Source organism: Camellia sinensis, chromosome 15, assembly GCF_055761805.1.
Source record: "Camellia sinensis isolate YWXY chromosome 15, ASM5576180v1, whole genome shotgun sequence".
Lineage (NCBI taxonomy): Eukaryota > Viridiplantae > Streptophyta > Magnoliopsida > Ericales > Theaceae > Camellia > Camellia sinensis.
The window spans coordinates 38,630,030-38,702,118 of NC_138975.1; the positions used below are offsets into that span (position 1 = coordinate 38,630,030).

At 36.0% G+C, this 72,089-nt stretch overlaps 2 protein-coding genes across 6 annotated transcripts; both read left to right on the top strand.

Annotated features, from left to right (window-relative positions):
- The first annotated feature begins 21,936 nt into the window (after nucleotides 1-21,936).
- LOC145813928 (phosphatidylinositol/phosphatidylcholine transfer protein SFH13-like) lies at nucleotides 21,937-50,556 on the top strand. Of its 5 annotated transcripts, XR_014357361.1 has the most exons (6): nucleotides 21,951-22,507; nucleotides 33,242-33,378; nucleotides 33,953-34,020; nucleotides 43,236-43,394; nucleotides 49,897-49,972; nucleotides 50,196-50,556. XR_014357361.1 is itself a non-coding variant. In XM_082910351.1 (4 exons), the coding sequence occupies exons 1-4, from the start codon at nucleotides 42,541-42,543 to the stop codon at nucleotides 50,220-50,222; spliced, it is 342 nt and encodes a 113-aa protein (XP_082766477.1). In that variant the 5' UTR covers nucleotides 40,270-42,540; the 3' UTR covers nucleotides 50,223-50,556. The 5 variants fall into 5 exon arrangements, 1 of the variants encoding a protein (XP_082766477.1); XR_014357362.1 differs by lacking the exon at nucleotides 33,242-33,378 and having other exon boundaries at nucleotides 21,952-22,507; XM_082910351.1 differs by lacking the exons at nucleotides 21,951-22,507; nucleotides 33,242-33,378; nucleotides 33,953-34,020 and adding an exon at nucleotides 40,270-42,620.
- Nucleotides 36,768-39,352, top strand: LOC145813927 (protein JASON-like). The gene has a single exon (XM_082910350.1). It carries the CDS (start codon nucleotides 37,212-37,214, stop codon nucleotides 37,839-37,841), a length of 630 nt encoding a protein of 209 aa, XP_082766476.1. The 5' UTR covers nucleotides 36,768-37,211; the 3' UTR covers nucleotides 37,842-39,352.
- Nucleotides 50,557-72,089: the final 21,533 nt, after the last annotated feature.

Below are 72,089 nucleotides of genomic sequence, written 5' to 3' on the forward strand. Positions count from 1 at the left end.
TAACTGTTGTTGTACACAAATTTAACTAATGGCAACTAGGTCTCCTAGCTTCTTTGGAAGTCTAATACACACATTCTGAGCATATCTTCCAATGTTGGTTAGTCCGTTTAGTTTGTCCATCTATCTGTGGGTGATAGGCACTACTCAACCTCAGTTTAGTTCCCAAAGGCTATTGCAAACTCTGCCAAAATCTCGACACAAACTTTGAGTCCCTGTCAGACACAATAGATACTGGCACTCCATGCAATCTTATAATTTCAGCCATATAAATATTGGCCAATTTGTCAGCATTGTAAACAGATTTAACAGGTAGGAAATGAGCAGACTTAGTTAAACGGTCAACTATAACCCAAATAGAGTCCATACCTCGGGAAGAATGAGGCAATCCCACAATGAAGTCCATGGTAATGTGCTCCCATTTTCATTCCGGTATTGGAAGTGGTTGTAGCAAACCAGTGGGTTGTTGATGTTCAGCTTTAACCTGTTGGCAATGTAGACATCTAGTCACAAAATCTGCAATACTCTTTTTCATTCCAGGCCACCAAAAATTCTGTTTCAAATTATGATACATTTTGGTGTTCCCCGGGTGCATGGCAAACTTACTGCTGTGAGCTTCGGTCATAACACGTTTTCTCAAATCACCACAATCGGGTACATAAAGACGGTTTTGAAATTTTAGCACGTCATTCTCAAACACAAATCCTGGCCTCGGCTTTGAATCAAATTCCTCTATGGTCTTTTTCAAGTATTCATCTTCACATTACTTTTATTTGATCTTGTCAAGAATTGTAGGTTGAGCGGAAATAGCAGTTAAGATCCCAGCTTGTTCTCGCACGACAATCTCAATCTCCTTCTGTTCCAGGTCATCTAGCAATTCTTTTCGGTTGGATAACAGACATGACAAATTTGCAATGGATTTTCGGCTCAAGGTATCTGCCACGGTATTAGCTTTCCCTGGGTGATATAAGATCTGCAAATCATAATCTTTGATTAACTCTAACCATCGCCTCTGCCTCATGTTCAATTCTTTTTGGGTGAAGAAATATTTCAAGCTTTTATGATCGGTATACACCTCGCAAGTTACCCCATACAAGTAGTGACACTAGATTTTCAAAGCAAACATCACAGCTGCTAATTCAAGATCATGTGTTGGGTAATTCTTTTCATGAGATCAGAGTTATCGAGAAGCATAGGCAATCACTTTTCCGTTTTACATCAATACACACCCCAAACCCTTGTAGGAAGCATCACTGTAAACTTGAAACTCATCAGTACCATTGGGCAAAGTTAAAATTGGCGCAGTCACTAACCTGGTTTTCAATTCTTGAAATGCCGCCTCTCTTTGTTCGTTCCAGTCAAATGGCATATTTTTCTGAGTTAACTGGGTTAATGGCATGGCAAGCTTGGAAAAGTCTTTTACAAATCTCCTGTAGTAACCTGCAAGTCCCAAAAAACTTCTAATCTCTATCTCATTTGTCGGTTTAGGCCAATCCACAATAACTTCAATTTTCTGAGGGTCAACAGAAACACCATCTTTGTTGATTACATGACCCAAAAATGCCACACTGTCAAGCCAGAATTCATATTTGGACAATTTAACATATAATTTTTTTTCTCTTAAAGCCTGTAGGGCAATTCTCAAATGGTTCTCGTGTTATTCCCTGCTTTTGGAATAAATCAGGATATCATCAATAAACACAATAATAAATTCATCCAGAAATGATTTAAACACTCTGTTCATAAGGTCTATAAAGGCAGCAGGTGCATTGGTCACCCCAAATGGCATTACTAAGAATTCATAATGTCCATATCTAGTTCTGAATGCAGTTTTCTCTATGTCTTCAGCCTTAACTTCTAATTTGTGATACCCAGATCTGAGGTCAATTTTGAAAAATACTTGGGCACCCTGAAGTTGGTTAAACAAGTCATCTATTCGAGACAAAGGGCATTTGTTCTTGATAGTTACTTTGTTCAGTTCTTGATAGTCTATACATAGCCTCAAAGACCCATCTTTCTTTTTGACAAACAGGACTGGAGCACCCCAAGGTGAAGTGCTCGGACGAATAAATTTCTTGTTCAGCAGTTCCTGAAGTTGAGTTTTCAACTCTTTTAGTTCCGAGGTAGACATTCTATAGGGAGTCTTGGAAATAGGTTCTGTTCCCGAAAACACCTCAATAATGAACTCAATTTCTCTATCAACTAAGTCCCCAAGTAAGTCATTCGGAAACACATCAGGAAATTCACAAGTAACAGGGATAGTTTCCACATTAGTTCCGTCAGATGATGCAGTCAATATACAACACAAGTAACCCTTACATCCCTTCTTAAGCAGTTTTATAGCTTTCATAGCCGAAATCAGATATGGGGAGGAACTACCCCATTCCCAATAAAAATAAATTCAGGCATACCCGGTGGTTTAAACACAACGGATTTACTTGCACAGTCAATGGTGGCACAGTATTTAGTCAACCTGTCCATTCCCAAAATGCAATCAAAATGATCAATGTCCAAGGGCAATAAGCCAACATATAACATTATATCGCCAGTCATAATATCATAACATTATATCGCTAGTCATAATATCACATGCGAGATAAACATGAGCACACATCATAGAACCCCCAGACGGCGTAGATACAGATAACACATATGTCATAAGCTCTAATGGTCTAGTCAATTTTTGAGAGAAAGCATGCGATACAAAGGAATGTGTAGAACCAGAATCTACCAATACACATGCATTTTGAGAACATACAGAGAGTGTACCTGACACCACAGTATAGGTGTTTTGTATGTCACTGGGCACTAAGGCAAACACTCGACCTTGTCTCAGAGGTTCTTTCCCATTATTGGCTTTTGCATTTGTTTTGGCTGTAGAAGCGGATCCAGATGAACTTGCCGTAGGACGACTAGTATTCTCAGGCCTGAGTGGGCAATCTTTCACTACATAAGCTATTTGGCCACATCGAAAACAAGCACCGGATACTCAGTAGCACACACCCCTATGCCTTATACCACAATCAGAACAGACCGGGATAGACCAACTACTCTGACTCGAGCTGCTTGTAGACCCCGTGTTCTGCTTCTTATTAACATAAGACCGGCTTCTTCGAAAACCATACCTAGACCTTTTTCCTCTCCAATCAGTTGTTGTAGCTTCTGGGGCTTTGCTTTGTTTCATAGCGGCTAGGGTGGCTTCCGCTATTAAGGATCTGTCTAATACTTCCACATAAGTAGGTAATTTCAGTACGCCTACTTGATCAAACACCTTCAAATCCAGTCCACCTTCAAATTTTCGTGCTTTCTTGTAATCGGTATCCACCATATATGGAGCAAACCGTGCCAGTTCGGTGAACTTGGCTTCATACTCAGCTACAGACATCCTTCCCTATTTAAGTTCTTGAAACTCAGACAATTTCCGATCCCTGAAACATTGGGGAAAATATTTATCATAGAAGATCGCATTAAACTATGCCCACGTCATATTCCCATTGCCACTTCAAATCAGTAACCACCACCTTCGGGCTTCATCCTTCAGAGTATAGGTGGCTAGGAGGGCTTTTGGATTTTAGAACAAGGAAACACTTCATATAGCTTCTCCATTTCAAGTAACCACGTCTCTGCTTTCAACGGTTCAATTTCACCATAGAATGTCGGCGGTTTCATTTTCACAAATTTCTGTGTCAGGTTGATGATGTCATTATTATCTGCTTCGGCTTGTGCCGACAGAGGTGGAGAGGGCAAAGGTTGTTGTCTTTGCTGTTGTGTCAAAGTTTCAGTCAATGCTGCAAGCATTTGTTCCATTCGGCCCATGCGAGCCTCTGAAGATTCATTTACATCACTTCCCCTTGCATTCTCCATGTTACTATAGAGACATCAAATGATAATAAACATAGGCATAATCTTATTCGTTTCTTTCTATTCATTTGCTCAAATTTACGTTCAGTTTTCATATTCATTTGAATTACCACACACTCACACATGCAGATGGAATGCCCCTAACTCTTACTAGGGCATCCTAAGCTCATATGGACTTGTGTGTGCGGTAGAACACATGCTCTGATACCACTCTGTCACGACCTAAACCCGCCCCTATAGGTTTACATCGTAACGAGTCAATAATCCTTGGATTACCAAAGGCCTCTTGACAGATTAGCAAATAATAATAGGCTGAGGAAGCAAATATACAAAACATAAATAGTCCAATGAGCTGTGTCGATAAACATGGGACAGAATATTTCAAAACTTGTATATACATAAGCGTGTCAGTCAGAGGATAACACAATTACAAAACATTTACAAGAGTGTAATATCCAGAACCCAACTGTACAAAATAGACAGAGACTAATATAAACACAAAAACAGCCATGTAACTAGACTTCAATCGGAACCTCCTCAGGAGGCACAACGGTTGGTTGACAAAAACCGAATTGAAGGCCGTCAACTCTGGCCCTGATCATGCGCCGACTCGCCTACATATATAATATAAACTGTGAGTGAAAGCTCAGTGAACAATAACAGAGTAAACGGGTTTCAATGAATGAGTCCGTACAGATTCAAAATTCATAATTCAGTTTCATATCAAATCCATAATTTGTCCAGATCATATACAGAAATCATAAGTCATGCGTAAGTATACCTAATACATCCATTAGCATTAACAGAACAGATGCAGACACGTTAGGGTTACGAATAACCAGTTCCATAAAGGAACCTTCGGATCCGGGTAACAGAGAATAAATACGCTGAGCCCCATGACGGAGCCTTCGGTACTGGTAACAGAGTGCAGACAGATTAAGTTCCATGATGGAACCTCCGATACCGGGTAACAGCCAACACATATTACATGATGCTAAGGATGTCAAGAATACATATCAGAAATTGGACAGTCATTCATTATACAGAACATAGTACTTTAGAAAATAGATCTTATTTTATCACACAGAAAATAAATACCGTTGAACATAACTTTACTAAGTTATTACTCACAATTGGCCTTGAGACAGATAGACGGAGCAGATTGGTCAAACGGTACACGGCACGTGACCTACACGACACATAACAGATACATACTTGAAACACACGTTCAAATTGTATATAACTTATGTCATTTGCTCTTAGTGTGTTTCTAACCTTTAATCCTCATTATGGAGTCTTAAACATTGCCTAGGATGGAATGAGAATGCAAAAATGCATTGGAAAACATTTCTTAAAACTTGCTGAAAATGAGTGTAACATGTCCGGGGGGTACCCGCACGCGTTAAACAGTTCAAACTCCCGAGATCTCTTTGATCTCAAGTTTCACGAGTGCAATGTGAAACGTAGATGAGAGTCCAGATTTGGCAACTTTTATTGAAAATCCATTTTATTGCAATTTTGTCAAAAATGGACTGCGTCATCAGATCTCAGAGTTGCCACCTAATATTTTAGGAAATTAGGAAACCCATGACTCGGTGCCAAGGCCACTGTTCGTCGTAACCAAGGATACTTGGCTCGGAACCTTAGGTATGAGAGGGGAAGGTCAATAATGAGTACCCCCACTCACCCGATCAAAAGATCGGCCTCTACTAAACCATGATATGACTTTTATTTTCTTTACATGTTCATGTTCTGATTATTTTAGTAAATCCTAAAATTTACTAAGTGAAGCATATAAGTATAGACTAGTTTGCTCAAATTGGAACAATTCAATTTCATATTTGTTTTTCGAAAAGGGTTTGAATTTGCCACTTGACAAAGTAGGCTTAAAGTTTGTGAATTTGCCACTGCAAAGTGGGCTTAAAACGTACATTTATTGAATTATTCCAATTCAAGCAACAAGCCTTCATCCACAGGCATTCAAACAGTTTATCATTTAAGCAATTAGCCTCATGGTAGGATGCTAACACATAGTAAGAAAATCACACACAAATGGCATGCTAAAGCATAAAAACTCACAGATTGACCGACGTCCCTCGAACAGCTACAAAACAAAGTTAGTAAAATATGCATGATCTTATATACAGAATCCTAATGCAATTCACTCATGAGATGCAGCTAAAGATTCGACTTCTAAGATATGACGTGTGAAACATTGCAAAACATGTGATAGCGCACAAAATCATGGGATAATCAATTAAAGCATAAAGATGCAAATTTAGCCGAATCTTATGCACGGAGCATGGATGTAAAGCAGGGATATGCATGGCATGTCAGTTAGAGAAAGCGATTAAAGAATGGGATAGAAAGAAACGGGGTGAGGGAATTATTACAATCATTTTAAATATTACAAATCTGAGGGAGATAAATAAAATTAAATCCTCACAAACACTCAAAATAAAAAAAAAAAAAATCATTAATTAGCAAAACAAACTATTTGTCTTCACGCCTCAGCCCATGTAAACTCATCATCAATGGAGGCCCCATCAATGCTCAAACAAAACGGCCCACTGTCAAACCGGCCCGACCTCTTCAAGACCAAACCACCAGCCAATCAAAAATGCACCAACCCAACGTAAATGATATCCACATGGGTTATTATTCTACAGCACCAAAATCCCACAACTTTACGGCCCAATAACCATGATTTTTCTCCACGTGCTGGATTGTTCAACCAGCCCAATAAAATATGAACCTTGGCTTAATCACATGAGGTGGCCCACGGACACTTTGCTCATCCTTGAATTCAGCTCTGTGATGATGATGATGATGAGACCAAGAGAAAAGAAAGTGTGGTGCATGTGTGAATCTGTTAACTCCCTCTATTTCTCTGTGTGTCTATATCCATTGTAGAGAGAGAGAAAGAGAGAGAGAGAGAGAGAGAGAGAGATGTAACCTGGAGGGAGAGAGAGCCGTTGGCCTTGTGCATGTGTGTGAGTATGCTGTGTGTGTCATGCATGTGTGAATGGTGTGGCTGTGTGTAGTGTGTGTGTATTGGGTGCATGGCCTCTCTCTCTTTCTCACCTTTCTCTCCCTAACCTCTTTCTCTCTCTAAATCGTGTGTGTGTTGAGTGTGTTCTCAGCTCCAGAGAGAGAGACCAGAGATGGATGAGTCTGCTGTGCTCCCTGTATGTATGGGTTCGCTGGGTGTCTGTTGGGTCTGTTTGTGTGTGAATGAGTGTATGGCCCTGTGTGAGTCTTAATGCATGTGTGTTGTGGGTTTGCCAAGAGAGAGAGAATGAGATGGCAGTGTGTGTGTGCAGCTCTGATTGTGCTGTGTGTGTGTTGTGCCCTGGGTGTGTCTTAGAGAGAGAGAAACCTAGGAATCTAGAGAGAGAAGAGAGCTGGGTTTGGTGTGTATGTATGCATGGTAGTGGTGGTGGTGGTGTGCATGCCGAGAGGGAGGGAGGTGGAGCTTGTGTGTGTATGTGTTCAGCGTGTATGCATCTGCTGGGTGTCCCTCTTGGGTGTGTGAATGTGTATCAATATGTATGCATGTGTGTTTTAAGTGTGAGAGAGAGCTGTGTGTTGTTTGTGTGTGTGTGTAGCAGTGGCTGGGTTTGCCGTGGGTGCATGTGTAGTGTGTGGGTGATAAGTGGTGTGTTGAGTATGAATGTTAGTCGTGTGTGGTGTGTTTCAGTGAGGTGCCGTGTGTGTATGCCGTGTGTGAATGGTGTGTGTGCATGGGTGGTGTGGTGTGGTGTATGAAGTGTGTGGGTGATGAGTGTGTGGCCTCTCTCTCTAAACCCGTGTGTGTGTGTTCAGTGGTGAATGGGTGTGTTGAGTGATGTTGTGCATGTGTGTTGGGATGGCAGTGGTGGTGTGGTGAGAGTGTATGTTGTGTATGTGTGTGGTGTGCTGCTGCCGTGAGTGTGTGTGCAGTGTGTATGTGTGGAGAGAGATACCCAGCTAGAGAGAGATGAGACTGAGAGCCTTTTTGCCTGTGTTGTCCTCCCCCCCCCCCCTTCAAACAAGTTGGAAAATATAAAGAGAGATTTTTTAATTGTTTATCACCCACCATGCCAACAATCATAAAAAATCCACATCCCTGATACCCACATACCTCAATTATTCTGAAGAGGGAGAGATAGTGTGTTTGTTAGGTGTCTCCTTTCCACCCACTCTAACCTGCCTTCCTCTTTTTTCAATTTTCTCCACCACTTTTTAAACCCACTTCATCGAATTGAGCCCTACTCCACCGAATTATTTTCCACCCAAAACTTATCATCACAATGTTCACTCTGTTCCCCTTTGAATCAAGCAAAAAACAAAATCCTTTTTCCATCCCAAAACCAATTATCCTCATCTGACCCTCTCTTTTTCTTTTCTTTATTTTCTTTTTCATTTTTTTATTTTGTTTTGTTTGTTTTTTTATTATTTTATATAAAAAAAAAACTAAAAATGTGTACACACACATAAAATTATAAAATACTACAAATTGATAAAATATTAGTGATATAAAATAATTTGACAAAAATAGGTGAGGTTTGGGATTAAAGTTTCAATTTGATTTTTCGGCTGAGAAATTCATAAAACGACATATTCCAATTTTTATCAGCAGGTGGTCAAAAGAAAGTGCCCAAGTCTTAGGGCCAGTCAAAATGGGGTGTCTACAATGAGGTCTATGCTCGAGCGTGGATTTCCCCGCTCGAGCGGACATGTAGACAATGAATCTCCACTCGAGTGTGACTTCCTCCGCTCGAGCGGACTGTAAACTTTGAAAAAGTACTGGATGCATGATTTTCACGCTCGATCTACGCTCGAGCGTGAATTTCCTTGCTCGAGCGGACTGTAAAACACAAGAACTTCTGGATATATGCATTTCACGCTCAAGCGCAACTATCGACGCTCGAGCGGACGTGCATGTACTCAGAGTGCACGCTCAAGCGTAAAGTTCCACGCTCGAGCGTGGATCAAAATTCTGGAATTTTCAGATTCAATCACCAAGCTCAAACTCAACTTCAAATGCATTAAACTCGATTTTTCTGGGGCAAAACTTGAGAAAATGCATGAAGACCCCTAAAACAACATAAATTAAAGATCAATTCAAGAAATCATGGCTCAAAAGCATGCCAATTATGCACAAACTCAACTTAAACCTTATAGATGATCCAAAACATGACATGCATGTACATTTTTGAGCTAAGGCTCTCCAAAACATGATCAAATGCTACTAAACAACATGAAACTCATTGTGTTTCCAAAATTAGAATGAACTCAACACATGCATGAAGGAATTCTTGAAAATCAATCTTCAAAATGCTATGCAACATGCATGCATGCATGGATTGATCTACTTCCCTACTCCTTAAGCTTGATTCTCACATCTTATAGCTCAATTTACTTGAATTCATGCATGAACAACTTAAATGCAAAATTAAAAGAATGAATTTCCTACCTTAAGTCTTGAATTCCAAGTGTGGTAGCTCAATTATGCAAATCTCCTTCTATTTCTCCTAAGTCTCAAGCAGCTCCCTTGTTGGATTCAACATTCCTCCAACTCTCTCCCTCTCTCACGTTTTTTTTCCTCTCAAAGCTCAAGTGTGATCAAAATGAATAAAAGAGATGAATGGGGCTCAATTAGCCTAATAAGTAGTAATTGTTCAAAAGTAAACAAATGGCATTATTTTAATCAAATTTAATCGCTCCGAACCGAATTTTAATTAAACCTACCATAAATTTCTATAATTCTTAATTAGCACATAAATCAAGTCAATTTTTGATTCGGACGCCGATAAGGCTTTCAATTCGCAAATCGAAGCTAGGACGCGAACAGATCTTCCTACGCCTAACAGATATAAACACAACAATGCAACACACAAATGCTGTTTAATTCAAAATTTCACCTTAATTGCTAATTAGGCATAATTAATCACAGATTAACATTAATCAGAGGTCGGGGTTGTTACAGTTACCTAGACCGTTTGTTTGTACCAGAATCTTGTAGAGATGAAGTACTTCGGGAGTTCCATCACTCACGCCTTGCGGTACACCCGGGAGGCACTAAAATGTATCATGATCTTAGTCGTCAGTTTTGGTAGAGGGGTATGAAATAAGATGTCGCTTTATTTGTATCGAAGTTCTTTACTTGTTAACAAGTGAAGGTCGAACACCAAAGACCAGTGAGTTTGTTACAACCCTTACCAATAGCCGAGTGGAAATGGGAGTATGTTACCATGGATTTTGTAGCTGGGCTTCCTAGAACACAACGAGACAATGACGTCGTTTGGGTGATTGTTGATAGGTTGACTAAGTCTACCCATTTCATTCCGATGTGCACCAGCGACTCTGTTAAACGCTTGGCAGAGTTGTACATTAGAGAGATAGTTCGACTTCATGGAGTCCCTATGACTATTGTGTCAAATAGGGATCTTCGTTTTACTGCCTAATTATGGCAAAGCCTTCAAGAGGCGTTGGGAACTAAGTTGACTCTTAGCACCACTTGTCATCCTCAAACCGATGGACAGTCGAAACATACCATTCATATTTTGGAGGACATGCTTAGAGCTTGTGTCCTTGATTTTAAGGGGCCTTGGGAAAGGCACTTACTATTGATTGAGTTTGCTTACAACAATAGTTACCAAGCTAGTATTAGGATGGCACCATTTGAGGCCTTGTATGGCTGACTTTGTAGATCACTAGTTTGTTGGGCCGAAGTGGGTGATGCACCGTTACTGGGTCCGAAAATTGTTAGAGAGACAACCGAGAAAGTTGTTCTCATTCCGAAGAGGTTAGCTACGGCCTAAAGCCGACAAAAGAGTTATGCTGATAAGAGGAGACAACCTTTATCTTTTGAAGTTGGTGACCATGTGTTTCTAACAATCTCACCAAGGCGGGGTTTGATGAGATTTGGTAAGAGTGGTAAATTATCTCCAAGGTTCATTGGGTCTTTTGAGATCTTAGGGCGAATTGGGGAAGTGGCATACCAGTGAGCTTTACCGCCACAACTTTCAGGAGTTCACAACGTATTTCATATATCTATGCTTAGGAAGTATGAACCCGACCCTTCTCATGTTCTTGATTAGGTTGACTTGGAGGTAGATAAGGATGTCTCTTACGAAGAACGACCGGTTCAAATATTAGATATCTGGGAGTAAGTGCTATGAGGCAAAACTATACTGTTGGTAAAGGTGTTGTGGGGACACCATGGGGTTGAAGAAGCGACGTGGGAACGGGAGGCGAAAGTCTGCTCCAAATATCTGGATTTGTTTGAAAATGCTTAAGTTGTTTTTCTTTGTAATATTCCCTAGTGTTGAGGGAAACGTATTGAAAGTTGTTAACCACATGTTGATATGTACGTTGTTGTTTTAAGCATAAGGTTATTGAGAGTAGCCATTACTTTTTAGGAAATTTCATGTTTATGCATATTTGGGAGGTTGTTGTTAATGAAATAACCATGGTGGAAATGGTGGAATTTGGTTGACAGTTAGTACTATAATTTGAAAATGAAATAGCGTGGTTTTGATCACTAGAAATTCTTTTGTTTGGGTAGTTTGATTTGAAATTTCGAGGACGAAATTCTTTAAGAGGGGAAGGTTGTAGCGATCCCGGTTTCGACCCTTCTTTCATATTTTGCCACTTCGACTGGGCAGGTCGGGGATCGAGCTGCTCGGTCAGCTCCCGGGGGTCCAAGGGGCAGCGCCCTTTGGCGGGTCCGAGGGCAGCGCCCTAGCGCGGTCAATGGGCAGTGCCGCCAAAGCAAAAATACAAAATGCATTCGAAGTTGCTTGTCCGCTCGAGCGAAGAATGTTTGGTTCCAGAAGTTTGACCCGTCTGCAAAAGTACTGGGAATGTGTATTCGACGCTCGAGCGAGGCTTTCTACGCTTGAGCGGACCATGTTATGTCAGTTCATGAATCTGATATTTCAGATCACTTTTGTATATCTCTCTCTAAAAACATTTTCTCTCCCTTTTATCTACATTTCCCTATGCCAAATTGGATCAAAACCTTGATTTCTCAAGATCCGTTGGGAGTTAGACCGAAGTTCTTCATCAAAGTTGTGTAACTTCTCGAGGGCTTCGTTGTGTGCGGTGGAGATCGAGTTTCGACACCGTAAATTTTGAGGTTTCATCTCATTTCTTCTTCAAAACTTGAGGTAGGGATTTTCTTAGAGTTATATATATATTTTTGCAAGATCTATATAATTTTCGAAATCATCCTTCGATAACTTTGAAAATTGATTGTTAATTCAAGAAGTTGAGCGATTTTGAAAGTGGATTTGTCTCTTGTTCATTTAAAATGATCTTATGATTTTTTATCTTCGTTGATTGAAGAAAAGATGATTTGGGAAAGTTTTCTTTCAAAAGCTTTGAATTGTATAGTTTTGGTAAGAAAACATAGAATTTGGAGATTTTTTTTAAAGAGACTGAAAATCCATGAATGATATTGTTATATTTATTTTGTATGTCAAAATAAATGGATGTTTAGAAAATTTCTTATTTATATTTATATAAATGATGAATTTTAGGGAATATGAGAATTGTTGTTCATTTTGGAAATTATTGTTCAAAACGTTAAAATAGTCTTGAAATGACCAATTGTTGAGAGTACTTGAGAAGAGGGAATTGTGTTATTCCTTGGATGATGAATTGGAATAAAAGTATTTATATTCATCTTGTGTTATTGGCATATTAATTCATTTGATTACATTAAACTTTGAAAGTTGATTTGAAAACTTGCATTGAGAAAAGAATGTTGAGAAACAAGTTTCCATGAATTAATTTTGGGATAAATACAGTAGTAAGTCTTGACAGGTGGTGTAGATGAATTGAATAGGTGTCAAGCCTTCCAGTTAATACTGGTAAAAATGACAGATTATAGGTGTCAAGCCTTTCAGTCAATGCTGGTAAAAATGACAAATTGGTAGTACTTGTATAGTCTACTTGCAGACACCAACCTAGGGATTACCAAAGTCATATTTGCCGCTCTTGAAATGAATTGTTAAGTTTTGAAGAATTGAAATTGCATGACATCATTAAGCATGATGATTTTCAAAGATGAAGATGTGATTTTCTTTCAAAAGGGCATAGCATGGCATGTGCATTTCATCTCTTGAGACTTGTATAAATGTATATACTTTGTTAAGAGTTTTCTACTAGGCTTTACGCTCACCCTACAGGATTTTGTGCAGGAAAAGATGTGGTGATGCCGCCTAGCTAGAGGCAAGGAAATGTGTGTTGAGTACGAGAGTACGAGACTCTCATTTTGCTGTGACTCTGTGTACGAGACTCTGTGTGGGTTTGAATAACCGTTTTGTATAACCATGCTCAAGCCTTGGAAACTTGTAAACCCCTTGGGGGTATTTATTTGTTTATTTACTTGTTGTTGGATTAATGTATTGTTGCATAAAGAATTATTGTATCATGTAATGTAAATTTGGAGATTTATATTCGGTTTTCCTTAAAAGAGCCATGATTGTTGTATTATCATTTGGGCTAGAAATTTGAGACGTTACACAATGGCTAATCATGAAGTTGCATTTATATCATGTGCAACCCTTAAAAGGTTGCACACTGTAATAGGTCCCATGGAAGGGTATTATGAATCTCGGGAAATTATATAATATTCCCGAAGTATCACGTGTTCATGCTCCTAACCAATCTCAACATGAATAAACAATTCTACAAACTTTCTTTCTCTTCTTCTTCTTTTTTTTTATTTATATTTATATTTTTTATAATAAGATCTTTACTCTTAAGATTGATGGAAATTTGAGGGGAAAAGCATTATTTATTAAAATCACAAATTTAAAATATTAAATGGATGAAATTTCGTAACAATTGTATCAAATAAAACAAGGGCGAATTACACTTATAGTTCGTGCAGTTTGAGACTTATGTTATTTTGGTTCTTGACTTTTTAATTATGATACATTTGATCCTGAATTTTGAATCTTGTTCCAAATAAGGACAATCAAAGATGTTTCCTTTGCAAACGGTTCATTTCAAGGGTAAAGTCGTCATACAACTTCTTTTGTGTTGTTGTTTGAAATGTAATGGTATTTTTTTTTAATGAATAATGCTGGCACTTTTTTGGTTATAAAATTCTGTTTGGTTTTGTAATTTTTTTTTTAAGGAAATTAAAAATTAAATTGGTAAAAAAAAAATGAAAACACATCATATTTATATAATTTTATCTTTTGGGAGGATAGAAATAATTTTTTTTAATTAAATTTTTTTTATATTTATTTTCGTTAAATTAGTTTTTATTTTTTCAAAAGTCAAACATGGCAACAATTTTGATATCATTATTAAACCAATTTATTAAATCAAAAAATCTAAAATTAAAAACATTTCATATATTAAACATATCGATTATACATTAAAAGCCTAATAATCATCCATTACAAGATAATCATCCAAAAATATCTATTAATAATAAAAACAACCATATATTACATAATAATCATCCGAAAATGTCAACAAAAACAATCACTCATTACATAATCATCATCTAAATACATATTAAAAATTAATTTGATAAAAAAATAAAAATAAATAAAAATGTAAATGATATATCATTTTTATATAATTTTATCTTTGGTGGGTAAAAATAATTTTTAAAAATTTAAAAATAACTTTTTGATATTTAATTTTTGTTAAACTAGTTTATATTTTATCAAATTGAGGACTTAGCCCCTGAAATGGAGCATATTCTGTTCGTAAAGGAAACGATATATTCAATTGTCTTTATTTGGAACGAGATTCAAAATTCAAAGTCAAATGTATTACAATTGAAAGGCCAATGACCAAAATGACACAAGCCCTAAACTACAGGGATCGTTAGTGTAATTCGCCCATAAAACAATATAAAAATGCAGAAAACTTATAGACGAAGACTTGTAATCACTAATTCTTAAGAATAGATTGACGTTGTTGGAACAATCTTCTGTGTAAATAAAATAATTGAAACTAATTCAAACAAAATAAATAAATAACGTCCCGGATTTATTTATCAAACCGAATTAAAAATAAAAGACCAAGTCGAGTGTGTGACACTCTGTCCTTAAGACAAATTCGCCCCGCTACGGTGCTTACGGTTGAGTGGCGTCTATCTTCCAAGATACAATGATCTTAACCAATTTGTAGTAGCACTCCAAGACAAATTGTTCAGCGAACCAAACCTGTGTTCTAACTCTCTGAATATTTAATCTAAAACTAATATATGAAGAATAAACGCACTAGAGCAAAATCTGGACAGCAAATATAGAAGGTGCAGAATGATTTTTCGGATTGAAAACACTGCTGGAATGTTGGTATTTATAGGCACAAAAAGACCTGTCCGAACAGGTATGAATCTGTCCAACAGATTCAGTTTTGAAAGTGAACAGGTATGTACCTGTTTTGAACAAGTATACTTCAAATTCAAACAAATCTAACTGCTGGACTGTTATACCAGAACTGCTGGGCAGTTTGTGGAAAAAAAACTGAAAAAACAGTTTTAAACTGTTAAGAAATTTCGAACTGAAGGAGATAATTTTAGACAGAAAATTAATTCAATTTTTGGCACAAACTTTGAATTTAATTTCATTTAAAATTCAAATAAATTTTTGTCCAAAAAATTAATATTAGAACCGACCCGACCCACAATCCACACCCGAACGGACGGCGGCGGCACGCGCGCGTGTGGTGGTTTGGGCTAAGGTTCATTTTGTCCATAACTCCTCTCTTCTACAAACTTGGGGTGCCCCTTGGGGCCCAACCCAAGTATTGTAGGCTAGAGTTTATATACACAAATAAGCTCTCTTAAAGTTTCAATGTGGGACAAGCCTCACAAGGAAACCCACATTTAAAACTTAAATGTTCAATTCCACAAACCCGAAAACGACGTCATGTTCCCATTCACTCATAAATCGTTTTGACGAACCGTCTTCACCGTGTGACTCGCCACGCGGGAATGAACACTTCACCTCTTCGGACCCGCCCCAAAAGACGTTCGGGGTCCACTCAATTTTGGGCTTAAAGTCGGCCCAAAATAAGCCTAATAACCAAAATTTCCAACAATTCCCCACATGAATGGAATTTGACAGAGAGAACATGCAACAACATGATCTAATTACAAAGAGTACAGAAATTAAAAATATTCTGCAAAGGATAGGTAGCTTTTGGGTTTGAACCTTCCCTTCTGAGACACTATCGGATTTACTAGCTAACTAGTGAACATGATGTCTTGAACTGTTCAGCCGTTTGTGTAAACCAAGACAATAGAACTCACATAGTATATCCTAGACACAGTTTAGTTCTCACTATTGTGTTCATTTTGGCCCTGAACAACCTGGTCTTTCATAGGTGATTCTTATGAAGAGTATCTTGCCATACTCCACTAAGTTTACTTAGATATAAGAATCATAAAAATTTTACTTAACCTGAAACGCTGCAGTCATCACTATTTCACCATAGAAATGGGTAGGAGTTAGACTCCCCAGTGATCCTTCTGAGTCATACACAACTCGGTTGTCCCTTTGAACCTAGATCTTGGGATCTCCAGTCAACTAGGTTGGGTTGCCGTTGTGGTAACTCTTATTTAATAGGCTTTAGTCCCATTCCCCTAGATGAATTCTCAACTAACTGTTGTGCTAACCCTTTGGTTAATGGATCCGCTATGTTGTCTTTAGACTTCACATATTCAACGGAAATAATTTCATTAGAGAGTAGTTGTCTTACGATATTATGTCGACGACGAATGTGTCTAGACTTACCGTTATACAAATGACTCTGTGCTCTACCAATTACTGATTGACTATCACAATGTATGCATATAGCAGGCACCGGTTTTGGACAAATTGGAATATCTTCAAGGAAGTGGCAAAGCCATTCTGCGTCTTCCCCAGCTTTGTCTAAAACTATGAGTTCTGATTCCATAGTAGACCTAGCAATACAAGTCTGTTTGGAAGATTTCCAAGATACAGTTGCCCCACCAAGAGTAAAGACATACCCACTGGTGGACTTTGAGTCTCTAGTATCCGATATCCAATTTGCATCACAGTATCCTTCAAGTACTGCTGGATATCTAATATAATTCAGCCCAATATTACGAGTGAATTGGAGATATCTTAGAACCCTTATAATTGCTTTCCAGTGTTCTACTCACGGATTACTCGTATATCTACTTAATTTACTTACTGCATAAGCTATATCCGGGCGAGTGCAGTTCATCAAATACATTAAGCTTCCAATAATTTGGGCATACTCTAATTGAGAAATACTTTCCTGTACATTCTTAGAAAGATACAAATTAACATCTACAGGTGTTCTAGCAAGATGATCATCATCTTTGCTGAATTTGTCAAGTATTTTCTCAAAGTAATGAGATTGTGACAAAGCATAACCTTCTAATGTTTTGGTAATTTTCATGCCAAGAATTACATCAGCAATGCCCATGTCCTTCATGTCAAAATGTTTATTCAACATTTTCTTGGTAGTTTTAATCATATCATTATTATTACCTATGATGAGCATATCATCTACATAAAGACATACAATGACATAACCTTTGTCTGTGTTTTTAATATAAACACATTTGTCACACTCATTAATTTTAAATCCATTTGACATCATTGCCTTGTCAAATTTCTCATGCCATTGCTTTGGCGCTTGTTTTAAACCATATAATGATTTAACCAATTTACACACTTTCTTTTCTTTTCCTGGAATAGAAAAACCTTCTGGTTGTTCCATGTAAATTTCTTCATTTAACTCACCATTTAAGAAAGCGGTTTTAACATCCATTTGATGAATTTCTAGATTGTATAGAGATGCAATGGCAATTAGCATTCTAATGGATGTTATTCTAGTAACCGGTGAGTAAGTGTCAAAGTAATCAAGACCTTCTTTTTGTCTAAAACCTTTAACTACAAGTCTTGCCTTATATTTGTCTATTGATCTATCCGCTTTCAATTTTCTTTTGAAAATCCACTTGTACCCAAGAGGTTTACAACCTAGTGGCAAATCCACCAATTTCCAAGTGTGATTTTGCAAGATGAATTCAACTTCACTGTTGACAGCTTCTTTCCATAAAGGAGCTTCAAGACTGGACATAGCATCTTTAAAAGTTAAAGGCTCATTTTCTAACAAATATGTTAGAAAATCTGGACCAAAAGATTTTGAGGTTCTAGCACGTTTACTACGCCTAAGTTCCTCTTCCTCATTTTGATCTAACTCTTGTTCTTGATCATGTTCTTGATCCTGACTAGTAATAGCATTATGAGATCTTTTATTGTTACTAGTCTTTTGTCCAGTCTTATTTGGAAATACATGTTCAAAGAAAGATGCATTCTGAGATTTAATAATAGTATTTACATGCATTTCGGAATGTCCTGATTTATGAATCAAAAACCAATATGCACTACTATTCTTGGCATAACCAACGAAAATGCAATCAATGGTCTTAGGACCTATCTTAGTCTTTTTAGGACTAGGAATAGCCACTTTAGCCAAACACTCCCACACTTTTAAGTATTTGTAGGATGGTACTCTTCTATGCCACAATTCATAAGGTGTTTGATTCACTTTCTTTCAGGATACTTTATTTAAAATATAATTAGCAGAAAGTATTACTTCCCCCCACAAGTTTTGAGGTAATCTAGAACTTATTAACATGGCATTCATCATTTCTTTTAAAGTCCTATTTTTCCTTTCAGCAATTCCATTTTGCTGAGGTGAGTAAGGAGCGGTGGTTTGATGAATTATTCCATGTTCTTTACAAAATTCACCAAAAGGTGATTCATATTCACCACCTCTATCACTTCTAATTTTCTTGATTTTCTTACCAAGTTGATTTTCAACTTCATTCTTATATTGAATGAAAGTTTCCAAAGTTTCATCCTTGGTTCGAATTAAATAAACATAACTATATCTAGTATAGTCATCTATTAAAGTGATAAAATACTTTTTCTCACCTCTAGTTTGAATTGATTTAAAATCACAAATGTCACTATGAATTAATTCAAGTGGTTCTGTACTTCTTTCAATTGAATGAAAAGGAGTTTTAGATAATTTTGCCTCAACGCAAATTTCACATTTATTATTTGAATCAATGTCAAATTTAGGTAAACATTCCATATTAATTAATCTACGCAAAGATCCATAATTAACATGTCCTAGTCTACTATGCCATAAATTTCAAGACTCAAGCAAGTAAGAAGAAGATGTATTATTATTAATAACTGAGGATATAACGGTCATTACATTTAACTTGAAAAGGCCATCAAACATGTAACATTTTCCTACATACATCCCATTCTTAGTAAGTACAAATTTATCACTCTCAAATACTAACCTAAACCCATTCTTACTCAACAGAGATCCGGAAACAAGATTCTTGCGAATGTCCGATACATGCAGCACATTGTTAAGAGTGAGTTCCTTTCCAGATGTCATCTTGAGAACAATCTTCCCTTGTCCTTCAACTTTGGAAGTTGAGGAGTTGCCCATAAAAAGTTGTTCACCATTGTCCACTATAGAATAAGATATGAACATCTTTTTGTCGGCACAAATATGGCAAGTAGCACCAGTGTCCACCCACCATTCTTTAGGATTTCCGACAAGATTTTCTTCGGAAACAACTGCAGAAAGATTGATATCATCTACACCATTGGAAATATTGTCCACTTCTGTCATGTGGGCTTGAGCAAGCTTCTTGCTTGTTCTTCTTTTGTTTTTGCCTTTGCTACGACAATCTCTGGCCCGATGTCCCTCTTTGTCACAAATGTAACATTTGCCATTAAACTTGTACTTTTTATTTCCCCTCCCCCTCTTTAGAGCCTTGTGATGAACTTTCTCTAGAAGACTTTTGTTTCTTGGTTTTTGAAGCATGTTCCACCACATTTGCCTTAGACTCTATAGGATACTTACCAGCCCGCTTTTCAGAATTGCGATTGTCCTCCTAAATCCTCAAACGCACAATTAATTATTTCATCAAAATTTCTTTGTGCTTGTGTTTGAGGTAGTTCTTGAATTCCTTCAAGCCTTGTGGTAATTTTTCAATTAAGGCTGCGACTTGGAAGGATTCACTGAGAGACATGCCTTCTGCGTGAATGTCATGCAGAATAAGTTGGAAACTTGAACTTGACTGATCACAATTTTTGAATCAACCATTACAAAATTCAGAAATCTGCCAACCACAAATTTCTTTGAGATAAAGTGTAGATCGCATCAAGAGCTTCCTTTTGATCCGAGTGGTTCATGATTTTGTTAACATCAAGTTTTTTCAAGCTTTTCTCTTTCACCCTTCTAAACTTGAGGCAGGGATACTTTGCACCTCCTTATGTGTTTTAACTTAGCTATTTGTTTTATAAAACCAAATTGTGAAAGAAATGGACTTTTGAACAATCTTGGGTTTTGGTTCGAACTTAAAAGAAGGGGTTTTCAAATGGTTTCATAGATATGATTGTGGGATTGGAAATGAGGTGTAAAGGTAACAAAATGGTTGGTTTTGATATTTGGAGCTAGCTTTGGAAGAAAATGAGGGGTTTTGCCCTAAATGTTGATTTTGTATAAATAAAGATATTGATGTTGGAAACATAGAATTTAATTGTTATTGATGAAGATGGTGGAGTTGGGTATGTATTACCATTCACATCTTGAAATTTGGAAGGTTTATCTTTATGGAAATTATTTTGTTTTATCTATTTAGAGATATTTATTTTAGGCTATCAGTGGAGGATAACTATGATTATTGTAGAAACTGCATGAGAACTAAGAGAATAAAAAAAATATTTCTCATTTATCCATATCGAGCATTGTCATATGTTTACACATTTGAAATATGTATATTGTTTTGAGAAATGGTGAATAGTTGGTGAATCTGGGTAGGGGGTGTGGTTACTATGATAAGTTGGCCTGTGTGTCCTTGGTGAAAGACCAGAAACTCGCGCAGATAGGTGTCGAGCCTTCCGGTTAATATTGGTAAAAATGACAAAAGAGTAAAGCTTGTATAGCCTGCTATTAGACACATACCTAGAGATTCATAGAGTTGTATTCAAAATCCAGTTTTCTATAAAAAGGAAAATGTTTCATGAATGGTAACATAAACTTGGCATGGCCTGATTTGAAAGAGATATAAAACGTTTTATCATGAGCATTGCATATGCATTTTACCCTTATAGCTTTGTTAAGACTCATGTGTTGTGTTGGATTATTTCTACTGAGTTTTGGCTCACCCTATGTGGGAAAAACATTTCAGGTGCTGATGATATGCCTCCATCAAGGCAATAGCTTGGAGGACTTAGAGCAAGTGCTTCATTTTGTTTAATTATGTAATTATTTTGTACAAGCCAAGGGCTTTTATATGTATTGGGATTTAAATCCATTTTGTTGTAACCAAGTACTAACTTGGAAGGTTGTAAGCCTTTAAGGCATTCTCTTAATTGTTTATTTTTCGTTTTGTTTCCTTACCATATAACACATGCTATAGATTCAAAGTCAGACTTATGAATGTATATCTGCATGTGTTGCTCTTTTATATAAGAAATTGGAATTAATGGAAGTTAATTGTTTCATCTTATGTCGTCTTTTAATTAATATCGTGGATGGGTTGTTATATTTATTTTGGAGCGTTACAAACCGAATGCGGAGAGGAGTGGCTATGGTGCTGCCACGATGATGCTGACGCCAACGCTAGTGGCCAGATCTAAAAGTGGTGGAGATTATGATTTTAAATTAAATCTTTTTAAGTAGGGGCGTATATGGTTCGGGTTGGTTTAGTTCTAAGAAAATTTGGCAACCAAACTAGTTCTAACAGTTTTGAAATTTTGATAACCAAATCGAACAATTCACGCCTATAGAACCAAACCAAACCAAAAGAATGGCTCGGTCCTGGATTGATTAACAATGCCCTTTTTCTAGAAGCAAAATACAAATAAAACAAAATGATCATTCAAAAAAAAAAAAATCCTAAAACATCAATCAAGTGAGATTTCCAACATCAAAATTGAAAAACACAGAAGAAACAAGCAATGAACTTTCAAACTTTTCAACAGCTAAATCATCGTCAATTAGTGGGAAATAGGAAGAGAGTGTGAGAGAAAAGGAGACCATAGTGAAGACAGGGAGACGAAGGTGTAAAAGTGAGAAAGACCCCTTAAATTTTGTTTCAGTCTTTGGTACTTCCCCATGTAATAAATTTACAGAAATGCTTCGGGCCCCAGTGAAATCGACCCCCACGACCCCCAGCTAAGCTAGAAAGTCATCTAAGAGGTCACATGACTTGGAGAGCCACACACTTTCTCTTTCTCTCTTGTTATTCAGAATTCAAAATTGAATATCAACGAGGTCGAATATCAAAGAGATACAGATACCTCATCTATATCACATAGACGGAGATATAGATCTCTCCCCCAACAGCTACTCCCTTTCACTCCGACGTCCTCTTTCTCTGACGCCCGACGTCCCCTTCAATCCGACGCCCGACAGAGTTCTCCCTTGACAGCTCCTCGACGTCCTCTTACTATGTTCTTCACTCCGATGCCGACGTCCCCTTCACACTAGACAGCTCCTCTTTCTCTATCCTTCCTTTGACTCCGACGCCCGATGCCGACTCCCTCTCTCTCTCGCTCTCTTTCCCTCATTCGACAAAGACAACGACTAAGAGGTAATCTTGTAGATATATATATATATATATATATTCAGTATTCACACTGTATTGTAATTGTGTATATACCTTCATGTTAGATGTTGTATATATATTAGGTAATCTTGTAATCTGTGTATATATATATTCAGTATATATGTATGTTGTATATATATTAGGGCTTGGGATAAAATGTTGGATGTTGAACAAGATGGGTTGAATGTTGTAAAATGTTAGAATTAGGGCTTTTCACAATCTCATAAACAATTTGAATGTTGGATTTTGGCCTTCTGATTTGGGAATTGAGTATACTTTACCTTACCTACCACCTGTTCGATGAAATTCCTGAACCAAATCTTCTACTCATTCATAGATTATTCCACTGATTTAGGTATGATAAATGGCTTGGGAATGACTTCTTGTGTTTCATTTCAACATTTGTTGGTTGCTCATTGACATACCTTCATGTGAGAGAGCTTTTTTTGGAGCAAACCCACATGAATTTATAAGGTAATGGTTTGGTTGGTAAGTCCAAACCATTACCTTGGCAGGTCCAAACCATTACTTTGGAGCAAACCCACATGAATCTCTTGTGTCACATTTTAAAATACTGTTGGCAGGTCCAAGATAGGTGCTTTACAATGTTTAATTAGTGAGTCTATACAATTTATACCTAGGTACACTATCACACCCACCAACATGGTCGGCATTGCAGAAGGTCCATATATTCTAACAAACATGCACAGAACATTAAAATTGTTCTCCAACACATCATCCTACAAGAAAAAACACACAATCTATGATCTAAAAAGAAAAGGATTAGCTGAAATGAAAATGGAAAGAAAGACCTCACTATAAATGGACTCACCTCATAGTCAAACCCATAGCATTATCATGTCATCTTGTTACTAGAAATCTATAGTATGCTTCTCACACATTATAGAAACAACAAAAAGAAGAAGAAGAAGAAGAAAAAGAAGAAGAGTATCATTATGTTACACAATTGAATTAAGTAATGTAAAAGCAGCAAAAATAACAATGCAAGAAAACCAGCCAGACATAAAGCTAAAAAAAAGATCCCAGAATCTAAAAATTGGGTGTTTGGTTTGGTTTGGTTTTCATTGGTGTTATTAACGTTGTGATGATTTAAATAAATTTAAATTTAAACCCTGATTGTAATAGTTTAATGAGGATAACTTGTTTATACAGATGTCAAGTTCAAGTGTCAATGGCAGTAGCTCCGATCGGTTGACATACTTGAACAAATATTGTCCTAGATGTAATAAAAAGGCCACAATTTGAATTTCTGAGACCGATCGAAACAAAAACAAGTTATTCTACTCTTGTAATGATTATGGTACTTTTATTGGATGGTGCTTGCCTATCAATTCACAATGTAGAGATCATGAAATTCCAAGACAAGTAGAAGGAGAAGTGCCAACTATTGGCGAACAACTTCGATGTATGATTGAACAACTTCGATCTATGACCGAACAACAAAGATTAACAACGGAACAACTTCGACTTTAGAGCGCAAAGATGCACAAAATGGAACATGTGTTGTTTGTGTTGCTTATAATTGGAGCCTTTTTACTTATGTATATGTGTTTGTATGGTACTCTGATGAAAGCCAATTATTGTGAATTAATGTTTTCTTGTGTATTGAAAGCCAAATATTGTACCTGCTTTTTTATGAGTAGAATGAAATATCTATTGAACTTTTATTGCCTTTTGTTGACCTCCAACATTGGTTATGTATTGCATGTGTTTGTCCAAATGAGTTAAATTCTTGTTAAATTGTATGAAATTTTTTAACCATCAACATAAGGACCAAAAATGCAACAGTCAGGACGTCCAAATGCAACAGTTTAATTGTTTGAAACTTCACTAGATGTCCAATTTACTCCACTTGTTTGGAATTCCACTTGTTTGAAACTCCTGTGAGGACACTTTAATTTCTAAGCCATCAATTGTTTGAAACTCCACTTGTTGCTATGTCCAATTTATAATTAAATACAACAGTGAGGACCAAAAATTCACATACAAAGATGAATTGACTAAGAAAAAAAAAATTCACATACAGGTATGTCTAATTCCATGTGTATGCACATATAGGTATGTCTAATTCACATACAGGTATGTCCAATTCCATGTGCTTGCACAACAGTTCACCTTCTTTTGTGTAATAATAAATAAATAAATAAATAAAAATAAAAAAAATGGTAAAATTCAAGATCAATCATTACCTTCATAACATAAAGTAAAATTCTATCATTACTTTCAAGGTAAAATTCTACTCAACACAACATTAGAGTTTTTACTCCTAATTTCGAAATCAATCAGTAGATCAACATAAAGCATAAAATTCAAGATTCTCCTCCTTTTCCCAGGTTCCAAAATTAACTTCATAACATAACTTCATTACATAACCAATAATAATAATAACATAACTTCATTACATAACGTAGGACTTAAACATTCTAATCTCAAAAACAAACTGTAAAAGTTCAATAAACAAGTCAAACATGTCCATAATGTCCATCATTCACTTCCAGTGTGCATGCATTAGAACCTGAAGGGGTTAAAGATCTAGAACCAAAAATTTGAGTCAATGCACTCATCAAACTTCCCGGAGTGCCTCTTATAAAATCCGATGGGGTAAGAGATATGTCTCCAATAGCATTTACCACATGTGATAATTCAAGTGAAAAAGTAGATATTACAAAATAAATAAATAAATAAATAAATTGTAAATGAAAACAAGCAATTTATGTAAAGTCGTCTTATAAACACGTACCGGTACATACATACTATTTTGCATACCAACCATATAAGGATAATACGATGTATAAGCTTGAGCTTCAGCTTCAGCTTCAGTTTCAAATCAAAGCTCCTTCGTAGGCGTCAGTTTCAAATCAAAGCTCCTTAGTAGCCTACATTTCTTCAAGAATGATTAATGATTGGATTTCTATAATGTAAAAAAAAAAAAAAAAAAAACAAGTTCAACTGAATATACACTTTACCTTTGCTTTTGTTTGTTTTTTTGCCGTTGCCTTAAACCGATTGACTATTTGATCTACTTTGGCAACCTTCTGTTTGATAACTGGACGGCCTCTTCACCGAGCAACCAAAGGACTAATCACTTTCCTAGTTGTCATGACCCGAACCCATCCCTATAGATTAAGGCCATAACCGGCCAGTAATCATGAGATTACCTACGGCCTCAAATCAAATTAGAATATACTCCATCAGAGTTAAGGGGCCAAACGGAAACGACTTAAAAATTTTGTCCAATGAGCTATGCTTACATGGCATATCAAAACATTTCACATGTACTTAATAATAACTCACACCACATATTAGTAGTTAACATCTTGTATACCCAGGATCATTCAAACACATAGTCAGCTAAATCAAAAGCTTATACACATAAACGGTCTATCACGACCAATAGAAATAGCAGAAGAAATACAAAAGATCATAAACAAAGCCTCTTGCGTGAGGCACCTGGACTGACTTCGCAAAACTCGGTTCCTTTCTTAACATCCACTAAGGCTGGGGTTGAACGTCCCTTTGCTCATCTACATACATATAGATAAGAGTGAGCTAACGCCCAGTGAATAATATCAAAATAAAGAGGTTAATGAATGAGATTCGTTCATAAATGAATCATACTTATAATGTACACATTTGAACCACTATTCTCATTCACATCAGACTTACGAATCTCAACAAAGCAAAACGACATCGGGTCCAACATATCATATCCATATGTAAACGACCTCAGGTCCAATTCTTATATAAAACAATACGACCTCGGCTCCATCTATACGAAATGACCTTTGGTCCAGCCAACTCTTTATTTAAAACAACCTTTGGTCCAATTCAAACATATCAAACGGCCTCAGGCCTAATTCGAATATATTAGGCGTATCAAACGGCCTCAGGCCAATTCTCTTTATATTCATATCCATGCGTATTTCATATTCATGATCATGATCCCTTTCATTTAAACGGCCTTCAGCCCATCACGGTATTCAAACATATCAAATGATATATTCAAACAACCTTTAGCCCATCTTTTCATTCATGTCTAACGGCCTTTAGCCCAATCGTTCATATTCGATGGCCTTTGGCCCAATCATTCATGTCTGAGGCCTTTGGCCCAATTTAGTTATATCAAACATATCAACGGCAAACGGCCTGAGGCCCAATTCAGATATATCAGACGTATCAAACGGCCTTATACAAAATTAGGCATATAGAATACTCATTCATATTTCAAATCAACAAATCCATGAAACTTATACAGAAGTAGCATTCGGAAAGTAACATACTTGAAAATATCTTTACTAAGATATTACTCACAGTGATCTGCTGGTGGATTTGCTCTCGTGCTCGATCCTACACATTTCATGAACATAATGGGCCACAAACGATTCAATCCATTTTTAACTTATGCATTCCTCTTAGCCCTCTTTATTATCTTCTTACTCCATTTACAATGTTCAATGCATGCCTAAGAGTGCTCAGAAATGGAAGAGAACGGAAAATGAAACACAACACATCTTTACAAACTTTCTGAAACAGGACTCCCCGCTCGAGCGTGGCTTTGGCCGCTTGAGCAGACCCCTTTAGGTCTGCAAAAGTACTAGTTGCTTCATATTCACGCTCGAGCGCTAATTCGGACGCTCGAGCTGAGGGTCAAACATATGCCTTGGACGCTCGAGCGTGATCCTTCCCGCTTGAGCGGACGACAATGTCTACAAAACTGCTGGGAACCAGCATTTCACGCTTGAGCGGCCATTATCCCGCTCAAGCGGACATACCGGATTCTGGAATTTCTAGCAAGCTACTTGAAGCTTAATCTTGTATTCAAACTTATGTAACTTGCATAAGATGACTTATACTCCATATGCACATTTTCTAACATGATATAAATACCAAATTACAACATTATGAAGTCTAATTTTCATGAATCAATTTCATATTCATACAATCTTTGCCAAATCCATCTCCAAAACATGTAGTTGAGTCCCACAGTCCCATTTTCCATGGATGCATGCCTTAATTGACTTCCAATTCAACTCATTAAACATATCTTATACACAAACATGAAAACCCATAGCAAATTGTTACATGCATGCACACTTTGATCACAATTTCATCATGTTCATCATGCTTTGCATTCAAATATGCATCTACAAGGCAATTTCTTACATGCATGTGCATTTTAGACTTTAATTTCATCAAAATTAACTCAATTCAAGTCCTTGATCATCATCTAACATGAATTCACAAAAATCACAACTTAAACTCGTGGATTTACTCACCTAGGAGCTTCAATCTTCACAAATTCTTGTTAATTCTTGAGTGTAGCTTCCCAATCCACAATCTTTGAGTCAAAATGCACAATTCTCCCTCTTTCTCTCTCTAGAATTGACACACTCTCTCTCTAGAGAGCAAATTCAGATTTTAAGCTCAAACATATGGTGAGTTTAAGTGTATAAGGGCCTATTTATAGGCTATCTTAATCAAATTGATTAAGCTTAAGTAATAACACTCTAATTAAACATTCTGAATCTAATTATTTCGATCCAAATCAATTTTCAATTAAATTTCACCATAGGCTCTAAAAATTACACTAATCACAATAGCGTAATTAATTTTAGGTTCTGTGGCCGGTAGGGCCTTCAATTTAAATTCTAAAACAGATAATCAAACAGATTTTCCTACAGTGAACAGATAAAAATTCAAAACCACATATATTCGTATAAATGGCATTCAAAATCATATCAAACACATAATCACAATCATAATCAAGATTAATTAGCATAACACGAACCAGGGTTATCACACTAGTAGCAGACACTATTGTAGAACCGGTGACAATGGGACTTTTTCTTGAAGATGGAATCAAATTAGTACAACCTGGTAAATTACGCCCATCAGCAGATTCATATTTTATGATTCTATCCTTCATTTCATCTAACCCAAGGTCTATAATTTTAATTTTCTTTTCATAATTACCAGCAAGTTGTACAATGCCAATCAATTTCTTGTCCATCTTCTCATAGCAACTTGCACTGAAATCATCCTCAAAGCCACTGTATGTGGTTTTGATGCATGTGTACTCTCGAACCAAATCTTTTCTCCATCGTGGCAGAATGTATTTATTTGGCACCTCATTTATGCACCTTCTCACAAGCACAGCGAGTGAGTGAGCACACATAATGCCTCTAAACTCAAACAACTGACACATATATTGAACTTCACATTCAATTGAATTAAAATAGACAACAAAGTCCACATGCTTCATCTTCTCACAAACTACCATCGCTTCTTGGACATTATATGTACAAATTGATCCCTTATCTTTCACAATCAACACTTGACAATAAACTTATCTCTTCAACTCTCCTTGAACTTCTCTGAATTTTGCGTTGGTGTAGGCTTGCTGAAATTGCTTCTCAAAGCCATATATCGTTAGGCAATCAAACAATTTGTGTCGAGACTTGAAGTCTGATTTCTTCTCTTTCTCTACCTTACTTCTCAATGCATTGTCATATTGTTCAACAAATTGCTTTAATGTAGTATTTGGGTTGACATATCCATCAAAAAATGCATTCATGTTTTCACTTCGTTGTGTAGTTAACATGCCAGCCAAAAAAATGTCTTTAACATATACAGGAATCCATCGATGCCGCTCATCATATAGTACCCCCAACCAGTCATTGTCATAAATATTGAATTTTGTAAGCATCTCTTTTTGTTTATTCTCAAATACATCTCTTGTCAAACAGTCATAAACTGCATTTTGCATAGCCAACTTTAAGTTTTCATACTCAGCATATACTTTTAACTTTTTCAGAATTTTCTTCATTATATGCCATAAGCACCATTGATGTCGAGCATATGGAAAGACAATTTCTATAGCATTTTGTATAGCTCTGCACTGATCAGTTATGATAGCTTTTGGAGGATTACTTGACATGCAACTTAACCACGACTTAAATAGTTAAACAAATGTGTCAGTGTCTTTACTAGATAACAATCCACAACCAAGTAAAATAGACTGTCCATGATGATTAACTCCTACAAATGGAGCAAATGGCATGTCATATTTGTTCGTCAAATAAGTTATGTCAAATGAAACATCTCCAAATGTTTCATAAGTAGCCTGACTTCTTGCATCAACCCAAAACAAGTTTCTAATACGAAACTCCTCATCAACATCAATCACATAAAAGCACCTCTCACTATGTGCCTGCATCCTCATAAAATATCTTTGAGTTGATTCGGCATCACCATCCCCAGACATCAATCTTCTAGTTCTATCAATCAATGTAATTCCTTGCATCTCGCTCATCAAATGTCAATGACTTGTATCCCCCCGCTTCAATAACCATTGAATGATAGTTCCTAGACATCCCAATCCTTGCTTGATCATTAATTTTTAATCTTCTCTTCACAGGAGTAAGAATTTTCTTATTCATTGCAAAATAACGTGAGTCAGTAGGAATTAAATCATGATTATGCTCAAGGTTAACTGTGGTTAACATATATTTCCCATCCTTTTGTAGACTACCTCGTACCCTTGCTTTGCAACCAATTTTTGTGGACAAAGATGGCGTTTCTGATTTTTTTTTCCTCTCCCTCGCTCGAGAACATTCAATTGCAATGTTTTTTAATTGCCCATCATCTCCAAAATGTTGTGCTCTATGAGCTATAGAAAATCCAACATACTTAGCATATTTTCCATAAACATGTGTACACTTCTTCTCTTGACCTAAAACAGATACCCTTCTTTGGTTCTTCAAATTCTTTAACCTCATTTACTTAAGGATTGTCACCACCATTTGAATCAATCTTCATTCTTCCACTTTCAAAAAAAAAAAAAAAAAATTGAAATAGAATGATTTCAAAATGTTTACTAGGTAAGTTCAGTTTTCAAACTCTAATAAATTATAACAACTTCATCTAATAAGTAATATTTGACATGTTTAGAAGTTCCACAAACAAAACTAAGACACTAAAGTTTGTTAAAAAAATAAAATAAAAAGAAAAACAGAGAATTAAATTGGAAGTGGTGCCAACACCTTCATGATTAACACTGCTAAGGTGAACCATGAACACAGCAAATCCAATTGGAAGTGGTGCCAACACCTTCATGATTTTCAGAACAAAAGTTGCATCAATAAATTGTCCAAATAATCCAAACACGACTGGAAATTTGCCATTTTCTGCTATGCATTGAGAACAAGTATTCAAAAAATAAAGTAAATGGATCTTTAGTCAACAAATTTTATTTATGTAGATGCTTATTTTCTTTCTAATCAATACATTTCACTGATTAAAGTACTGAATGACTGCCATTGTTGACACTACTTGTTGATAACACAAGTTTTTCATCAATTTACCATGAAAGTAAACAAAACACCATCTTCAATATCATTAAAATAAATAAATAAATTATAAGCTATACAGATCATACTTCTATAGTATTTGACAGAGTATACTATTTCTGATAACTCTGTTTCAGAAAATCAGTGTTGCCACACTGAACACATCAATTTACCATGAATGTTTCAGAAAATCAGTGTGGCCATACTTCTAATGTTGTAAGGCTAAATCAACTATCTAATGTTGTAAGGCTAAATCAACTTTTTTTTGAATGTATTCACATGGAACACATTATTTCTCAATGTATTCTCAAACTGATTAAGTCTATCTAATTTGTTCACACTCGGCGTTGCAGACATACACAAAGATTGATGAATGTATGTATGTATGAAAGCGAGAGAAAGAGACAGAGAATGGGGGGAAAAATATTACCTGAGAAAATGCGATCAAAGATTCAGGAGACCGAGAGATTGATGATAAATGGCGGACGGACGGACGAACCAGGGACGAATCAGGAGAGCGAGAGACAGAGACGAAGTGGAGAAATAGCAAGTTCCCGGAGAGCTATGGCTGTCAATTTCTCATGATAAAATATTTATAATTTTTTAAATTATACAGAGCAATTTGTATTTTAAGGGTCTATTTGTAATTTATCCTAATAAAAAATAGTGAGACTCCAAACCTCACTGAAACTGTCTCCTAGTATTCCTATTCCTATTGCGATTAGGTTTGAATTACATTAGGCGGATTGTGGGGGGTTATAAATACATAGTCTTGTAGGTTTTCTTGTTAGGTTAGGTTCCTTGTTATTCCAAGGTAACAAGGTTGGGTTCGAAGTTGGAACGTACATAATATTAAAATATATTCCAGTATTTAGGTACAAAATATAAATGGGAAATTGGGCAGAAATTGTACCAGATGTTTTGATTCTGATTGTGAATCGAGTAGATTCGTTTGAAGATTTTGTTGCTTTTGGTGGTGTATGCACTTCATGGCGATCTGTTGCAGTCAAGCAAAATTTCAATACGTCCTCCCCTCAACTTCCCTGGCTCATGCTCTCTGAAAAAGAAGAAGAAGAAGAAGAAGAAGGCATTAATAATAATATGCGTGAATTTTTCAGTCTATCGAAAGGCATGATTCACAAAGTCCCTCTGCCGGAAGCCAGAGGTAAACGTTGTTTTGAAACACTGGGATGGTTGGTAACCATAACAAAAGACGGCGAGATGGGACTGTTGCATCCATTCTCACGCCTTCAAATTGGGCTTCCCCATCAAACTACCTTCAAATATTTTCACCAGCATCCGATGGATCTTGTGGATTTCGTATTCAAGGCAGTCTTATCTGCATCCCCTTCTCTTACTCCAAACTACGTACTCATGGTTATTCACGGAGCTGCCAAGCACCTCGGTTTTTGGAGACCCGGCGGAGATAATTCTTGGACTGTCATAGAAACCCGTGATTCCCCGTACGAGGATGTTATTTATTACAAGGGCCAATTTTATGCATTAAATAATCAAGGCTCGATTTTTGTTTGGGACGTTGGGGGTCCTAATCCAACAGTGGCACGAAAAGTTGGAGGAATAAAAAGTGAATTGCTTCGGTGTATGCAACCCTACATGGTTGAATCGGGTGGAGAATTATTGGTGGTTGCGCGATGTGTAATACATCCAGGTGACGACACAGACCCAACTTATGAGACCACTTCCTTTAAAGTGTATGAGGTTGATTTGAGCAAGGAGGCGAGATGGCAAGAGATTAACAATTTGGGGGGAAGAGCACTCTTCTTGGGTCACAGTGCTTCCATCTCTGTTGATGCCTCTAGGTTTTTCCCAGCAATCAAGCCCAATTGTATATATTATACTGACGATTACATGGACATGTACACATACCCAGTTGACAACAACCCAGGAGGTGGGAAGGACATGGGTGTTTACAACTTGGAAGATGGAAGCAAGGAACCACTCAACTACAAAGGACAATCCCTTAGTTATACTTGTCCTCCAGCTTGGGTCTTGCCTTCTTTCTGAAGTGCTTGTTTCTCTGTTACTCGCTCTTGTGGAGGACGATCATGTCCTCTTTTTAAGTTGTTATTTTCTACATACACTCAACTTTAGCCAGCCCTTTTTCGATTAATTTGTGTTTTTTCTGTTTTGTTTCTAGTCTAGATTTTGCAAGGGCCCTGGATTGTATTGGATAGTTATTTAAATTATTTGTTATTATCAGTGTCTTTAACTTGTTTGCTCGCAATTCAGTTCTATTTTTGTTTGAATACCGTGAATCAAAGACTTGATAGGTAGGATTGTTCTGTTCAGTTCTATTTCTACATTTTTATTTTTATGATGATTGTTTTAGCTGGTCTTGCATGGAAGGATTGATTGGTAGGCAGTGGCTTTTATAGTTCCAACTTCAGAATCTAACAACAAATTTGAAACAAGATTGTATAGGAGCAACTCAGTTCTCTGGAGGGCTTTCCTAGGAGTCTCCCTAAGGTATCATATTTCTTTGGTTTCATTTGCGCTTTATAAAGACTGATGGTTGACAATTGGATTTGCTGTTAGATCCTTTCAGCGGATCCTGCTTCAACTGCTGAGAATTGGGGTTAGGTCCTACAGAATACTGTTATGTCTGTGCTTGGAAATTCTGACCTGATTGAATAAGGGTTTCTTTTTCTTCTGACCCGAAGCTTTTCACATTTTAAACAAGATTACATAGCGGCAGCTGCATTTTTTGACTAGATTTTGAAAATTGATAATACGATTTAATTTAGTTCATTATTGATGGAAAAATATATAGACCCATCTTTTCTCTTTTTTGTCTCCTTCAAAGACACCATCTATTGTCTAAAGTTAATGACAGAATAGTAATTTAATTGAAAATGGCTCAGAAGAGGATATCAGGTTGAACTTGTCTGTACTTCTCTTTGTAAAGTAATTAGAAGGATTAAGTTTTATAAATGTCTATTGAAGTTTGTTAGCGTGTCATAATGTGTTATAGTACTATGTTACCGCCAAACATCGTGTTTCGTACTGATGGTTGTATTTACTGGTTCTATTCTGTGTGCAGATCACTTCGACCACTGAGAACCAAGGGTTAGATTCTGCAAAATAGTGTGCTTTGATATTTGAATAATGGTAAACACCATATCTTTGGTTTTCTCCTGTAACAAGCTGAACTTCTTTACATTTGAAACTGAATTTTGCTGATTTTAGTTGATGAGGAAAGTACAAATATGTCATACTTTTCCTTCTAAGGATCATTAAGTCTGTATTAAGTTATCTGATATGAATTCTAAACTCACTGTCCTCTTCCACCGTATTCAGCTTTAAATTTCTATTAACAAGATGAAATTCATTAATCCGTTTTTTCAGAACAAATATAGTTTCTCAGAAGTTGATTTTTCAAAAATTATGACCATTTTTTTTTTGCTTCTAACTGTAATGAAATTCTTATTTCAAATTTTGTTACTTTGGCCAACTTATAAGTGAAATAAGAATGTCATTAGTACTGGGAACCAAGGGTTAGATTCTGCAAAATAGTGTGCTTTGATATTTGAATAATGGTAAACACCATATCTTTGGTTTTCTCCTGTAACATGCTAAACTTCTTTACATTTGAAACTGGATTTCACTGATTTTAGTTGATGAGGAAAGTACAAATATGTCATACTTTTCCTTCTAAGGATCATTAAATCTGTATAAAGTTATCTGATATGAATTCTAAACTAACTGTCCTCTTCCACCTTATCCAGCTTAAAATTTCTATTAACAAGATGAAATTATTTGATCTGTTTTTTCAGAACAAATATAGGGGTGGTTTGAGATGTCCTAAATAATTGTACTTTTTGATTTTTTTATGAAATATGGGTTGGGTTTGAAGTAATGTGGTAGAGAGGTGAGGTGACTTAAATAAGATGATGTGACTTAAATAGGATAGTGACTTTTTGACTTTTTAGATTTTTTAGTTTATGCCAAACAAGGTCTTAGTTTCCTAGAAGTTGATTTTTCAAAATTACGGCCATTTTTTTTGGTTCTAATTGTAATAAAAATTCTTATTTCAAATTTTGTCACTTTGGCCAACTTATAAGTGAAATAAGAATGTCATTAGTGCTGAGAATTTTTTTTTTTTTAATGTTAGTGTATTTTTTGAAGCTGAGAAAAATCTCATTAGCGTCTTTCTCATGAGAATTTGGAATAAGTAGTGTGGTTGTGGAGCTGAGAAAAATGGGAAAGTTGAGAGCTCATTTCTTTAGGTTCTCTCTTTAGGTAGTGTTTGGTTCATTGGAATGGAATGGTTATTCATTCCATCAAAATATATATTCCTATGTTTGGTTGACTAAAAAAATAAAGAAAAATGCATTACAATTGGAATCGTCATTCACCATTGTAAAGGAATGATCATTCCATAGGTGAGCTTAAGGAATGATCATTCCATTCCATCTAATTCCTATGAACAAAACGGAGCATTAGGGTTTCCACATTTGATCCTCCCCTTTCCCCCCAATTTCTCTCAACTTCCATTGCTAGAGGAGCTCAGGAAAACAGTTTCCGTTGTGAATTGAGATACCAATTTTGTCTTTCGTGTCTCACAAATAGGTTACTTCAAAACTTCTATTTTAGACCTTTTAAACACTAGTTGAAGACCAAAAAATATTCTCTAGCCCATATTCCCGGGCGTACCCTACATCCCATGTCCTGTAATTTGCGAAACTTAAATATTACCTAACTACTTAAACCTATTAAAAAGCCATTAGATCCATCCAATTGCATAATAAATTGAAATAAACACAAATGAAGTCCTCCAATTGTGTAGAGAGCTTGATAGGCAGAATAAAAATGTTCTGTTACTAACCAACAGATGGATCAGTTTGCTGCAAATAAAATGCAACAGATGTCACATATTAAACACTAGTTGAAGACCAAAAAATATTCTCTAGCCCATATTACCGGGTGTACCCTACATCCCATGTCCTGTAATTTGTGAAACTTAAAAATTACCTAACTACTTAAACCTATTAAAAAGCCATTAGATCCATCCAATTGCATAATAAATTGAAATAAACACAAATGAAGTCCTCCAATTGTGTAGAGAGCTTGATAAGCAAAACAAAAATGTTCTGTTACTAACCAACAGATCAATCAGTTTGCTGCAAATAAAATGCAACAGATGTCACATATTACATATTGATCAGTTTGCTGACAGAGACAGCGGAGGTAGAATTGATGCAGGTTATTAGTTCAAACCTAGAAACCTAAAGGCCTCTTTATCATGAGCAGATAGTAACCACCAATAAAATCAGCCTTGCAAAAATTTGTGTGGAAGTTAATACAAATACAATTTTGCTAGAGGATTTTAAACCCCCCCCCCCCCCCTTTTTTTTTTTTTTTTTTTTCTTCCTTCTAGAAATGGTGATAGTGTAGTAGTAAAAGGTAAATATCAATGGGAACCCCTTGTCCGAACAAAATGCCAAACCTTCGAGCATATTGAGATAAATTCATGGAAACTAGAGTGGTGATTGGAGAGAACTCCTGTAACAAGGGTGGTGTTAAGTCGGTAGGACATGAGAAGTGCTCCTCCATCTAGGGAAGAAAACAAAAAGGAAGCCTGGAAAAGAAGATCCACAACCTGAGTTTTGCTGGAGAGAGTTATTGCATACCTTTACATCCAGCCCAAGAAATCATGCCTAAAACCTTTGAATAAATCCAGTAGGTCCAAGAATGGGGGTTAGTTTTTGTTTAGTTTGTTTCTTGTTTTACCTACCCTCTGGAGCTATGACAGTTGTGTATTTGCCTTAACTTTGGGGTTTTCAAGTGTGTGCATGTTTTGTGCCTACCCTTTTGGGGTTGTAAGAGGATGTCCTAAAGAAATGGTGTAATTTACTGTTAGAATTTCCCATCTTTACCTTCACCTACTCCACTACACACTCCACTTCACCTACCTCCACTTCACCACACACTCCACTTCACCTAACCCACTATCACCTCCACTACACCTACTACCACATTTTCTTCTATATATAGATTGTATAGGAATTGTAAACAAATCCATCAATTAATCAGTAATACATACATAAATTCTAACATGGTATCAGAGCAAGGTTAAGAACTTTGTGATTCCGCTTCACCGGCGGGCGGCAGACTCGCCTTCGCCGTCCGCCGGACAAACCCAAATTTTCTAATTCTCTTTCTCCTTCCTCAACAAACTGATTCATCACCCAACCCGTGAATCAACGGTCCAGATTCACCTTCCTCTCTGGGCTTGTTCGAATCGCCTTCCTGTGCTTCCTTCCCTCCTTCGATTCATAAAACAGCTTTCCCCAAAGATAATGGTGTCGATGGATCGTGGGTGTGAACGAACAGAACCACTCCCTTCGAATCTCAGAAAACCTGTTGTATCTCGGAATCCTCTGTCATCCTTACTACTTGCCGATGATAAAGAAGGATTGCCATGTCAGGATGAGAAAAATCCTACCTTGAGGACTCCAGAGCATGGCAACAACAACAGGGAGCTCAAGGATGAGGGCAGATTTCTCAAAGCCTGTGGAACCTTACTTGAAACTCCACCAGAACTTCGAGAAGGTTCTGGAAAATTTACAGATCTATCTTGCGATGGAGATTCGGAACCTTCAAAGTTCCATTCTTGGCTACCTAACACATCCATAGAGAAACTTAAGTTGGAGAAGCAACCTGATCAACCTCCGACTCCTATCAATCTTTCCGAAAAACGGGTAAAGGGATTGGATTTTTTGGAGCAAACACCCAGCAGCTGTATATTTAACGGGCAGAATGCTGGATCCATCTCTTGCAGCTCTACTCAAGACGGTGGGGTTGGAAGTGTTGCTAATCAGATCAGTAGCACCGCAACTTCTTCAGTTACGCCTTTGGGGACTCCGACTTCTCCGCCGCCGGCATCTTCGCCGCCTTCTCCACCTTCGTCGCCGCTAGCCGAGTCTTGAAATTAGCCGAGTCTTGAAGGACTACAGCGAGAATTTCAGATTTGCAGAGAGGGACGGGGTTCTTTATCTTGGCTGGAAGAATAGGGTTTTGGCAACATCCTCTGCGAAAGATAGTGCATCACTATCTCACATTAACGACATGACCCACGTGGTCTAACTTTTTCTTTTTTTTTTTATTATATCCAACTCACTCCACTCATATTTCCCACTCCCGTGCCCCTTTTTTGAACTCATTTCCTCTTCTTTTTTTTTTTATTTATTTTTATTTCGTTTACACCAAGACACCCATACACACACCACTCACGGTTTATCTCTCTCTAAAGACCCACACCACTCACTTTCTTTATTTGTTCTTTTATTTCCTTTACACCAAGATACCCATGTGCCTTGTCCCCTCTCTCCTCCGTTTTTGATTCCCAATTTATTATTTTTATTTATTTTTCTTTATTTCTTTAACAAAAAAAAAAAAAAAAAAAAAAAAAAGCAGACGAACTGCAAACTCATTTTATTCATATCGGGCCTCACTCCGATCATCATTTTACACAAAAAAAAAACAAACAAAAATACAAACAAAACATCCACACCCACAGTGGAATTTTTCTTTTCCCTTCTCTATTCTACTGCAGGTCTCTTCTTCTTACTTTTATCTTGGGTGTCCCGTACCAGTCCGGTCTCCGTGTTTCCTTGTCCACTGAGCACGTTCACTCCCCCATACTCCTCCACTGCAGCATATGGAGGACCTCCAAATCGGAACATTACGGTGGCCTTCCGCTTCAGCTCCTTGTTTTCTGCCCTTAGCACGCTAATCTCTGCTCGCGCATCCTTATACATGCGTTGGAGCAGAGCCAGCTGGGAGTTTAAATGCTGCACCTCATTTGTCCTACTCTGCAGCCGGTTCGACAAATTTGTGACCGCCGTCATGCTTTCCACACATGCCTTCAAAGTATGCTGATTGGCCTCCACATCCGACAGCCCTGCCATTCTTTGCTCCACAGACCGCATCGGAAAGTTCAACGGAGTATACCCCGCGGTACTTGGTTGAGGTTCCAGTGCCCCCGCACCAGTTCTCTCTCCTGTTGACTCGTTGAGGTCGGGAAAGAGAGTGAGCAGACTCCGGGAAGACGAGGCCATTTTCTGGGCACAAGAGTATTACAGACTATTTCTCGCCACAGAGTGTTACCGAATCTCTCTCAGCACTCTCTCTCAGAATATCTCTCGCAGCTTTTCTCTGCCTCAGCCTCAGCCTCCGTTTTCTTTGCCTCAGCCTCAGCCTCTGTCTTATAGCCGAGGCAGCCACGCGCATCGCGCGCCTTTTGACGCCGACAAACGGGCACGCAAGCCAAGGCGCCCACGTGCCTCGCCATCATGTCCGGCACACCTTTTGATGAATTGGGCACGCCTTTTAATGGCACATCTTTTGATAAAGTGGGCGCGCCTTTTGAGGGCGCGACTTTTGAGGGCTCACTATATATATCCATATATCTATATATTTGGGCAGCCTATATACACCATCATACAGTGTATTTTTTAGGGGTCCGACAAGACTCTGTAAACTGTCCCGACATTGATTCCGGTTAGCTCCTTTATGGGTCCGACAAGACTCTGTAAACTGTCCCGACATTGATTCCGGTTAGTTTCTACAAGGGTCCGACAAGACTCTGTAAACTGTCCCGACATTGATTCCGGTTAGCTCCTTTATGGGTCCGACAAGACTCTGTAAACTGTCCCGACATAGATTCCGGTTAGTTTCTACAAGGGTCCGACAAGACTCTGTAAACTGTCCCGACATAGATTCCGGTTAGTTTCTACAAGGGTCCGACAAGACTCTGTAAACTGTCCCGACATTGATTCCGGTTAGTTTCTACAAGGGTCCAACAAGACTCCGTAAACTGTCACAACAACTGTCACCACATTGTCTGCTACAACGGTCCGACATGACCCCATAAACTGTCTTCTACAACGGTCCGACATGACCCCATAAACTGTCTTCTACATCGGTCTGACACCACCATACAGTGTCCTCTACAACGTTATGACACCCCATACAGTGTCTTCACCAACGGTCTGACACGACCATACAGTGTCTCCTATCCTTTTTTATTTTTATGTATTTTCTTGTTTTGTTACTCTCTCCAAACTCAAGTTGGTTAGTTTCTCTCCTCCTTGAGTTTGCGGGGGGCTGTTAGAATTTCCCATCTTTACCTTCACCTACTCCACTACACACTCCACTTCACCTACCTCCACTTCACCACACACTCCACTTCACCTAACCCACTATCACCTCCACTACACCTACTACCACATTTTCTTCTATATATAGATTGTATAGGAATTGTAAACAAATCCTATATAGATTGTATAGGAATTGTAAACAAATCCATCAATTAATCAGTAATACATACATAAATTCTAACATTTACCACAAGGACTAATGGTGTAATTTTTACCCTAAAGAAAATGGCGCTGCCATAGGGTCTTAATTGAAGAGAATATCCAAGTGACCTCATTACAAACCTGATTTCAAAATTACTACAAAAGAGAAGAGAAAGTTCCAATTCTCTCATGAAGGTTCATATGTGAAAATAATGAAAATATGAAATTTTTTGAGGACATTGGCAAATTCAAATAAGAAAATCCAAGCATGTACCCAATAGGCGAAATTCAGTCCATGTATCTCAAAAACTAGATCAAGGAATAAAACTACCTGGGATTAAATTCATAGCATGCAGCGAAAAGAACTTAAACACAAGCTTATTATTGTATTCCATATGTGAAAAGCACTAATTATCAAGGTAATAGACTAGCTTTCTGAGGGGTTTAAAACTGACCCCAAGCCAGCAACTAAAATGAGGGAAAGCATTAGCATAGTATAATTATGCCCAAGAAGGGGGAGGGGAGGATATGGACCAGGTTTTTGGCTATGTTAGGATAGTTTTAGATAGGTTGGCTACTTTTAAAGATGTGGTTTAGTTGCTTGTTTTTCATGCTTGTTCTCATATTTTTCCGTTGTCTTGTACGCTTGGAATTCAATGGTAGTTCATTGGGAGAGTGGCATCGTCTTAGGGAAAGTTGATTTCTGCATTAAGGGTTTGGCATCATCTTTGGAGGAGTTGATTTTTTGTGTATTTAAGGCATAGGTCCCTTGCTATGATTGCCTCTATGAGTCGTGTACTTAGCTTGACTTTTCTCCCTTGTATAGTACCCTCAATTGGGTTTTAGCTAATACTTATAAGCTCTCACTTTTGATGTTCTCCAAGAGCTAGTTGTGTTTTCTTGTATGCCATAGGGATAAGATATCCCATTGATCTTCGATTTTTCATATGACGCATCATCCATATCATTTTTTGATCGCCGCCATAGCATTAGCAGTCTACCTTATGGTTCTTTTATCTCCCGTCTAGTGATGGTCCTTGAGATTTTGTTTGAACACATTGAGCCTTGCTCTAGGATTCATTGTGACCTATATTTACTCCTGGATTTGCATGTGTTGGTGCATGGAACTTTTTTACTATAGCTTTTAGTGATGATGATGTTTTGGCTTTTGATACTGATGATAATGAGTAGTTGTATTGGTTAACTTGTTTTTTTCATCTCTTTTGTGCTACTTTTGTATGTTCCTTTTGGCCTCCTGTGGCAAAAGTGGAAGAGACACTACAAGAAAAATGGGCTATACCGGCATTTATATAACTGCGTTTTTTAAAACGCTGTGCATGAGGCAGCGTTTTGTGAAGAAATTCCGTGTGTTGAGATGTCAGTATCCTATACAAGGCATGGTTTGGGCGTATTACTGGGCTGGACATAATTCGGTCCATCATGCCTCTATCTAGACTTCACTCTCTCCTCAGGAAATACTCTTTCATAAAACCCTTCCCTACTCTCCCACAACAAAATTGTACACAACAATACAGAGAAAGAAAGAGAGGATTTTTAATTTTTAGTGAGAGAAAGCTTTGCAGAAATTGATGCAGGACAGCGCTGTAAGAGCTGTTCTGGGGCAGTGAAAGAACCAGTGAACACTGTTTGGGCTGTTAAAGTGCAGAAAATCACAGAGGGAAAGGAGGAGAAGAAGAAGAAAAGTCTAGGAATCACTCCTAGAATTTCTTAGGCATCACACCTATGGTTTAATTGCATCACACAACCCATAAAATTCTCTAAAATATGAAGTCTATTGAATTAATAGCATTACATGGCTTTATATAGAACTAAGAGGCTTCTTAAACCAACTAGAATCAAAAAAGGAAACTACTATATTATTTTTGACTTCTAAAATTAATTTAAGACTAAATAAGAAACATAAATAGAACCCAATTAAATAACTCGACCCGCAAGACGACCCACGGACGACCCTTACAACCCATGACAACAAAAATGAAAATTACCAAAATACCATTGACTTAAAAATCCTACAAAACATAAAATAATACCCTAATAATACTAGAAACATAATTATATAAAATTCCTATTAGTTTCTCTATGGAATCATGCCAATGTCTAAGTATCATCATTTCTCTGAATTTAGCCTTCCTTGAGCTTCTTATACTCTGCATCAAAAATGGTGTCTAGGTTTTGGATCCGATGAATTCTTCAATTCTCACTAATTGCTTTGTCTAGGCTTTGGATCTGCTTGTTCTTCTTCAATTTCTCTCTAACAGCTTTGTCATTGGCCTCGGAAAGCAAGGAGATACAATCGAAGGAGATCATGATCACTCTAGATCACTCCAACTTCTCTGAAATTGTTGTCAAACATAATTTCGTTGTCATTGAGATCTACGCTCCATGGTAATTATTAAATTCATTTTGATTTGATTTCACTCTTGTGCTTTTTGATTGATTTTGGTCATGCTAATCTGTTGAAATGTGTATGTATTTGAAGAATAGGAGGTCAGTTTTTTGCAGAAAAAATGGAGACTAACTTCTACGCTTGTTTCTCTCTGTCCTCTGCTCCCTTTCTTGTCTCTCTGCCCTCTGCCCTCTTTCTTGTCTCTCTGCTTTGTCTTCCCTATTCCATTGTAGTTGCCGCCTAATGTAACTCTGCCTATCCACCTCTCTTATTAGGGCGTGTTTTTCGTTACCGTTATTCTTCTTATATTACACATATCTATATATCCAGAATCTTATGTGTAGTGTACATGTATGTATATATATGTTCATGTTTCAGAAGAGAAGTGATTTTTTCATGAGCATTATTAATACAAAATGTAAGAAATGAGGGATTTTTGTTAAATGCCATTGTTGAAATTGAATGCTTTTGCTATAATTTCGAGTGTCACTGTTTGTCATACACTCTGATTTTCTCAGTTATTTACTATTTGTAATAGTTACAGAGCTCTATGCGATAATCTAATAGTTTTCTCAGCTATTTACTATTTGTAATAGTTTCTTTTTTCTTTCAAGGAAAAAGAAAAAGAAAAAGAAAAGTTGTCTACAGGGGGTTTCTTCAATTTCAATAGATGACATATGCAGTGAAAAAGGGGAGAGTGTCACCCAGGAATTACATAAAAAACTCGCTGACAGGGATTTGTTCCCCCCTGATGACTACGATATCTTGTTGAGGTTAGTCGATTCTTTTAGAAATATGACAGTTTTTGTAAAATTTAATGTATAAAGAGAAATAGAGAGAGAATAAATTGTATGTATTATTTGATTGATGATTGATACATATTATGTACATGGTTGGTCTCCTTTATATAGGAGATGTGGGTGGAGAGTAGGTGTAGTGGAGTAGGTGGAGTAGGTGGAGTAGGTGGAGTTGTGTAGTGGAGTAGGTGAAGTGGAGTAGTTTTAACAGCCCCCCTTCAAACGCAAGGAGGATAGACACTAACCAACTTGAGTTTGGAGAGAGTAACAAAACAGGAAAGTAAACTGATGAATAAAATAAAATAGGATAGGAGACACGGTAGGGTCGTGTCAGACCGTTGTAGGAGATAATGTCTGGACAGTTTACGAGGTCACACCGGACCGATGTAGAAGCTAATCGGAATCAATGTCGGGACAGTTTATGGGGTCATGCCGGACCGTTGTAAAAGCTAACCGTAATCAATGTCGGGACAGTTTATGGGGTCATGCCGGACCGTTGGAAAAGCTAACCGGAATCAATGTCGGGACAGTTTACAGAGTCTTGTCGGACCCATGAAGGAGCTAACCGGAATCAATGTCGGGACAGTTTACAGAGTCTTGTCGGACCCCTAAAAAGTCGCACCCTCAAAAGGTGTGCCTAATCTTTCAAAAGGCGTGCCATCAAAAGGCGTGCCCAATCCATAAAAAGGTATGCCGGACATTATGGCGATGTGCGTGACTACCTTGGCTTGCGCGCCCATGTTGTCGTCTAGCACCGAGCGGCGCACGATGCGCGTGTCTGCCTTGGCTATTTAACCAAGACGGAGGCTGAGGTTGAGGCAGAGACTGAGATAAAAACCTGCTAAAAACCTCTGAAAAACTCTTCGTTTTCTGAGAGAGATACTCTGTAACACTCTGTTGCATCTGAAACACTCAGCAACCCATAACATGACCTCTTCTTCCCGTGGTCTGCTCACTCTCTTTCCAGACCTCAACGAGTCCACAAGGGAGATAACTGGTGCGGTTGCCCTTGAACCTCAACCAAGCGCCCCTGAGTTTGCTCCGTTGACCTTTCCTATGCGGTCTGTGGAGCAAAGAATGGCAGCACAATCAGATATTGAGGCCAATCAGTATACATTGAAGTCATGTGTGGAGACGATGACGGCAGTCACAAACTTGTCGCACCGGCTTCAGAGTAGGACAAATGAGGTGCAGCAGTTAAACGCCCAACTGGCTCTGCTCCAGCGCATGTATAAGGATGCGCGAGCAGAAATATGTGTACTAAAGGCGGAAAACAAGGAGCTGAAGCAGAAGGCCACCGTTATGTTCCGATTTGGAGGTTCGCCATATGCTGCAGTGGAGGAGCAGGAGGGAGTGAAGGTGCTCGGCGGCGCGGGAAACACAGAGGCAGCACCGTCAAGGGCCGCCCAGGACGGAGGCAAGAAGAAAAGACCGGCGGCAGAGTAGAGAAGAAAAATCCCACTGTGGGTGTGGTTGTTTTGTTGTGGTTTTGTTTGTTTGTTTGTTTGTTTGTTTTTTTTTTTTTTTTTTTTGGTGTAGAATGGTGAGCGGGGTGAATCCCTGATATGAATAAAACAAGTGTGTTTTGCAAACTCGAATGGGAGGTGTGGTAAGGCAGAAAAATCAATTGGAATTAATGTAGTTTTGTTTTTTTTTTTTTTTTTTTTTTGGTGAAAATAATAATAATAATAATAAATAAAATGAAGTGTTGGAAGACAGTGGAATCAATGAAGGCTAGTATAATATATTTGAGCGGGGAAAAGAATGATGGGTATGTTGATTATATAATAAAATAAAAGTGGGTATTTGAAAGAGATTAAAAGTGGTTTGGAGAAAATAAATAAAAATAATAGATTTTGAAATCAAACGGAGGAGAGAGAGAGGACAAGCCCACGTGGGTGTCTTGGCCAACGGTTTTGTTAAAACCTGCGTTGTTGTTGTTGTTGTTTTTTTTTTTTTTTTTTTTTTGGTTTAATAATAATAATAATAATATATTAATGGCGAAAGCATGTGCGCTGGTAGGTTGGAAAGTGTTTGGTGGTGTAAAATGGATGAAAAGAAAAAATAAAGAAATAAAAGAAGAAAAGTAAAATGGGTTTGAAAAACTAGAGAGAGAGAGATGTCTCTGTGTGTCTGGTTTGCTCAGATCAAAGGAGATTGGAAAACCAAGCAAACACATTATTGAGAGAAAGCTTCTGTGATAGTGACTTTAAAATCCCAATACTAATGTGATGCTTCCACCAATTTCTCTTCCTCGTCTTTCTTGCCTCCGGAGAACAACTTATATCCCCCAAAGAAAAGCAAACCCCAGCCAGATAAAGAGACAATCACAAAATGCTCTTCCTTCCATTTAGATGGACTCATTGGATTTTGCCAGAAATTAACCCTTGGAGGTCCATGGTGATCAGTGGCGCCAGCAAGGCCGCGGCGCTGTTTGCGGCCTGAGCTGATGAAGTCGGAGAGGAGAGCTGAGAAACGATTGCGGCTTGACGAGCCGCCTTCAACGCCCAGGAGGAAGCCATAGCTCAGAGCTCGTCGATGGTCGTCTCGGGACTGAGATCGGAAACTCCACGAATTCGAGACGGAGAGGGAAGCTATTGGTGACCCCCTTGATGTTGGATGATAGTATGTTGTGGGTTAGCAGCCTCATCTCTGTGTGTGTGTCATGCCCATCATTGTTGCAGACATGGTGTTCGACGAAATGTCCCAGAGGGATTTTGGGTTTGCTTCGGCGAGGTGGTGAAGAAGAGTGAAGGTATGTGTAGAAAATTCTAGCGGACTAGGTTGAGGTCCGGCGGGCGGCCAAGGCGAGGTTGCCGCCCGCCGGTGAAGCGAAAAATACTAAGTTCTTAACCTTGCTCTGATACCATGTAAAATTTAATGTATAAAGAGAAATAGAGAGAGAATAAATTGTATGTATTATTTGATTGATGATTGATACATATTATGTACATGGTTGGTCTCCTTTATATAGGAGATGTGGGTGGAGAGTAGGTGTAGTGGAGTAGGTGGAGTTGTGTAGTGGAGTAGGTGAAGTGGAGGTGGAGTTGTGTAGTGGAGTAGGTGAAGTGGAGTAGTTTTAACAGTTTTCCTTCTTCTCTTTATTTTTATTTTTATTTTTATTTTTATTTTTCTAATAAAGAGCATGTATAATAATTTACTGAACAAATTCACTGGTTTGTCTAGCTAGTTTCACTAATTTAGTTTGTATAGTTAACACTTTGTTGGCTTTAGGTTGAACCACATAAATTGAAAGAAATAGTTGTAGATTCATTAGTCTCATCTCATTAATGTCATTTCAATGAGAATGTTTTTTAGTTCTTGATTTTTTCTTCCAGCAACTTTCATTCAGAGTTAGGGTGTTATGAATTTAATGAATGTAGGTCGTCTCTCCATATTTCAATTTCACGTTGTCTTTTGAGCTGCTTTCCAAGACAGTGGTCCTATTTAACTTCTATGCACCAGCCTAGAAATTTGATAGTTACTCTTTGTTCTTGGATAGCTTCCCTAGTCTGTCTCACTCACACGTTGTTATGCCCTGCAAGTATGGTGAATTGAAAGCTAGGAAGCATGGATACGAATACGATACGATACAAATATGGTGATACAACAAAACAAAAAAAAGGGTACAGATACGACTAGGATACGTTTGTGAAAAATATACTTTTAAAATTGTTAGTAATAAGTTACACATAAGTTAAAGAATGTTGAGAAACCACAATCTAATTTTATAATGCAAAATACTAACCTTTGAGAATTAGGTATTCATTTAAGCTAGTAGCTTGTTTACCTTTTAGATTTTCAATAGGTCTTACAAATATTTCATTTCAATATCAAGTCTAATATGTTTATATTATAATAATAAAACAATACAACTTGTCCCTGTGCTTTTCCCTTTGGCACAAGTAAAAATGTTGAATTCAAGTTTACTTGCTTATTTATTTATTGATATTTAATTTATCATTAATATATTCTCTTGTTAATCCTTATTTTCTATGTAGTTATAGGGTCAATTTGGTAAATTGTATTATTTAACTCACTATGTTCTTATCAAAGAACTAAACAAATTATTAGAAAAATATTCTTATAGTTATCCTTGCAATTATATTATATTATAAGTATATTTTCTACTGTTCAAATTGATTGAAAGTGTACTCCGAAAGTAGTGTAATGTTTGTAGATTATCATTTTATTAACTGAGTTCAGTTACATTTTATCACTTTGATCTGTTGTGACATCAGTCAAAAATCTACTTTGTGGGATGCTGAGTGAGACGAAATCTTGCAAGGAGCCACTCTAAAGTTTGAAAGGGACCTATGTATATCCAAAAATCTTTGCTTGGCAGTAAATTTGTTCTCATTACTTAAAAATCACATTTTCTATCTGTAAGATTGATAGTTTTAGGAAACTGATACACGTACACCATTGTTTCTCGAGCAATGAGTGAGAAATTTGTTGTTGGAGCATCAAATTTCAAATGGTAATGATCAACTTGATTCAAGTTTCAAATGGTATCTAAAATTTGGCAGCATTACATAATTGCGGATTACAAATTACCATAACAATTGTAATGATCAACTTAGTGGAGCTCCTCGCTTGGCTAGATAAAGATAATTCCACCCTAGAACTAAAACAACTATATAAGCACACACTTCTTCACAAAGCAAGCTCTTCAGGTCCTGACTTGCTGGTCCAGTTATCCTGTCACATTATTAATGATATTACCAATCAGTGAACTGCTAATCGATGAGGGAGGCCAATTACTTTTGGTGTGAAATTTTAGATGATCTATAGATATGACTTGTTATTCAAAGACAGGTAGACAATGCTCTTGAACAGTGGTTGAAACTACAGGTCTGTTTGCTTTTCAAACATTGTTGAATACTTTTAGAATTTCTTCTTTTGAATTTGGAGGTTTTCAATCATCCTAAAATGGAAGTGGACATAGGAGTTCGAGGATGTGGTATCAGTTTTGCGTCAAACTGTGGTTTCATTGAAAACTAACACTGCAGATGTTGTCCATTTACAGAGTTATCTTGCCCATCTACCTTGCTATTAATCAGTGTTGTCAACTACTTTTCCTGTTTTTATTTATTTATTTATTATTCTGATACATTCAACTGGTTTTATTGATGACAATCCGTTGCATTACAGTTTGCACCATTCATGACAATCCGTCTTTTCTTCCTTATTGTCAACCTGTATTTGTTCTTTTTTCTCCTATGGGAGATGAATTGAAGCAAGTTCTCTGCAGTGTTCATTATACCCTATGACATATCCAATGCTGTGGCTTTTGTTTGAATTATGTGCTTCGAGTATTAGTTTTCTGACATGATTCATTTTGTGGCACCTCGCTTTTGTGGGTTTATCATAACAAATAATGGATCTGGTCACCGTGTAGCTGGTTTGAGGTAAGATAGATCACCCCATGATTTCTATGATAGAATCACTGTTGATGTCTCATTTTTTTAGGTGTGAAAGCACTCATGTTATGCATAAGTCCTTACAAACAAGCTTTAGCCCTACAAGGAAAGATTATAAAAGGATAGTGAAGAAGTAAACTCTAAACAGTCAAAATATTACTCTCTGTCTGGGGCTACTCTTGTCCCTCAATAATGTAGCCTGCTATTTGTCGAGGAAGAACATACTACAAAAAAATTTAGTCAAAAAAAGAAATAGTGAGTTCCATATGCTTTATGATTTTTTGTTTGTTTAAAAAAATCTCTGTTCTTTTAAATTCTGTCTTCTTTGGGCGGGGGAACAACAGTGGGCATTAATCTGTCTGCTTAGGTACAAGGAATATCAACTTCAAGACTACATATCATGTTTTCTAAAACAGGTACACATCGATCATTGTATGTGTTTAGCAGTTTAGAGTATCGATGCGAGAATACCATTTTTTGGTTGGTTTTTTAATCTTGCTCCTTTCTTCCAACTAAACAACACCCATTACTGGGAGTGCTTAAGGAGTTGTCTCGTGATATCTGATGACTGTAATAACCTGTCCAAAAAATATAAGGTCCATTTTGCGACTTTAAACTCTCATTTCTCGTCTGTTTCGTATGAATTAATGGTAAAGTTTTCACCTCTCATTGCAGACTCTTAAACAATACAAACTGGCAAAACTGACCCCCATTGCTGGTTGTTGTCGACCTCCCTTATCCTTTCTCTTCTTCTGAATAATTACATTTTGGTCTCTCTCTCTCTCTCACACATTATTTTCTTTTCCTTTTCTTCTGGGTCTCAATTCCTTATTAACTGTGGTTATCCTGCTATTAATGCTTCATACTATGACTTGAGCTTTCTCCCAATCAGTTCCAACAAGGATTGCAAAATTTACAAAAGTTCCAAGGCAATCAAGTGCTACAATTGTGATTTCTGCTAGTAAACATTACTACTTTCCCATCTTCTCCCTCTACTACCTCTGTTATATGAAATTTGCATTTCCCTTTTCTTTTCCTGTATTTCATGCTTCCAGGGCAGGAGTTGCACAATACATGAAAACTGAATGGAGGGTGGTTGCAATCTTTGATGTGGTTCTGTTTGTTATTTTGGTAAGAAACTCCTCTCCATCAAGTTTGGGACAATTCTCAAATTATCTTTTTGTTATAAGAAAATGAAGAATGACAGAAAATATGGAATAAGAATTTCATTTTTTATATTCTACTGTTCAAATTGACTGAAAGAGTATTCCGAAAGTAGTGTAATGTTTGTAGATTATCATTTTATTAACTGAGTTCAGTTACATTTTCTCACTTTGATTTGTTGTGATATCAGTCAATAATCTACTTTGTGGGATGCTGAGTGAGACAAAATGCTGCAAGGAGCTACTCCAAAGTTTGAAAGGGACCTATGTGTCTCCGAGTCTTTGTTCGACAGTAAATTTGTTCATATTACTTAAAAATCACATTTTCTCTCTGTAAAATTGATAGTTTTAGACAAGCAGATACACATACACCATTGTTTCTCAAGCAATGAGTGAGAAATTTGTTGCTGGGGCATCTCTTTTTCTGTAGTATTACAACTGTGTAAAGGTTTTATCATTTGTGTGCTTGTGTTAGAGAATGCCAGAAAAAATGTTGTATACATCACATGCTTCAAAGGAAGTTATTATTATTATTATTATTTCAAATTCGATGCCTCAAAATGGTGCATTTTTTTTATTTTTCAGATTACAACACATGCTTGTAATTCGAGTTTGTTACATCAGTTCAAAATTTGGGGACTGTTTTATTATTAGAAGGTTGATGATACGTGCATCTCATCAAAGAAGAGCTAATCCCAGTTGGATTCATAGGAAATTTCAACACTGGTTATTGAAAAGTTGTTTCTTCTGTCTAAAAGAAGAAAACTAACCTTCAAAACTAACTTTACAGGACCTTCTGCACATTCTTCAACCGTAAAATGTCTATTATTAAAGTTCATGTCTGTTTTACAAAATCCAAATATTTTTAAGGGTAAGAGCATCCTAATCCTTTTATCAATTTTTTTTATATCAAATTTAAATTTAACATAAAATAAAAAAATAGAGGTTAAATATACTCCCAACCATCTTATCAAATCTGTATAAAATCAAGTGAGGTAATTTTTCACCAAATCAAAGATCAATCAAATTTTCAACATTCATATTTTTACTTAAATTTGAAGAAATTTAAAAAAGAGTAATGATTAAAAATGGTTTTCTTTCAATAAAAGTGTTCAAAACATATTTTTGGAATAAGTTTGGAATTTCCCCCGCCCAAAAAAAAAAAAAAAAAAAGAGATAAAAAATAAATAAATAAATAAAGTAAGAATTGAAATGTTGTAAATTAGATCAAATTTTTACTCAAATTTCATGTGAAAAAAATAAATATAGCAGAATAAAAAAGTAAGAATTTGGAGATGCTCCAAGTAGTGTGATGTTGAACATTGGTGTGGAACCCTAAAATAGTGTATACCACACCCCACCACTAAATGTATAACTACATCAATAAATTTCATAATATCAATTATAAATTGTGTAATATTATCATGAATTGACATGACAAGATGTCTAATATTTTATAACTTGATTACGACATGTTTTATTATGTCAATTTTTAATAAGATTTACCCATTTTATAATTAATATTACAAAATTTAATAACTTAATTACACATTTAATAATAAAGTACACATCGTATCCACCCCTAAAGCGATACACGCCATAGCATTTCCCCACCCTCAAAACCAGCTCTCTTCCCCTCAAAGTGAAGAAAAAGAAAAGTAGAGTTAGTTTAGATATTTGTTTTAAATAACACCACATGAATGTCACATCTTCCTTTTTTTTTTTCCCACTTGTGTTGATAACAAGCATCCAAAGTTTCTCAGTCTTGCATCATTATGATTCAAACATCATTTTTTTTTTATAAAATATAAATATATTTTTTAAAATTTATTTAAAATATGAGTTATCTCTCTTATTTTTGAAAATTATATTTTATTCCTTAAAATTTATAGTTTTATAACAAATAATCCCTTTTTATTAATGAATCATAAAGTCAATTAATAATTTTTAATGGTGTCAGAAATTTATTTTAATTAATAATTCAAGTAATTTTATTATTGTGTAGGAGAGTAGTTAATAATTTCATTTTTAATGATGCTAAAAATTTATTTTAAATATTATTTCAATTAATAATTCAAATAATTTTATTATTATGTAGAAAAGCAATTAAAAATTTCATTTTTAGTGATGTCAAAATTTCTTTGAATTAATAAAAAGTTCTGACAATAGATTATTTGTTGTTAGATTAGCGACTATAGGAGTTAGGCCTCGTTTGGGAACAGGCTAATTTAGTAACTTTTTGGCTAATTGGCTAAAAAAGTAGGTAAAAAAAACTTGTATGTTTGGGATGACTTTTTGACTAATTACGAAAAGCTGTGCAAAAAGTAGAGAGAAGCCGTAATTGTTGACTTTTTGGTATGACTAATTGGCTAATTGACTAATTTAATAACTTTTTGACTTTTTGACTAAAACAGAGCCTTCCCAAACCAGGCCTTAGTTTCTCCACTCGTGATTCTCTATAGGAAGTGTTGAACCTATAAGCACCTCATTGGGACTAATCCCTTAAAAAAGTCATGATTAAGGGAGTGTTTGGTGGGGATACAAGAAACAATTTATTTTAATTTAAGAGTTTGTGACAGACTATTTAATGCTGATTCTGCTTATAATTTATTAAGTAGAAATAACTTAAATAAGCCGAAAAAGTTAATTTTTCAAAAGTTTGAGAATAAATGCTTTTAATTTCTACTTTGTGATTATCAATTTTTGACTTAAAATAATTTTTACCAAACACCCCTGAGCTTTGGTTTTAGGGATGTAATGTTGACCGGCCCACTGTCTGACCTTGTGGGCTTCCGCCGAATTTCGGCTTATTGAAAAAGTTAGGGCAAGCCCACTCAAAATAGGGGCGCGGTCCGAGCTTAGTAGGCCTTTTTTTTTTTTGGGAAAAAATAAATAACAGATATATTATATATATAAATTATTAATGAGTAATAAAAATAAAAGAAAAATTGTATCAGAGTATTTTAATTAAGATTAATGGGATGTTTAGTTATATTTCATGTGGTAGTATTTAATTATGTATGACTTTTTATCTCTTTTTTTTTTATTATTATGACTAAAAAAGTATGAAATTATGTAATTTTCTTCTTTTAAAATGAATAATTTTATTTTATATATATCAAAATGAAACGAAATACTAAAATCATTAAATGGAATAGATAACATTTAATGAATAATTTTATTCAAAATGAAATAAAATATTACAAAAATTTATATTATTAAATAAAATAGATATAAATTATTGATAATGGTAGAGAAATTGCATTACTAAAGTTCAAGTACATCCCAACTAGGTTGGCACCTACTAGCTTACCAATTATTTGCATTATACTAATAAAAACATTATGAAATGAAATAGTGAAAAAAAATTTGTTAACCAACCATCAAAAGAGGTGCTTCTATCACCTAATTAAATCGATTTTTTTGAAGAAAAAAAAAAATTTGACATGAGAGCGACAAAACAAAGCATTGTTGATTTGGGTGTTTCTGTTACCTAATTAAATCGATTTTTTTCATTAATTTTCATAAGTTAAATACAAAAAATTCCTTGGTTAACAGAAAGTCATTAAAAAAAAATATATCTCCAAAAAAAAGTGTGAAAATTAAAATATGTAGACTATATTATTTTAATTTTGATATTATCATACTATCATTAAATTTATCTCATAAATTCATTTTAGCTTAGAAGACGTAACCCTCTATGAAAGTTACTATGTGACATTGTTATGTGGTGTTTTCTATTACTCCTTCCGTCCCAAAATAATGGTCCTTTTTGGGGAATCTAACTTTTTTTGGTAGTACAATCATTGGATTTTTAAAAAGTTGACTTTTCAAAATTACCCTTTTGATAGTACATTTTTTGAAAAAATCAATGTCATAATTGTACTTTTTATATTGTTTATTAATTTAAAAGAAGGACAAAATAGGAAATTTATATTATTTTTGTACTTGATTTTTGAAGAGGGACTAATATTTTGGGACAATGAAAAATGGAATAAGGGACTAATATTTTGGGACGGAGGGAGTAATAAAAATTGTAATACACATTAAGTGAATTATCATTTATGTTTAGTTAACAAAGATGAATCATCATAGTTCGTCCATCAAATTTTTCACTACATGATTGATATGAAATACTGCATAGACAATGACAATCCAACACTTTTTTTTTTGAAGCACAATTCCACACCTTAATCCCATCAAACAAATGACCCTAAAGTGTTCTGAAATTAATGAACAATTTATCCCCACCCTTTGTATCCATCTTTAATCTTGAAATGAAAACAAAATTTAAGATTCCGAATAACACCAAATTGGGTCAACTCAGATCTAAACATTAGTCGGATCAAGTGATTCACACCAACCAATTCTTGAGATTTTGGTAACGCTCAATATTGCGTTCAGTTAGAAGATTTGAGAAGTAATTTGAAAAGTAAAAAAATAAAAATAAAAATAAATAAAAAAATAAAATATAAATAAAATATACCAACATTTCACATATCTTTTTCCTACTAAACACAACATAAGAGTCTCATGAATTCATCAATATTTGCCTAGTTATTTCCCTTACACTGTATTTGGTTAGAGGATTGACAAGGGATTTAGAAAAGAAAAGGAAAAAGATATATGAAACAGGTGAAATGTATTTTATTCACATTTCACCTACCTTCTTCTTTTTCTTCTTTATTTTTTTATTTTTATAATTTTAAAAAAAAAATTCAAATCCCAGTGTTACTGTAACAAAGTAGGCTACCTTTCTCCTTTCAAATTATCAATCTTAAAGTAAAGTGTTTGGGCACCGTTTGGGAAGGTGGGTTGGAGGCTTTTTTGGCTATTTTAGCCACAAAAAACAAAATAGGCTATTTTAGCCATAACAAACAAAACATCACATCCAACCCATAATCATTACATTCTTCTCTCACAAAAAAACTCAAAAAAGCCAAAAAGCCAAAAAGCCCTTCCCAAACCAAGCTTTTAAGCCCAGGCTAAAATAGCCAAAAAAGCCAAAAAGCCAACCCACTTCCCAAACGGAGGCTGAGTGTGCAACCTAAGAATTGCACACTTTATGATACACTATTTTTAAAAGATATATATATTAGAATTTCCCAAACTCTCTAAAGCACTCCCCACAGTAATAATTTCTAGCCTCTGTTTTTTCTATTCACTTGTTATTCTGAACTAATTGAAAGAGAGATGTCAGGTCCTATTGAGTATAATTTCAATATGTCCTCTGATGCCGCCATCATACCCAACAACCACCACTTGTTGCCCTCCGATACCTTCTTCATTCAAGTCCACATTGGTCGAGTTCTTAATCATCGCAAGCGAGAAAAAGACAATTCATTCGAGCCACAAGGTGATATGGTGGTGAAATCATTCTAGGTTCGTCAAAGTGGGTTGCAATTGTATTATTGTTTATTTTTGGACTTTGATTTCTTGATTCAAATGGTTAATTGAATCAAATTTTATCAACTGAATGAATGCAGAGTATCGTTGTAAAAATTAAGAGTGTAAACATGATTGGAATTATTTGTTAATTATTATTATTATTATTATGTAACCCTAGTGTTTTAATTTTTGCAAAAGCTTTGGGGTCAAGTATAATGGGATTGCATTCTCCTAGAGTAAGAACAAGATTGTTCTGCAATTTTTTTTAAGTAAACAGTTTTGCTACATATTCTTACTAATCTACAAATTTTTTTTAAAATATATCAAGACTTGATACTTGGGAGTAAGCCCCTTCAATGAATAGGTCACATACCAAAAAATAAATAAATAAAAATTAGACAACCTCAAGGATTTTATAGTCAAGAATTGGCACTTGAGAGATGTGTCCCCTTCAAGGTCGCTTTAATTGGGCTCCCTTTGGTGGATAGACCGGATACCTAGTTATTTTTTTTTAAAAAAAAAAAAGAAAAAAAAAAAGAAGAAGAAAATCGAGAGTTTAGTTGTGTTTAGTAGAATTTTAGAATTATGATTTATGAATAGAGATACATTTTGAATTTGTGAGTTTTTAAATTCTTATTTGAAATGAAAAAATTTGTAAAAATTTATTTGGTTATGAATTTAAAAAAAAAAATTAAATTGATTTTTGAATTTTTAATGTGACATATAAAATGAGAAAAATTTTTTGGTTATGAGTTTAAAAATAGTTTTCAGAACTTAATTTAGAATGTTATAACGCATAGCTAAACACACAATTTAAAACTCTATTGAAAATTCTATTCAAAATTCATAATCAAACTTTTTTTAAAATTCAATTCAAAAAAATAATTTGTCATTTTGGTTTTAAAAAATATGAAAAACAAAGATAATTTTTTTTTTTTCCAAATAAGAGGTGGCGATCGGCAATTGTAATAAAAAAAAGATGTACTGTTCCCGACATCCGAGAGGATGTCCGAACGGACGATCAAGTAAATCAAAAATTCAAAAATTTCCTATTTTACCAAACAACTGTGTTTGGTTTGAGTTTTTTGGGTTAAGTTTTTTGAAAATTGACTTTTTTGGTTTTTGTGTTTTTTTGTTTTTAGTGAATATTTTTTAAATTTTAAACATTTTTTTTACTTTTTTAGATGCACCTTACTTAGATGTATCTAAAAAATAAAAAAATTGTGAAAAAATATTTTAAAAAATTAATAAATACATAAAAATACAAAAAATGTAACTTTTTGGCTAATTACGAAAAGATGTGCAAAAAGTAGAGAGAAAAGAGAATATTTAACTTTTTGGTATGGGTTGTTGGCTTTTTGGCTAATTTAGTAACTTTTTGGCTAATTGGCTAAAATAGCCTCTTGCCAAACGAGGCTTAAATTCTTGTATTTTTTTTTTTTTGTATTTTTGGTATTTAGTGAATTTTTAAAAGATTTTTTTTACAATTTTTCTACTTTTTAGGTGTATTTATGTTAAGTGTGTCTAAAAAGTAAAAAAATTGCTTAAAATATTAAAAAAATTCAGTAAAAACAAAAAAATACGGAAAATAAGAAAGTAGAATTTTCTGAAAAGTGTTTTGAAAAACTGGAAACCAAGCAAGGTTGTGTTTTGAAATTGATTTTAAATCATGATTTGAAAATTCTTACTAAATATAACATTAGAATGTAAAGGTGGAATTTGACTTTTTGATTGAATTAGGCATAAAATATATTAAAAAATTTATAAAATAAAATGTGATATTTAAATTATAATCATTGTATTTTTTTCTCTTGTAAAAATTAAAAAATTCAACTCAAATAAACGTTTTAACCTCAAACTAAAATAACTAAAAAGTCAAAAAATCAACCACTTTCCAAAGGAAGCTAATTTATTCGGTAGAATCCTCTCACCGCATTATTTATATAAGAAATCAAATTAATTAAACAATTATAATCAAATGTTCATATCACATCTACACTTATCTATTTTTTAAAAATTATTTTCAACTAATTAAAAAATAAATATATTCATTAGTATTTAATTTCATACGTAGCACCGGTTATATATGTTAATTTATATAGATATATGATTTAGATTTATATAAAATATTTGTGGTCGAATTTTTACGATAGTATTAATAGGTTTGTTGAGGTAGAAAGTGATCGATTTCATTAACTGGGCATATATTTAGGATTTTTTTTTTTTTTTGATTGATTCGATATTATTATAAAATAACCATAATAAAAATGAAATTCAACACATAATTAGGCCTCGTTTGGCAAGAGACTATTTTAGCCAATTAGCCAAAAAGTTACTAAATTAGCCAAAAAGTTACTAAATTAGCCAAAAAGCCAACAACCCATACCAAAAAGTCAAAGATTCTCTTTTCTCTCTACTTTTTGCACATCTTTTCGTAATTAGCCAAAAAGTCATCCCAAACATACAAGTTTTTTTTACCTACCTTTTTAGCCAAATAGCCAAAAAGTTACTAAATTAGCCTGTTCCCAAACGAGGCCTTAGTATAGAAACTTTCAAAGTGGGTCAGAGAAACGCACCGCTAGTAATTATTATCATTATTAGCCTTCGTTTGGCATGTTACAAGATGAGACTTTTGGGTTCAAATAGGTACAAAAAGATAAAACAAACATTTTAGGTTTATAAGATAAAATGTCGCATTCAAACTATAATTATTTCATTTTTTCTCTCACAAAAATTAGAAAAACCAAAAAACTTATCCCAAACAAAACTTTTAATTCCAAACTAAAAAAATCAAAAAATTAAAAAATTAATCCACATCCCAAACCAAGCCTTAACGGGGACCCAACTATTTTATCCTGAATCTATTGTTGAAGTGTAGACTTGCGATTGGGCCTGTGTGGCGTAGACTTGCGATTGGGCCTGTGTAGCCTGCAACAATTTTGAGTTTCATAATTTAAATTGCTTATTTTATAGGATTTTTTTACGTAGATTATTTATAATAAAAAAAATTAAATTGATTAATATATATTTATCTTAAAAAAATAGAAGACACAAATTTTAAACATAAATAATTTATTTTTAAGATAAATATAATAAAATCATATGATTATAAATATTGAATCAATCTAATATTTTCCATGAATAACTCTCACACACAAACTTTTACAAAATAAATGGTTCATTGTCAGGTGGGATCTGTGTTTGACACCATGTAGCACCTTTGAGAATCCCTTTTCAATTTTTATGAGATTGAATTATCTCAAGTCCAGTGCAGGGATTGGATGGTCGAATTCGATCATGGATGTTTGCCACATGACTTATTTTTTGTGAGAGCAATAATTTTTAAGGTATGTATGTGTTCTAATAGTTTTGCATTTGTTTTGTATTTGGTAATGAATAACTTCTAAATTTGATCAGTGCATTCTTCTTCTAAATCTTTAATTTATTGATTTAAAAAAATAAAGGTAAATTATGCAAATGATCCCTGTAATTTACCCGTCTTTTTATTTTGGTCTCTGTTGTTTTAATTTGATCAATTTTGTTTGTTAATTTTACGAATTATGTCATATTAGTCTAATAAATAACGGCGGTCAAGTTTGATGGACGAAAAATCAAATGGTGTTTCAATTTGGTCATTGTAGTTTATAGGAAGTGTCAATCTGGTCCCTGTATTTTATAGGAAGTCAAAACAATAGCGACCAAATTGACACATCCTGTAAACTGCAATGACCAAATTGAAATATCATTTGATTTTCTGCCCATCAAACTTAACCGCCGTTATTTATTGGACTAATATGACACAATCCGTAAAATTAAGAGACAAAATTGATCAAATTGAAACAATACAGACTAAAATAAAATAAAAAAAAGTAAACAACAGAGACTATCGCTGTAATTTGCCTAAAAAATAAAGGATATATAATGACAGCTTAGAAAATCATGCTCTATATATTAATTATTTAGTGATAAATTAAATCTCTTTCACTTAATTCTTAAAATTTTAAATGCTATATTTAGATTAAGAATTTTAAAAGAGATTTGTGGAGGTAAAAAAAAAAAAGTCATAGAAAAGTAAATGAAATTAAAGTTATTATTCACCCAAAAAAATAAAAGTTGTTATTATTATTTTCACTTTTTCCTTTTCCTTTTTTCTTTGGACTTTTCTCATGTGTGCCTTGCATATGGTATGCAAGGTATTTACACCCTTCTATTTTGCATTGACACATTTATATGTATTGGGTTATATCAAAATATTTGGAAACTTACACATTGGTAACCTGCTAAGCAGGTCACTTTCCAGGTAAATTAATAAAATAATATATTATATGACTAAAGGTGTAAATGGTCACAAGAAAAGTATAAGTTTTCAAGAAAGGCGTAAGGAATTTCAGAAAAAGGCGTAACTGATTACTGAAAAGTATAAATCATTTACACCTTTTATGAACACATACTCCTTTTGTGTAAGAATTTTTGGCATAAGATTTATACCTTTTGCTTCGAACATACACCTTTTGTGGAAGCCCAACTTAAAGCTTTTCGGAAGTCACTTATACCTTTTGTGAAAAAATAAATTCATCAAATTTACACCTTTTGCTTCAGCTTATACCTTATCGTGGAACTGCTTATATTTTTTTTAAAAAGTTACTCCTTTTGTGAAATAATTTTTCTCATAAGATTTATACTTTCTTTTTCATCAAACTTACTCCTGTTGTGAAAGAGTATATAACCACAAAAGTATAAATGTTATGCCAAAAATTTTTACACAAAAGAAGTAACTTTTAAAAAAATATATAAGCACTTCCACGAAAAGGTATAAGCTTAAGAAAAAGGTGTAAATTTGATGAAATTTTTTTTTCACAAAAGGTATAAGTGACTTCCGAAATAGGTTTAAGTTGGCCTTTCACAAAAGGTGTAAGTTCGAAGAAAAAGTATAAATCTCATGCCAACATTTCTTACACAAAAGCAGTAACTTTTCAAAAATGGTGTAAACATTTTCACGAAAAGTATGAAGGAGTAACATTTCAAAGCGTTGATAACCAGAAAAGGAGTAACAAAGGGTTCATTTCAAAATGTTCGTAAACACAGAAGGAGTAACATATGTTCATCTGAAAGTAGTAAACACAGAAGGAGTAACATTTCGAAGTGTTCATAAACCCAATTGAGACAACCACTGAACAAATCAAAGGGTCGTGACCCCCGCTGACCACCCAAGCGTCGGTGGGCTCCGGTGCTCACAGCCATCTGAGATCGGCACCTCCACTGGCACCGCCGCCGCAAATCAAAGATTTTTTGAAAGATTGTCTATCGATCTTGGTCTCTCTGTGTCGATGTCGGTTTGTCTCTGTCGATCCCTGTTTATCTCGGTCTGTCTCCAGCGATCTTGGTCTGTCGGTGTCCATGTGGGTCTCTTCTCTGTCGATCTCTGTCGATTTCGGTCCCTCTGTCGATCAGTGTCCATCCAGGTCTCTATGTCTGTTGAGCTCATTCTATCTCTCTCTCTCTCTCTCTCTCTCTCTCTATCTCTCTGTCCGTTGCTCTATATTAAAAACGGTCTCTATGTCTGTCGATCTCAGTCTGTCGATCAGTTATACCTTTTGTGGAAAAATTAATTCATCAAATTTACACATTTTCCCTAAGCTTATACCTTTTTGTGGAAGTGCTTATATTTTTTTTGAAAAGTTACTCCTTTTGTGTAAGAATTTTTGGCATAAGATTATACATTTTCTTCGAACTTACACCGTTTGTGGAAGGCCAACTTAAAGCTTCTTCGCAAGTCACTTATACCTTTTGTGAACAGATAAATTCATCAAATTTACACCTTTTGCTTAAGCTTATACCTTTCGTGGAAGTGCTTATATTTTTTTCGAAAAGTTACTCCTTTTGTGTACGAATTTTTGGCATAAGATTTATACCTTTTCTTCGAACTTAAACCTTTTGTGGATGCCCAACTTAAAGCTTTTTCGCAAGTCAGTTATACCTTTTGTGAAAAAATAAATTCATCAAATTTACACCTTTTGCTTCGGCTTATACCTTTTCGTGAAACTGCTTATATTTTTCTTGAAAAGTTACTCCTTTTGTGAAATAATTTTTCTCATAAGATTTATACTTTTTCTTCAAACTTACACCTTCTGTGAAAGAGTATATAAGCACAAAAGTATAAATGTTATGCCAAAAATTCTTACACAAAAGGAGTAACTTTTAAAAAATAGTGTAAGTATTTTCAGTAAAAAGTGTAAGCTTAAGCAAAAGGTGCAAAATTAATGAATTTTTTTTTTCACAAAAGGTATAAGTGACTTCCGAAATAGGTTTAAGTTGGGCTTTCACAAAAGGTGTCAGTTCGAAGAAAAAGTCCAAAGTATAAATCTTATGCCAACAATTCTTACACAAAATGAGTAACTTTTCCAAAATGGTGTAAATATTTTAACGAAGGAGTAACATTTCAAAGCGTTGATAACCAGAAAAGGAGTAACAAAGGGTTCATTTCGAAATGTTCGTAAACACAGAAGGAGTAACATATGTTCATCTCAAAGTAGTAAACACAAAAGGTGTAACATTTCGAAGTGTTCATAAACCAATTGACACAACCACTGAACAAATCGAAGGGTTCGTGACCCCCGCTGACCACCCAAGCGCGGTGGGCTCCGGTGCTCACAGCCTTCTGAGATCGGCAACTCCACTTGCACCGACGCCGCAAATCAAAGATTTTTTGAAAGATTGGCTATCGATCTTGGACTCTCTGTGTCGATGTCGGTCTGTCTCTGTCGATCCCTGTTTATCTCGGTCTGTCTCCAGCGATCTTGGTCTGTCGGTGTCCATGTGGGTCTCTTCTCTGTCGATCTCTGTCGATTTCGGTCCCTCTGTCGATCAGTGTCCATCTAGGTCTCTATGTCTGTTGATCTCTCTCTCTCTCTCTCTCTCTCTCTCTGTCCGTTGCTCTATATTAAAAACGGTTCTCTTTTACATTGACATACTTGGTTGGATTTGGGGTCGGAGTCGCTATTCCAAGCCCTCCCAGACTCGTCTTCTCTGAAACGGAGTTCTACTGGGAGAAAGGCCAAGCCCTCCGAAACGCCCTTCTCTCTCACATTGCCATTATCTGAACAAGACAAATACAGTGTGATTGTATTTTAGGAACTTACAAAAAAAACGGAACTTGGACGTTTTGCGAAGTTACTTACATCCCTTTGTGGCACAGATCTATATGTTTTCTTCGAACTTACACCTTTTGTGAAAGTCCAACTTAAAGCTTTTTTGGAAGTCAGTTATACCATTTGTGAAAAAATAAATTCATCAAATTTACACCTTTGGCTTAAGCTTATACCTTTTCGTGGAAGTGCATATATTTTTTTTGAAAAGTTACTCATTTTGTGTAAGATTTTTTGGCATAAAATTTATACCTTTTCTTCGAACTTACACCGTTTGTGAAAGCCCAACTTACAGATTTTTCGGAAGTCAGTTATACCTTTTGTGGAAGAATAAATTCATCAAATTTACACCTTTTGCCTAAGCTTATACCTTTTCGTGGAAGTGCTTATATTTTTTTTTGAAAAGTTACTCTTTTTGTGTAAGAATTTTTGGCATAAGATTTATACCTTTTCTTCGAACTTACACCGTTTGTGGAAGGCCAACTTAAAGCTTTTTCGCAAGTCACTTATACCTTTTGTGAAAAGATAAATTCATTAAATTTACACCTTTTGCTTAAGCTTATACCTTTCGTGGAAGTGATTATATTTTTTTTGAAAAGTTACTCCTTTTGTGTAAGAATTTTTGGCATAAGATTTATACCTTTTCTTCGAACTTACACCGTTTGTGGAAGGCCAACTTAAACCTTTTTCGGAAGTCACTTATACCTTTTGTGAAAAGATAAATTCATCAAATTTACACCTTTTGCCTAAGCTTATACCTTTTCGTGGAAGTGCTTATATTTTTTTTGAAAAGTTACTCCTTTTGTGTAACAATTTTTGGCATAACTTTTATACCTTTTCTTCGAACTTACACCGTTTGTGGAAGGCCAACTTAAAGCTTTTTCGCAAGTCACTTATGCCTTTTGTGAAAAGATAAATTCATCAAATTTACACCTTTTGCTTAAGGTTTTACCTTCTCGTGGAAGTGCTTATATTTTTTTTGAAAAGTTACTCCTTTTGTGTAAGAATTTTTGGCATAAGATTTATACCTTTTCTTCAAACTTACACCTCTTGTGAAAGAGTATATAACCACAAAAGTATAAACTTTATGCCAAAAATTCTTACACAAAAGGAGTAACTTTTCAAAAAAAATATAAGCACTTCCACGAAAAGGTATAAGCTTAAGAAAAAGGTGTAAATTTGATGAAATTTTTTTTTCACAAAAGGTATAAGTGACTTCCGAAATAGGTTTAAGTTCGCCTTTCACAAAAGGTGTAAGTTGGAAGAAAAAGTATAAATCTCATGCCAACATTTCTTACACAAAAGCAGTAACTTTTAAAAAATGAGGTAAACATTTTCACGAAATGTATGAATGAGTAACATTTCAAAGCGTTGTTAACCATAAAAGGAGTAACAAACGGTTCATTTCAAAATGTTCGTAAACACAGAAGGAGTAACATATGTTCATCTGAAAGTAGTAAACACAGAAGGAGTAACATTTCGAAGTGTTCATAAACCAATTGACACAACCACTGAACAAATCAAAGGGTCGTGACCCCAGCTGACCACCCAAGCGTCGGTGGGCTCCGATGCTCACAGCCTTCTGAGATCGGCACCTCCACTGGCACCGCCGCCGCAAATCAAAGGTTTTTTGAAAGATTGGCTATCGATCTTGGTCTCTCTGTGTCGATGTCGGTCTGTCTCTGTCGATCCCTGTTTATCTCGGTCTGTCTCCAGCGATCTTGGTCTGTCGGTGTCCATGTGGGTCTCTTCTCTGTCGATCTCTGTCGATTTCGGTCCCTCTGTCGATCAGTGTCCATCTAGGTCTCTATGTCTGTCGATCTCAGTCTATCTCTCTCTCTCTCTCTCTCTCTCTCTCTGTCCGTTGCTCTATATTAAAAACGGTTCTCTTTTACATTGACATACTTGGTTGGATTTGGGGTCGGAGTCGCTATTCCAAGCCCTCCCAGACTCGTCTTCTCTGGAACGGAGTTCTACTGGGACAAAGGCCAAGCCCTCCGAAACGCCCTTCTCTCTCACATTGCCATTATCTGAACAAGACAAATACAGTGTGATTGGATTTTAGGAACTTACAAAAAAAACGGAACTTGGACGTTTTGCGAAGTTACTTACATCTCTTTGTGGCATAGATCTATACGTTTTCTCCGCACTTACACCTTTTGTGAAAGTCCAACTTAAAGCTTTTTTGGAAGTCAGTTATACCATTTGTGAGAAAATAAATTCATCAAATTTACACCCTTTGCTTAAGCTTATACCTTTTCGTGGAAGTGCTTATATTTTTTTTGAAAAGTTACTCCTTTTGTGTAAGATTGTTTGGCATAACATTTGTACATTTTCTTCGAACTTACACCTTTTGTGAAAGCCCAACTTAAAGGTTTGTCGGAAGTCAGTTATACCTTTTGTGGAAAGATTAATTCATCAAATTTGCACCTTTTGCCTAAGCTTATACCTTTTAGTGGATGTGCTTATATTTTTTTTGAAAAGTTACTCCTTTTGTGTAAGAATTTTTGGCATAAGATTTATACCTTTTCTTCGAACTTACACCGTTTGTGGAAGGCCAACTTAAAGCTTTTTCGCAAGTCACTTATACCTTTTGTGAAAAGATAAATTCATCAAATTTACACCTTTTGCTTAAGCTTATACCTTTTCGTGGAAGTGCTTATATTTTTTTTGAAAAGTTACTCCTTTTGTGTAAGAATTTTTGGCGTAAGATTTATACTTTTTCTTCGAACTTACACCGTTTGTGGAAGGCCAACTTAAAGCTTTTTCGGAAGTCACTTATACCTTTTGTGAAAAGATAAATTCATTAAATTTACACCCTTTGCTTAGGCTTATACCTTTTCGTGGAAGTGCTTATATTTTTTTTGAAAAGTTACTCCTTTTGTGAAACAATTTTTGGCATAAGATTTATGCCTTTTCTTCGAACTTACACCGTTTGTGGAAGGCCAACTTAAACCTTTTTCGGAAGTCACTTATACATTTTGTGAAAAGATAAATTCATCAAATTTACACCTTTTGCTTAAGCTTATACCTTTTCGTGGAAGTGGTTATATTTTTTTTTGAAAAGTTACTCCTTTTCTGTAAAAATTTTTGGCATAACTTTTATAGCTTTTCTTCGAACTTATACCGTTTGTGGATGCCCAAGTTAAAGCTTTTTCGCAAGTTAGTTATACCTTTTGTGAAAAAATAAATTCATCAAATTTACACCTTTTGCTTCGGCTTATACCTTTTCGTGAAACTGCTTATATTTTTTTTGAAAAGTTACTCCTTTTGTGAAATAATTTTCCTCATAAGATTTATACTTTTTCTTCAAACTTACACCTTCTGTGAAAGTGTATATAAGCACAAAAGTATAAATGTTATGCCCAAAATTCTTACACAAAAGGAGTAACTTTTCAAAAATGGTGTAAGTATTTTCAGGAAAAAGTGTAAGCATAAGCAAAAGGTGTAAAATTAATGAAGTTTTTTTTTCACAAAAGGTATAAGTGACTTCCGAAATAGGTTTAAGTTGGGCTTTCACAAAAACTGTCAGTTCGAAGAAAAAGTATAAATCTTATGCCAACAATTCTTACAAAAAAGGAGTAACTTTTCCAAAATGGTGTAAATATATTAACGAAGGAGTAACATTTCAAAGTGTTGATAACCAGAAAAGGAGTAACAAAGGGTTCATTTCAAAATGTTTGTAAACACAGAAGGAGTAACATCAAGTGTTCATTTCAAAGTATTCGTAGTAAACACAAAAGGAGTAACATTTCGAAGTGTTCATAAACCAATTGACACAACCACTGAACAAATCAAAGGGTTCGTGACCCCCGCTGACCACCCAAGCGTCGGTGGGCTCCGATGCTCACAGCCTTCTGAGATCGGCAACTCCACTTGCACCGCCGCCGCAAAGCAAAGATTTTTTGAAAGATTGGCTATCGATCTTGGACTCTCTGTGTCGATGTCGGTCTGTCTCTGTCGATCCCTGTTTATCTCGATCTGTCTCCAGCGTGGGTCTCTTCTCTGTCGATCTCTGTCGATTTCGGTCCCTCTGTCGATAAGTGTCCATCTAGGTCTCTATGTCTGTTGACCTCAGTCTATCTCTCTCTCTCTCTCTCTGTCCGTTGCTTTATATTAAAAACGGTTCTCTTTTACATTGACATACTTGGTTGGATTTGGACTCGGAGTCGCTATTGGAAGCCCTCCCATACTCGTCTTGTATGAAACGGAGTTCTACTGGGAGAAAGGCCAAGCCTTCCGAAACGCCCTTCTCTCTCACATTGCCATTATCTGAACAAGACAAATACTGTGTGATTGGATTTTAGGAACTTACAGGTTTTCGGGGGAAAAAACCGAACTTAGACGTTTTGCGAAGTTACTGACATCTCTTTGTGGCATAAGATTTATACTTTTTCTTCGAACTTACACCGTTTGTGAAAGCCCAACTTAAACCTTTTGTGTAACAATTTTTTTCATAAGATTTATACTTTTTCTCCGAAGTTACACCTTTTGTGGAAAAAAAAATACATCAAATTTACACATTTTCCTTAAGCTTACACCTTTTCGTGGAAGTGCTTACACCATTTTTCAAAAGTTACTCCTTTGGTGTAAGAACTTTTGGCATACCATTTATACTTTGTCTTCGAACTTACACCATATGTGAAAGCCCAACTTAAGCTTCGTCGGAAGTCACTTATACCATTTGTGAAAAAAAAAAAATTCATAAAATTTAGACATTTTGCTTAAACTTACACCTTTTTGGGAACATATTTACACCATTTTTGAAAAGGTACTCCTTTTGTGTAACAATATTTGGCATAACACTTATACTTTTTCTTCCGACTTACACCTTTTGTGAAAGACCAAGTTAAAGCATCTTCGGAAGTCACTTATACCTTTTGTGAAAAACAAAAATAATGAAATTTACACGTTTTGCTTACGCTTACACCTTTTTGGTAACATATTTACACCTTTTTTGAAAATGTACTCCTTTTGTGTAAGAATTTTGGTCATAACATTTACTCCTTTTGTGCTTATACACTCTTTCACAAAAGGTGTAAGTTGGAAGAAAAAGTATAAATGTTATGCCAAAAATTCTTACACAAAAGGAGTACCTTTTCAAAAATGGTGTAAGTATTTTCACGAAAAGGTGTAATCTTAAGAAAAAGGAATAAATTTGATGATTTTTTTTTTTCCCAAAAGGTGCAAGTGACTTCCGAATAAAGCTTTAAGTTGGGGTTTCACAAAAGGTGTAAGTTGGAAGTTAAAGTATAAATGTTATGCCAAAAATTCTTACACAAAAGGAGTAACTTTTCAAAAATGGTGTAAGCCCTGCCACGAAAAGGTGTAAGCTTAAGCAAAATGTGTAAATTTTATGTTTTTTTTATCACAAATGCTATAAGTGACTTCCGACGAAGCTTTAAGTTTCCGCTCACAAACGGTACAATTTCTTGAACAAAAGGAGTAACTTTTCAAAAATGGTGTAAGTATTTTCACGAAAAGTATGAAGGAGTAACATTTCAAAGTGTTCATAACCATAAATGGAGTAACAAAGCGTTCATTTCAAAATGTTCGTAAACACAGAAGGAGTAACATCAAGTGTTCATTTCAAAGTATTCGTAGTAAACACAAAAGGAGTAACATCAAGTGTTCATTTCGAAGTGTTCATAAACAAATTGGGACAACCATTGAACAAATGAAAGGGTTCGTGACCCCCGCTGACCACCCAAGCGTCGGTGGCCTCCGGTGCTCACAGCCTTCTGAGATCGGCACCTCCACTGGGACCGCCGCCGCAAATCAAACGTTTTTTTCTCTCTGGCTATCGATCTTGGTCTCTCTGTGTCGATGTCGGCCTATTCTCCGTCGATGTCGGTCTCTCTCTGTCGATCCCTGTTTATCTCGGTCTGTCTCCAGCGATTTTGGTCTGTCTGTGTCCATGTGGGTCTCTTCTCCGTCGATCTCTGTCGATTTCGGTCCCTCTATCGATCTCAGAGTGACTGCTCTGTCGATCAGTGTCCATCTAGGTCTCTATGTCTGTTGATCTCAGTCTATCTCTCTCTCTCTCTCTCTCTCTCTCTCTCTCTCGCTCTCTCTGTCTGTCCGTTGCTCTATATTAAAAACGGTTCTCTTTTACATTGACATACTTGGTTGGATTTGGACTTGGAGTCGCTATTCGAAGCCTTCCCAGACTCGTCGTCTCTGAAACGGAGTTCTACTCAGAGAAAGGCCAAGCCCTCCGAAACGCCCTTCTCTCTCACATTGCCATTATTTGAACAAGACAAATACAGTGTGATTGGATTTTAGGAACTTCCAGGTATTGGGGGGAAAAAACGGAACTTACACGTTTTGTGAAGTTACTCACATCCCTTGTGAAAAAACTTACAGTATTTGTGAAAAGGTTACACATTTGTGAAATAATTTATTTTACAAAATTTAGACCTTTTCGTTGAAATACTTAAACCTTTTGTGAGATGTTACTAATTTATTAAAAATCATGTCTATTAAAAAATTTACACGTTTTATTGGAACTTACACTTTTTATGAGAACAGAACTTACACCTTTTTTGAAATAAGTTACATCTTTTCTGAACATGCTTACACCTTTTATGGAAATCTGAATTATATTTTCCTAAATTTTAAACCTTCAATGGGAAGTTACACCATTGTGACATATCTTTCATGTTTTGTGAAAACTACATACATGTTTTTGAAAATATACACCTTGCATGGAAGGAGTATTTGAATAAAATTTATACCTTTTGTTAAAAACATAAACCTTTTCTGAATGATTACACCTTTTTGTGGGAATGCTTACACCGTTTCTGAATGGTTACTGCTTTTGTGAATAACTGTTTTCATAAAATTTAGACTTTTTATGGGATATTACAACTTTTCTGCCAGCAAAACTTACACCTTTTTAAAAAATTTACACCTTCTATGGAAAATATGTTTTCAGCAAGTTTACACCTTATTTTAAAAGCTTACACCTCTTCTAAAAAGGTACTCCTTTTGTGAAGCAAACATGTTTAAAAAATTGTACACCTTTTAAATAGGAGTTACATCTTTGGTGAAGACAGTTAGACCTTTTTTGAAAATTTACACGTTTTATGAAAAATAAGCTTTTGATAAAGTTTGTTAAGGCCGTTTGGTAACACTTACGTTTTCAGTTTTATGTTTATATTTACAAAAACTTAAAAAACTCAAATAAAAACTTGTTTGGCAAAATTTTTGATTTATAAATCAGTGGTCTCAGTTTATAAATTTGGCTAAAAAATAAAAACACAAAAAATGTGTTTCCATTTTGAGCTTTCAGTTTTTTTTTTTTTACCACCCAACACTAGCCACCACCCGCCACCATTTTCCACCACCGTCTTCCGCCTCGGCCACCACCACCCGCCCCCACCCCCACCACCACCACTACTGCCCACCACCCACCACCCACTTGCCATCCAACTGCCACCACCCACCACTTGCCATTACCATCCACCGCTCGCCACCACCACCTACTTGCCACCACCACTCACCACCCACCTGCCACCACTAGCCACCCACCACCACCACCATCACCTATCACCCACCTGGCACCCACCTGCCACCACCACCCGCCACCCGCCACCACCACCACCCACTCGTTACCACCTATCACCCGCCACCGTCACCCACCCACCCACCCACCCACCACCACCACCACCATCCGTCACCTACCCGCCACCACCCACCACCACCCGCCATCCGCCACCCACCTGCCACCACCACCCACCACCCGCCGCCACCACCACCACCACCACCCGCCACCGTCACCCACCCACCCACCATCACCACCCGCCACCACTCGCTATCCGCCACCCACCTGCCACCACCACCCGCCACCATCACCACCACCACCTACTCGTTACCACCCACCAACCGCCGCTGTCACCCACCCACCCACCCACCATCACCACTCGCCACCACCTACCACCTACCACCTACCACCACCCGCCATCCGCCACCCACCTGCCACCACCACCCACTTGCTACCACCCACCACCCGCCACCGTTACCCATCCACTCACCACCACCACCCACCACCCGCCACCACCACCCACCACCCGCCACCACCACCACCACCACCACCACCCACTCGCTACCACCTGCCACCATCACCCACCCACCACCACCACCACCACCCACCACTCACCGTCACCACTTTCTACCACCGTCTTCCGCTGCCACTTGCCACCACTCGCCATTTCTCACTCTTTTTTATATTTTAAATTTTTTTTAAACATTTTGTCAATTACCAAATACGTTTGTAGTTTATGTTTTTCAAAAAATAAACAAAAACTAGTTTATAAAATTTTTGTAAATATAAACTGAAAACGTAAACGTTACCAAACACACCAAGAAATTATTTGACAAAAGGTATAACCTTTTCAAATATGGTGTATGTTTGTCCGAAGAAGGTGTAAATGACCATAGAAAAGATGTAAGTTTTGTTTTTCACTAAAGGTGTAACTTGAAATAATAAGTGTAAATTTTACGAAAAAGGTTTTTCCACAAAATGTGTCATTTTTCAAGAAGTTGTAAATATTTCCGAGAGGAGGTGTAAATTTTTAGGAAAGGTGTAAACTTTAGGAATAGTTGTAAACTTTGTGAGTTTTTACAAAAAGTACAAGTTCCCAAGACCAATCATCGAAGCTGAATGTTTCGTTTTTACAAGAGATATAAGTTCCCAAAGAAGACCAATCTCAATGAAAGCTGAATGTTTCATTTTTAGAAAAGATCCAAGGTGTAACTTTTACTAAGAAAATTAATGTAATGTAAAGATATAAAGTTCCAAGGTGTAACTTTTATGAAGAAAATGAATTTATAAATGATGTCAGTTTTCATTAAAAGGTGTCGGTTGTCAGAACAAGTATAAAACTTTAAAAAATCCCGAAGTGTTCAGAAGAGGTGTAAGTTCCGTCGGCCCGTCCGTCTCTCTTCCATCTCGGACCTCTCTCTTTGTTTGTCTTTCTGTCTGCCCGTCTCTCCATTGTTCCATTTCCCCGTAGCTGTATGGTTTTACAGAGAACAATATTTGAGTGCTGAGCTTGAGTTCTTGGGAAGGCTAGCCATGGAAGTGGATGCGTAAATACTTTTTTTGAGTTGATTTTTGTCGGTGGAGCACAACCGCAAGGGTTAATCGAGCACCACCGTCGGTTCGTCTGATCCGGTTGGTATTTCCTTTATTTCGTGCTGGTACATTATCTGTCTCCTTGTTTGTCTTCTATCATTCGCATATACCTTCACACCCAACCCGAAATCGACCCAATAGGAACTGTTCTGTACTCCATTTTGGTATTTTGTGCTATTCGAATAGGAACTCTTCCCTCTGCTAACCGAAATGGACCCAATAGGAACTGTTCTGTACTCGATTTTTGTATTTTCTCCCTTCCGAATAGGAAGTCTTCCCTCTGCTATCAGTGCTGCAAGTTGAACATAGGTATGATAGTAGTTAGCAACAAGCATAAAAGGTGTTCTGCATTTACATGGCGAACTTGTTAGGTTGGGTTATATATAACGAAAGAAGACTTTAAAAGAAATTTG

Excerpts from the sequence above, each read along its gene's own strand:
- LOC145813927 (XM_082910350.1), top strand. The coding sequence starts at position 37,212 with ATGGTGTCGATGGATCGTGGGTGTGAACGAACAGAACCACTCCCTTCG.
- LOC145813928 (XM_082910351.1), top strand. The coding sequence starts at position 42,541 with ATGATCACTCTAGATCACTCCAACTTCTCTGAAATTGTTGTCAAACAT. Across the intron at positions 42,621-43,235 it reads ATTGAGATCTACGCTCCATG|GAAAAAGAAAAAGAAAAAGA; the intron begins GTAATTATTAAA and ends TTTTCTTTCAAG. Across the intron at positions 49,973-50,195 it reads TGGTTCTGTTTGTTATTTTG|TCAATAATCTACTTTGTGGG; the intron begins GTAAGAAACTCC and ends TTGTGATATCAG.